The sequence below is a fragment of the Strigops habroptila genome, chromosome 2, assembly GCF_004027225.2.
Source record: "Strigops habroptila isolate Jane chromosome 2, bStrHab1.2.pri, whole genome shotgun sequence".
NCBI classification, from domain to species: Eukaryota; Metazoa; Chordata; class Aves; order Psittaciformes; family Psittacidae; genus Strigops; species Strigops habroptila.
Window position 1 is genome coordinate 112151907 of NC_044278.2, and position 71909 is coordinate 112223815.

A 71909-nucleotide genomic window follows, 5' to 3' on the forward strand; every position below is an offset into this window, starting at 1 on the left:
TCTCACTCACACTGATCCAACCTGTCAAATAAAGAAGCCCCAGACCCTCTAGAACAAAAATAAATCAAGGGGAGTGCTATACAAAAGTTAAGTTTCCGCCCTCATTTCCTTCAGTGACGATGATCTTGTTAAAATCCTGCTCTTACTGCTTGGCACAGCTCTCAGCTTGACCCTCTGCTTTGCAGACCCACAGATTTTGTGCCCACATACAGCTGTTGGTGGCACATGCTATGGGGCCTTTCATGAACAGCTATGAAAAACAGAAAAGAGGCAATCTTATAGAATCACAGACTTGTCTGGGTTGGAAAGGACCTTAAAATCATTTAGTTCCAACCCCCTGCCACGGGCAGGGACACCTTCCACTAGAGCAGGTCGCTCCAAGCCCCTGTGTCCAACCTGGCCTTGAACACTGCCAGGGACGGGGCAGCCACAGCTTCTCTGGGCACCCTGTGCCAGCGCCTCAGCACCCTCACAGGGAAGAATCCTGAGGTACCACTTCTTAGTCTTAACATGTAGTATGCAAAGCTTCACCAACTGTTTAGGAAGTCCCTTCCTCTTGGGGACTGAATATATTCACACTGGAAAAGTGAGAAAATAAACATGTTTATACATTTATTATATACAATATTAAGGCACAAGTTTAAACAGCAAAGAATAAGAAATCTTTGGCTGACCAACAATATCAATATTTGCTGGGGGTGACACACAACGTTCCTCATTCCCCCCCCTATGTACAAATAACCCTCCAGCTGTACAACACTGTACACCAACTTCTCTATACAACCAACAACAATGAAAAACGACAGTATTTTACAACTAGTTACCAACGTCACCTGGAATGGCTACAGCACAGTTTCCCAAAACACAAAACAATTCCAAGAGCTGGGAAAACCAGCACAAATGGAGTTGTGTTGCTCTGCTGAGAGGGGCTGATATGTGGCAGTAGTACTCTATGCAAGTCCTGCTAGTGCTTGGGCTGAGGGGAGACCCACTGACCCTCCAGACCTTCCCTCCAGGAAAACTAACATCTCTTGAGTTCAACATAATTGAGGAGAATGAACCTTTGGGTTTATTTGAGCTGTTGCTTACAACAGGAGCTGACTACACCATAGTCTCCAATGAACAGTTACCTGTAGGTGACCATGAATCTGGGGAAGCATCAATGGTAAACACACCTTTGAATCCCAGGATCTGGAGGGACTGTGGTCTCCATGAGGAGGAGAAGGAGTGCTGTTTTCTAGCTGACTTGGAGAAGCTGAGCTGAACCACTACCAAACAATTGAAAGCCACATCACGCACGCTGATCCCACGGTTTCTGCTGGACGCCGAGCTGTCTGCCTGTACACAACTTGTTAAACGGTTTCATCAAAAGAAATAATTCAGCTAGTAATAAAATGCTTAAGGACGTCTAAGCACCTTGGTATCTTTATTTCTTGGAGAAACATGATGAAATGAAATGAAATGAAATATTCATCACTGTATTCCCTTGCTTTGTCTTCCTCCTGTCCTGCTCCTACCACAGACATTTGAGGAAGGGCCACAGAAGTGGGTCAGCATTGATGCCACTCATGGGCCTGGCTTTAATGCAAACACAATGTTTAAATTAAGTTTAGAGAAAAACACAAAACCAACATACCTATTTTACAGGGCATATATTAAGCTGCATAACATCTTCCAAGGGTTTTACACATTTGGTTTCACAATACAAAGCTGCTAATACTTGAAACACACAGTTCACTTGCCTGCACAACCTGCCTACCACTACTTTGTTTAAGAAGTGCAAAAATCAGGAAGAGGGAGACACCGACACGTATCTAATTCTATGTACACACAAAAGTAAGTGCATAGATTTAACAGAGCAATTTTATTTTGGAAAAAAAGAAAAGGCATCAGCCAGGCAGTGTTGAGTGCATGGCTCTGGCCTGTGAAGGCTTTGAGGACTTCAGTTTTCAGTGAAAGCAGAGTTTAAAGTGCCTGGTGTTTTCACAATCAAGGGCTCTGATTCAATACCTACAGGAAGGGGTGGCCTTGAGTTAGCCCTGAGCACACAGTTACTTCCAGCACCCATCGCTCTTCCACTCTTGGCAGCTTCACACAGAATCCCATCACCCTTTTTCCCAAAGCCAAGGTCTTCTTAATGTCGTTACGGTGCACCACAAGGTTCAGCAACTGCAAAGCCAATACAGAAACACCTCGCAGAGGAAAACTTCCCTATCAGCATGTGCAATAAACAAAGCAAATGGTATGCCACAAATCACACAGCTGGGGAGTTGGCTGTCTTACACAGCCACTACCTCTTACAGAAATTAGGGACTGAACTGAAAACGACCAATGTTCCACCCTGGGTAAAACAAGGTGAAAAGAAACTGCACCTCAGCACAGAAAACAGAGGATGCTCAGGTACTGCTTTGCAGTTAAACCCTTCCTGGCCTGATCCTACGCTCCTTAATGCCCAGTCCCATGTCAGCTTGAACAGCAGGTTTGTATTGTCAAGGAAGGTAGGATTTGGCTGTAGGCATTGAGAATAAGGAAAAAAACCCATTCTTACCACAAACACACTGATTCTTCCACTACTGTGAACCAGTGCATGGTAAGAGGCATCTTTGCAAGCAAATCCAGCTTAACTCCACTGAAAACATCCCCTCTCTCTGAATGAGCTCTGTAGTGCACAGCCCTTCGGGGAGCTGCTGGGATCCTCCCCCAAACTTCCCTCCTGGAGCCTTCCCATGGATTGCTTCAGCAGGGCTCTCCTCCCCCCTCTACATTCATCCTCCATGGGAATTCCAGCCAACAACTGCTCCTACCAAAAAAAGAAGTCCCAGCAAGCTCTGAGATTGCAAGACATGAATATTTGCACTGTAAATCCAGCTCCAAGAGCAACACTTGTCCGGCCAGGAAAGAGGCACCTGACCTGCCTGCCCAGGAAAACCACACCACTTCAAACAAATACTGACAAGAACCTGCCGTGTACACCTAAGGACCAGTTATTCACAGAGATTAAGCAGCAAATACTTTTGAGAAATGAATTGATACTGAGGAAGACGCAAGTTTCTCCTGGGTTATTCAGAACCTCATTCTGGCCTCAAAAGAGCCTGGATTTCACTCCCTGTCCCAGCTGCAGAGAGGCAGGAAAACAGAGCAGCACTGTGCACCCAGTCTGTAACTTCCCTACCTTCTCTTTACACCAGAAAATGCAGTTTCCTTTTCCCTCAATGATCCCCTTCTCATATCACTTTCCATTTTCGATGCCCCCTTCTGCTCAGAAAACCCCAGATGTTCGTTTCATCGCTCCTCTTCAGCGCTCTTGACTCCTCGCCTGGTCCAAAGTCTCAACATACCAGACTCGAGCTTTGTTTTGGGCACAAACTTTCTGTATCTTTCTTGAAACTCTCAGGGTTAGTTCTTCAGGTTGGCACACCGAGGACCATCTTGGACCTAGCTGTACGCACACAAAACCCCAGAGACGCTGTCCTCTGCTCAGATGAGGACTTCCATCATGTCTGTATCTGGAAACTCGGGCTTGTGGAGCAAGCTGCTCACTCTGCCTTTGCTGTCGGGCAGTTTCCCGTGGCTGGAGTTCTCTGCAATGGGAAAGAAGGAAAAGTTGGTCTTCAGCTCAAATTCAACAGCAAATTGTTTGAAGCAAATATAAACCCTGGGTTTTTTGTGGGGGGGTGATGGTGGGACATTTCTTAACTGTATGTCCTATATACTGAAACCCACATTTGACAAGGAGACGGAGAACATGTAATGCTCAATTCCGTGCACAATGACAGTAGGTGAGTTGGTGTGCACAGACCCCAGGGGCAGGCACAAAGATGCTATTTAAGAGACACAGATCAAAGTACCTCTTGAGCTGTGGCCCTAGAGAGAAAAAGGCATTTGTGAAAGGCCCGCACCACTCTACCAAGTTACTACCTGCCATCTGACCCACAGTAGCTCTCCACATGTATACTCCTATTCTGCATCAGGCACAAAATTTAGGAGTTTAAAACATCATGAAGGCAGTACACAAATAATCAGGTAAAAGTGATTTAATCTAAATTGTATTGCTTTGCCAGTGGGATGGGCTAAGGGAATGTATATGGCCAATGTGTACAAAATAAATGTCTCCCTTGCTAGGGTGCAAACCAGCAGTTTCCACCTTTCAAAAAAAAAAAATTAGAATTGTATTTATTTCTTTAATCCCTCCTCCCTAAATCACAATGTCCCTAAAACACAATGTGGCTTCAACCATTATAAAATATTATATAACCTAGTAGAACAGATAAATTAGCAATAATATAACCAAAGCAATATGTTTCATTTGCAGTGTGATAACACTTTCTCCTTACTATTTCCCCCAGGTTTTCTTTAAAAATTAGGGAGAAAATGGTGCTTTCACTAACCACGGTTTAAGTTGAAAACAAGAGAAGGGGCTGAGTACATGAGCAGGTGTGGAGTATTTTCAAGGTGTGAAACTGTAATTTTATCTTTGGCAGCATGAATAATTGCATTTATTGGAAACTCTGCCTGCCACAGGTGAGTGGAGCTTTACAGGAGCACGAAGCTCTGCAAAGCCAGACCAGGCAGCCTTGGAAAGCTCTCTCCCTATGATTTTAGTTTCCCTGAAGAAACCTCCCCGCCACCTTACAAACTGTAAGGTATCACCCCCCTCCATCAATGCTGGGTGTCTCTGGAGATCTGCTGACAACCCTGGGGGTGGGTGCTGGCGTTTCACACTGACACAGGGATCCAGGTCTCACCCAGTTTCTCGCCGGTCACTCGTGTCCCCGGGGGCCGTGGGGCCGGGCTGTGTGATGGGGTGGTACCCAGCCGTCCACGGCCAGGGAAGGAGGCAGTGGCAGGCCAGAAGAGCTCGGCGCTTTTGTCCGTCTGGGTGCTGCTGTCTTTGCTGCCTGTCTTTGCATGGGAGGCCGCCGGCACTGGGATGGGCATGCAGGACAAGGAGGGCAGTGGAGGAGGCAGTGAGGGGCCCGACGGGTGGTCGTGGTGCTCCTTCCCCAAGAGCAGCCCTGAAAACACATGGAGGTCAGTCACATCCCGGCTCAAATGTAAGTGCTGTCAACCCCATCCCACCCCAGAGCTACAAGGCATTGGTCTTGTACCCATCCCAGCGGTACCTACCCCTGGCACACCCCTGCAGCCCTCCGCACCCCCATCTTATGGAGGCTCAAACCATAGGCAGTCCTGCACTCATCTTCCCATTTAGCTGCCACATCACATCATGCATTCATACCCAAAGGGTTGCTTACCCTCTTGATTAACCAGGCTTTCTTTATAGCCCAAATTTGCTATTTACTCCCACGAAGTTGCAAACATCATCTGATTATGTGTGGGAGGATTTCCCCCAACTTTGGCCTTCTATAATCAGTGCAGAATGATTTAATAGGATTAAAATGCAATTAAGATAAAACGCAAAGTTAAAAGTGACTTATTTTTGACTTCAGCACAAGGACACACATTCTGCCCATGGTAAGTGCTCTGGAAATGAGCTGTCAAAGTAATGTGTGCCACGGCCAAGTCACTTTTGCTTAGCTCAAGCAGAAGGATTAGGATGAAGTCATGGATGAGCCAAAGTTTAACCAAAACCTGAGCTCACCTATGCTTCCCTTCCAGATCTTCTCTTCCTTCTTCTCCTCCGCTATCTGGTTGCTGGTGAGCGAGGTCTGGCGTGAATGCACACCCGTAGCAGCGGCAATGGAGGGGACAGACCGAGCTGGTCGCAGGCTGGCACTGTCGGCTTTCCCAGGGTCCTTCCGTGACCGTTGCTGAAGGACCTTGATCATGGCATCCTTCTCAATTATTTTGGCATGGAGATTCTTTATTCTGGCAAAATAGGAATGCTCTGCTTACAGGAATGGAAGAAGCGTTTATCTGGGCAGGTCTCCCCACCCAGGAGCAGCAGCATGGGTCCCTGGGTATGTGCCCTCTGGTTTTGAGTGACTCGGACAAGGCAGTCCCCACCAATTCTTCTGAGGATAACCATGCTCTTTGAAACAGGCAGCATTTCTAACTACTAAGCCAAAACTGAGAACTCTTCTGCAAGGTTAACTGAACCCATCTATTGCTGTGGCTTTACCAACCCAGCAGGAGCAATGAGGGCAGTATCCTGACTGGGCAGCAGATTGATACCTCCACCAGAATATAAATACAAAGGCAATTTCCACCCCTAAGACATTGGGGTCAGACCCTGAAGGCTCTCAAATCACAAAAAACAGGATTATCTGAAACTTTTCTCCAGGAATGATTAACACCAAATCATACCAAAAGAATATTAAACCACATTATACAAGAATATAACTGTAAATGTAAATATGACATGCAGATAATTACAGCTTGACTGTGACAATACACAGTCCAATGCAGCTGCATTTTGTGAAGCTAAAATGCCTGGAAAACATCTGGAAAACCTACACATACAAGGGAGACAGTGTGTAACTTCATGTCGGCATTAGTTTTCATAATCAGATGTCTAATGTGCAATGAAAACACAAGATCCTAATCTATCGTTAATGAAGCCAATGGCAAAACTCCATTCCTTCCCTGGAAGCAGGATTAGCTTGCATCTGTGAGTGGAAAACAAAACCCAAGCCCAGTAAAAACAATCACTGATATTTTCCACAAGCAACAGAAGTGGACTGGTGTTTTTACAGAAGTGTCAGTGGACTGGGGTTTTTGTGGGGAAGCCAACACTGAAGAGCAGATTTTGAGTAGTTTTTCACAAAAAACCTAGAGGAATACACAAACTTTCTTAAGGAATTTTTACTCATCAAAAAGCCATTTTTCACCAGGAAAAAAGTCTGGATTAAACATACTGCCCAGACCTAACTCATTGAACAACATGGCCACATGTCCACTTGTGTGCTGAAAAAGGAAAAGCATCTGCAACAATGAAAGCTGCTCTTGCTGACTGCCTGTGCCCAAACCAGTTTATTTTATATCTTCTGCTACTTGTAAATGCATCTTTTTTAGTGGTGCTCATGGGGCTACATTTGGCAAATTTGTTCCTAAATGCCAATGTGACCATCACACAACTTGGACGTGGGATATTTGGTGCATCTAGAAAGAGTAATAAGCAGGCAAGGAGTGAAGAGCGAGGCAAAGGCAAGCCCTTGTGTTGCTGATTATGTAGGAGTGGGATTACAACGTCAGCTTTTACAACCAGACCCTCTTGTTTTCAGAGAGGGATTTTCACCAAGATTAAACAAGCCTTCAGCTTCCTTGCATGCCAACCTACTTTTAACAGTGGAACAGCCTCTGTTTTGTAACAAGGTCATTTTTGGCACAGAGAAGGTGTAACAGGTAGGGAGGAAGTTATCGAACGACAGCAACGCTTTAACCCCTGTTTTAATGCTGAAGAGCACAACTAAGTCAAAGCGAAGCTAAGCCCATCCTTTCCAGGCATGCATGAAGGAAAAGGAGGGCATTCTGGTTTATATGAACCCAGCCCAAACACCACAAGCAGCAGGTATGGCACAACGGCCCCTTACGTGTACTCCATGTCCTGGCAGCGCCGGTTGGCTTGCACGATCTCCTCCTCCTCCTGCCAGCCCCGCACCTCCAGCGCGCTCTCGCCGTAGCTGCCATTGCGTGAGTGGCTCGGGGCCGAGGTGTCCCTGGCAAAGCAGTTCAACGCGGTGAGTTGGGTTCCTGAGACCAAAGTGGCTTTTGCAAGTGAGATGGGCACTTGCAAAGAAAACCCCAAACCCACGTTCAAAGAGCAAGCTAGTGATGGTTGCCTGTCAACAGGACGGGTCATCTTGGCATTGGGTCGTCTTGCTGCGGGCTACTCTTGGCTTGGGTTTAGTCATTAATTAACTGGGCTGACAGAACAGAGCATGCTGAAATTGTGGGCAATCCCCAATGAGGCTAACAACCAGCCTGAAGGACAGGCTCAGACATCAAAGGGACTCACTGGGGAAATGGTCCCAAGTCAACAAGACTACATTGCAAACGAGAAACAAAACTGAACACTTCAAAAGGTGAAAAGTAGCACAGGAACTGCTGCCTAGACTGGAATGCAAAAGAAAAGGATCATCCTGAGTCACACACTTAACTGCATTTCAAAGGGAAATCTCATTTTAGGATGTTTTCAAAGGATTTGGCTTCTAAGAAACTGGGGCGAGAAGTTAATTATGTCGTCCTCCTCATTGCTGGAAAGCCTCACTGCAGTATCTTGTGTACTTTCAGGCACCACATTTTGACAGACAAACTGAAGACAGACCAGACAAATGCTGTGTGAACAGGAAGGGCTTTACACCAGGGCACGTGAGGAATGGCTGAAGGAAATAAGTTAGATCAGGCCAGGGAAGACACAACAGGAGATATCTGTCTTCCAATATTTACAAGGCTGTTACAATGTCAACAGTGATTTGTTGTTCATCATGCATGTGTGGGAAGGATAAGAATCAATTGAAGTAATCTGCAGTAAAGAGGTTTAGCTTAGCTATCAGGAGAACCTTTTCATTTTGGAGCTTAATGAAGTGGTGAAAGACGGGACTTGGGCTACAAAACTTCCCTCGTTACAGGCTTTTAAAACTAGATTAAAAAAACATGTTGCAGACTGTGGGATGGAGGCAGCCATACACCAACAGTCCCTGCTTGCTCTATCAGTGCGGTGGGGAGGAGTTGCCTTCCCTATGCTGTGTACATTTGGCAGCTTGAGACTGCCATTTGAGGCCTTTGCTTGGGTCTGGTGCCTGGATTTGATAAACTTTTGGAGCGGGTCAGAAGGGTAAATCCTGCCTTAACCAACTATTGTATCTCATTGGCATGACACCACAGAGAGGTGCGTTAACCCTGGCAGCCTGACTCAGTGGGGAAAGGCAAGCAAAATCCAGCATTAAGAAAACACTCATTCCTTATTATACCCCCACACTTTGTGTGGTGAAGAGCTTGCAGCAAGGCCACCTTACCTCTCTGTAGCAGCAGTGGCTGCGGCATTCATGGCAAAGTGCCTGATCGTACTCTCCTCTAGGTACTTCTGCTCCCACTTGGTCATGTCAGCTTCCAGGGCCAGGATCCTCTCCTCCTTCTCCCGCACCAGCTCCATCAGGGCCGGGGCATTGTGCTCCGGGAGGCTGCTCGCCTGGTAGCTGCCCTGCCTCTGCCAGTGGAAACAGATAGATCTTCACCCTCTGCCACGTACAGGAGCTGCTGACCCTTTTCTCCCCACTTCCCTGGAGCACGCAAAGACATCCCCATGTCTTTTGACAAGGGCAGGTGGAACCCCCAGGCTAAACCCCTTAGCTTGTAGGAGGACAGGAAGGTTGACCATGTGTGCAACCCCAGCACATGCTTCTTCAGACCATGCTGAAAGAAGCAGGGATCCAGCTGCTCCCTGGATGTGCAGGGATTTCATGGGATACCCCGAGCCAAGGGAAAAGGTAAGAAAAAAAGCTGGTAGGGAAAAGAAGCAATGAAACTTTCAAAGATATTCCTCTTGCTGGGACTTTACCACATGGCTGGGCAGTGCTCAGTATGGACAGGCAATTATTACCAGAGGGTTTATATATAAAAGCAGAACAAACTGTGACATGTAACCTAGCTACATGTAACCTATTTAAAACACCCCAGACATGGAATCTTTTCTGGCACATTAGTTCTCTTGTGCCCTCAGGAGATGCTTTGATGCTTTCTCCGGTGCAGCAGGTAACTTTCCAACCAGAGGGGCAGAAGATCCCCAGGCACTGCAGGGTGGCTCCCATGGGATGCTGACAAGCAGCAATGGGTGCGTAACCCTCCGCATCTATGCTGCAAGGGAAGCACTTACCCAGGCAGGATTTATCCTACCCATTACAGCCACTTAACTAAAGCACATGAGTGGCACAGGTAGCTGTCCCAAGGTCCTCTCACTGCTGGTGAAGAGTGGAGGAAGATGGAGATCAAGTTCTTGGCTTAGCAGAAGTTGACTGGGATGAGCACACACTGAGGGGAGAGGCATAAAGCTCTGGGAGAACTCAGCAGAAGTAAATGTGGGGGTTTTTTTAATAAAGAATGCAAGATATTTGTTACACTCCACAGTGCTGTGTTAAAGGGGACACCGTGTCTTGGGAGCACTGGCACCAGCAAAGCTGTGCCATCGCACTGCAGCGAGCGCTGCAGCATTTCCATTCTCCAAATCACATTTCCTCCTTCTAGACATTTATCTTCTGCTTATGGCAAACTAGAGACACCAGGGGAGGGCTGCAGCCTTCGCCTTTGGTGCAGTAATGACGTGTTTGGAAGCTGCTTTCTGGAAATATTGGAACAGCCCTTAGGAACAACAGCTGTGACTGCTCCTGCAAAAACACTGTCAAATCTCTGGCAGGAAGATAATATTTTGGAAGCATGGTCCTGGTCTGTAAACGGCATCTTGGGACATCATGGGTGCCTGTCATCTTCTGAGTCAAAACCTCTGCCAGCCCTGCATGCTCGATTGGTTTTGGTCCTAGCTCGTGCGTCAGTGATAATGAAGATTTGCCATTTGGACTCGGTTACCAACAAGCCAGGAACAGAAGAAATTCTGGCTGTCTCCTCGTGTGCTGTGTCTTTTCTGCTGACTCCAGTAAAAAGGGGAAAAAAAAAAGCTCTTTTTTTCCTCTGCGATGAGAAAATGTTTCAGGAGATATAATCAGAGAATATATATATTATATGTGTATAACCTGAGTTATCAGGAGATAACTCCGAGGAGCAGCACTGAAGTAAAAAGTTGGTGGTTTGAGACACTTTAGCACATCTGCTCACTCTCCTCTGGAGCCAATGCCGCTGTATTTGGCACTCAGCGTGGCTGGAGCCTGGAAATCATCCTCCCTGCAACCTCCTTGTGCTTTTTTATTTTTCCCTTTTCACAGATGACTGGACTTGGGGATGGAGGAGGAATAACAAAGGAGTAACTGTGCATAAGATATAAGCATAACACTACCCCTCTAAGGGCACAGGGCTGCCAAAAAGAACCAGGGGACATACACGGAAATGCAAATCTACACTTCTAGCCCATTTTGGACTGTGCTGATATTTAAGTAATTTATTGTCTGAAGATGACACTGCTTGTCTCCACATCTGTCATGGGCAGAGGTTTCTGTAAACCAGCTTTGCCCAGAACAAACACAATCCAAGCTCCTGCGCCCACCAAATCCTGCATCATCCCACCTTGCTTTTTCAATGAAAAAGGTGGGCTCATCTCATCTAGTTCTACCCCTGCTGCCATGGGCGTCTTTTACTACACCAGGTTGCTCCAAGCCCCATCCAACCTGGCCTTGAACACTACCAGGGATGGAGCAGCCACAACCCATCCAAAGGAAAGGCTTAGGTGGAAAGCCCAAGGACCCAAACCCAAAAGCACGGTGGCATGTGGCAGGGCTGCAAGCGACCATCCCATGCTGGGGTCCCGCACAGACCACCCCGTCCTCACCTGCTGCATCCGCAGCGAGTCCAGCTCCCGCTCCAGGCGCGTGCGCAGCCGCCGCTCCATCTGCTCCCTCTTCTCGCAGGCTGCCTGCAGCTGCGTCAGCGCCTGCTGCAGCTTCTCCACCTTCTCCACGTAGGCCTGCTTCCTGCGCAGCTGCGGGGACAGGCGGGCAGAGAATCATGGAATGGTTTGGGTTGGAAAGGACCTTAAGATCATCCAGTTCCAACCCCCCTGCCCTGGGCAGGGACACATCACATTCGACCATGTCGCCCAAGGCTCTGTCCAACCTGGCCTTGAACGCTGCCAGGGATGGAGCATTCACCACATCTTTGGGCAGCCTGTTCCAGTGCCTCACCACCCTCACAGTAAAGAACTTCTTCCTTATATCTAACCTGAACTTCCCCTATTTAAGTTTAAACCCATTACCCCTTGTCCTATCGCCACAATCCCTGACGAAGAGTCCCTCTCCAGGATCCTTGTAGGGTCAGCAGTGCTGGAGGCTCTGGGAGCACCCTGGGCCACTGGGCGCACTTGCAGGCAGGTACTCAGCTTGAGCACAGCTTTGGGGTTTGCTTCGGAGAACTTCTGTGGGGGAAGGATGGTACCCCTTTGGTGGGCAGGGAAAGGGCACAGCAAGCACTGCTGGGGCAGCTCCACCCCTCTCAAAGGGAGATGCCAAGATCTCCCACCCACTGGGAATCATTAGCCATGAAACCCCCTGGCCATTTATCCACCATCATGTTGGTGGATATTCTCTGGGCAAGTACACAGGCTGGCCTCAGCTAAAAGCAATTCTGGTGGGTTTCATTGACCGGTGACACTGATTGTCTGTGCCCAAGCAGAGTCTCTTTTTTTCGACCCTGCCTGTCTGTTCAATGCAGGTGGATCAAGAGGAGTGCCACCAGCTGGAAGCATTCCACTTGCTTTATTCTTCTCCTGGGCTTGGCCATGCCAATGTAGAGATGTGCTGGCAGCTAACGCCAGGCCCTCCTTAGGTATATAGTACAGTAACTGAAGGGCTAAACGTGACACAAGGATTTTGCAATACAGGGGTATTGCTCAAGCATCATACTCCAAAAGGAATTTGCAAGCGGACTGCAGATATTCAAGGGGCTTAGCAGCTATCCCCACTTCTTCTGGCCTCCTACCATGCCATGAGGCACTCAGTGACACCATAGGGTGTTGCGATTGGGGCTTATGGCAGGAGCTGGCATGCTTGAGAGCTCTCAGGGAGAGGAGGCTGCAGATGCTGGACATGCTGGGCATCGGGACAGGCAGCAAAGCCTGTAATGAAACCAAAGCCCCAGCCAAAATCTGGCACTGAGAAGGGGCGAGCTCACGGGGGGCAGGCACACCTTGGTGTCCATGAGCCATCCTCGTTCCTGGTGAGCGTGGACACACACCCCAAAACTTGCCCATGAGGCTGTGTCAGTAGGGTCTGCCTGCTCACCCCATGGGCCACAGTCCCAGCCTCAGGAAACCCAGTTCCCGTCTTCTCCCCCAACCTTTTGTCATGAATTTTCTTTTCACAAGCATGAGTAAATTTACCTTTTTAAAGATATTTGCCTTATAGTGGACAAAGCAACAGTGCACACAAACTGAAGCTCAAACCCCGAAAGACCTCAATGAACCCCCAAAAACTCCAAAACACTCTGGACTTAATGCCCTGACTCAGAAAGAATGCCCGGGTTTGAATGCTGGATCACACAGACTTTGCCAAGCCTTTGTTGGACCCCATCTGCAGCCTGAGGATTAATGAGGGATGCTCAAGGTCATTGCCATGATCACCAAGATCCTCTTCAGGACTTGTAGTCTCCCTCATTTATTCATACACTTATTTGAGACCTCAAGCTTTTCAGAAGCAAAACATTAACAGAAAACAGAAAAACACATTAACCTCAGTCGACACTGGGGAATTAAATAAGATAAATAAGAACTAAATAGAACTAATAGAACTAAATAGATAAATAAGAGAGGCTGGGGAGGTGCTGTGAGCTAGTGAGGCCAGGATGAACAGGATATCCTAGTGCCTACCTCTTCTTTAAGTATTTAAACCGCTATTGAAATTAACTGCAATGTGGGATAGCGGAGCTATAGCCACAAGAGATATATGTGTTCCAGTATCTGTGGGACATAGTGAGAAGTTTGCTGCCTTGTTCCTGGGCCTGTGGAGCAAACAAACACCAGCACTGGGTACCCCTGGCTGTGAGGTTCCCCTTCACCCAAAGTCCTGTGCTTAGCCCAGGACTCCCATGCTGCAAAGTTGTTTGGCTTTTAGTTTTCCTCTTCTATAATGTTGGGTTCACTGAATCCAATGATAAAAACCCCACTTTTTCTTGAAATTCCTTTTCTGCCATGCTAAATCCATCCATGTCACAGGTGAAATGAAATACGGGCCTGTTCACAGCAAAAGCAAAGCTTGGTCTAAACAAACCTCCCCATCCAGAGCCAACAACAAGCAGCACGACCTCCCTCGCCCTGCTGTAATCCAGTCTAACGCTTACGGCTCCCAGGGCTTTCCATGAAAATTAATGAGATTATAATCCCCACTCGTCTCTGGCAGCAGCACGAGGATTGCATTCCTCGGGAGCTCACGGCTTGGCAAGACAGACACAATGATGGCTTCTTGCCGAATGCGCTATTTTGGCAGTAGGAAGGTGCTGGTGCCACCTCCCAATCCCACCAGCGTAGATTGGAGAGGGGAAAGGGGCTCCGCTGGGGTCTCTCCTCAGCAGCAGACCTCATCTGCTCCCTCACATCCTGCCAGATGCTGGAGGGTCCATCTGTACTGCAGCAGACAGAATTTGGCCCTGCAGCAGCCCTCTAAGCCCCAGGGCTCACACGCTTGCGCATGAGTGCCCCAGGGTGAAGCGATGCACACGCATCCACTTCCTTAGCAATGAGTTTTGTTGGAGATATGCAACAAGACAGTTCTCACATTCATAAATGTATAGAGGGGTTCTTGAGCCAATTTTGACTTTTCTATTCTGCCTATAGATGCATAAGCAAAAAATTCACCCACATGGTTAAAAAACGAAGTACAGTTGTCATTTAAATTAATGGGCTTGCCAGTGCAATATGCATCCATAAGGGAGGGGGACTGCAATCAGAAATACATGGTACCAAGCTCCACTATCTCACAGACACACCGACTCCAATGAAAAGAAGCTGGATGGCACCTGGAGAGGTACCAGTCCATCCTCCCACTGCAAGGCAGGATCAACTCTACCTAAAACCTGGCACATGGCTGTATAATCTGTTTACAAAACCCTCCAGGGGTAGGGACTCCACAACCCCCCTGCAAACTATTTCACGGCTTATTTTCCTTTACTGCCAGAAAACTTTTACCCTAATGCCTAATCTGGCTTTCTCTTATGCAATTTAAGCAAATTACTTCTTGTTCTGTTTCCAAATTGTGATCTATTAGAGCAAAAAGCATTTAATGAAACAATGCACATATTCACAAGATCAGCAAACTTGCCTGAACACTGCCCTTGTCCCAGGGATTAGGAAAATAAAGATGAAGAAGAGCTCAGGCTAAAAGGGGATGATCCAAACAAATGAATCCAGGTAAAGATGAGTGGATCTTAGAAAAATATCTGTACTAGGAACATAACCCCAATTTGAGGAATAGAATATCTATACTATAGATTTGAGATTTGAGTTAAAGACCATAAGAGATGGAGACTTCACTATCACCCTTAGTAGGCTCTTTGAGTGTTAATTACTCTAACTCTTTATTTCTGGCCTGATTTGCTCAGCTTCAACCCCCAAACACTGCATCTCATTATTTCTTCTTACGTTAAAGAGCAACATTTAATCTGGCTGACAGCAACCCCTTCTTCATGTTCATTGCAGGGCCTGGAGCTCAGTCACCTCTTCACTTTAATCGGTCACAGCAAAGAACAGCTTCTGGGCCCCAAATAAATTGTACCATTGTTTTCTGAACCCTCTCCAATTATTCAGTCTTCCATCCAAAGTGTGGACTAAACAGACAATTCCAGCAGCATTTTCCTGGATGACATGTGGTGATAACACCACCCTACATGTTTTTGAATTAAATTCTTCTACTAGTAGGCATTCAGGATAATGCAGATTTACACTATCTTATGTTAATTCAACTTAGTAGCTGCTGCTTATTTCTCAAGTCTTGATTTAAAAAGCTTTTCAACTTAATTACATTCTGGTTGTAGAAGAAATCTGTGTGGATTTACAAAGCAGTGCATGATGTAGAGCTCCGGTAATAATAAAAATAATAAGTCATTTTCATTTGAGTGATTTTGTGTTTCCTTCAATATATTCCAAATTATACTAAAAATTCCTGATTTAAGATGAAAGCTCAAAACTTCAACATTTTCTGCTGCATATGCGTCAAACTGAGCTCCAGAAACACCGTAGACTATTGGAAAGGTGCTCTGATTTAGTGATGAAACAGGCCAAAAGCACAGGGAAGCATAGGAGCTTAGGCACATGCCAGCAGCCACTTCACCCAAGCTGCATGATACTGCCTTGAGGAATTCAAACATGACAGCTGGGATAAAATTAATTTGAGCTCCCCTTAGAATGAAAAACACAGTTAAACACTAACAGGTCAACATGGGTTTGCAGGCTGAGGGCTCTAACAGACACACTGGCAAATACCACTGCATCACCTTCATATGTTGTCACCTCTGAGATCTACTATGCCCCGGGCAGGAAGTTACCACCTCCATAGCATCCACCATGCCCCGGGCAGGAGGTTACCACCTCCATAATATCCACCATGCCTCAGGCATGAGTTTAGCAGCTCTCTAGAGGGGAACCTTCGCCCTCTCCTCAGCTCCACCAGTCCACAATTCAGGACCCCAGCTCCAATCCTCAGCACATTTCTGTTGGATGATGAGACTAAAAACTGGCAGCTGCAAAGCTCTTAGAGCCTTAAAGCTGCAAATGTATTTAATACAACCCAGCAGGAACTTCTTACACCACCTGCTTGGAAATCTGTTTTTATGCTTCTGCTGCCTTCACCGGTGTGTATTCTGCAAGTCAGTGTTACCTGCCAATACCACACTGACAGTCTGTGGAGCAGCCAGCAGATAAATGTATTTCTTCCCATCCCCTGTGTGATGCTGGGACGGTAGAAGCAGGTGTTGCCACCTAAAACATTCCTTTATTCAGCCACTTTGTAATGAAATGCAAATAGAAAACCTCAGGTTGCCTTTAAGGCAATCAGTGTCGAGTGAATTACGTACAGATTAAAGGTACACTAGCTCTTGCCGTAACCCCAAGGGGACTGCCCCAAACACACTGGGATGGTGAGCAGGCTTTAGTCTAACTAACAAAGGAGCGGTTAAACTTAATGTGATCCTCTTCTTGCTGCTGAGTGTATCCACCGGAGGGAATGGAGTTTTTAAAATGCTTCTCAGTAGGAAGTCAGAACGGTCAGGAGCAAACCAGCAATGCCTTCGGCACTTACATACAGTACCTTCAACCTTCCAGGCTCTAAGTAACCATTAGTTATCCCTAACAGGGAGCCTGTCATGCAGGATACTCTGATAAAACACATTCAAATACCACTGAGGAAGATAAAATTCACATTTTATCTTCCCAAGACAATAAGCTGCACTTCAGTTACTTGCAGGTATTTGAGAAAATACCTGCTCCCTACCAGCCTGCTAGGGTAGAGGTTCACCAACAGCCCTCCCCTTCCCAGTGACCTGCCCACTCATAATCAGTAAAGATTATGTTTCTTTTATTACCCATAAAACATCTTTCCTCTTTGTTGGTCCCATGGACAGAGATTTTAGGTCCAAAAAGGCCTGTTTTAATAGTCTTGCCTGATGCGTCAGAATACATAGACTTCCAGCTAGTTACTAAATCCACACCTCCTGATTGAAGGTCCTTAAGGAACACAATAAATGGAGACTTAGAGACCTCCAATATTGGAGAACTGACAATATCACTGTTAGTTATAATTCAAACAGAGCATTATTTCCACTTGGAATTTGCCTAGCTTCAGCTTTCAGCTACTAGCCATTGTTCTGTATTTGTCTGTCAGTTTGAAAAGCCTTCTGTTCCTAGGATTTCTCTTCCTATCTGAATATCTATTTTCACTATCAATCAGGCTTGTAGGACCACTGCTTAAAGACCTCTTGAGAGTTCTGCACTTCTTGGTATGATAGGGTTTTTTCAGCTCTCAAATAAAACCTGTAGCTCTTTGTACCTCTAAATCCTGGACAGTCTGCTTCCAAACCGATCTTTTAAGACCACTGTTTAGATGAGAAGTTACTGAGCCCTGTGCTGCTGTGCACAACTCAAAAGCCTCCTGGCATTCTCTGGGGATAAATGGGATGCACCAACCCCACGTTTGTGCTGCAGTCCATGAGTCTTGTGTTGAAGTTGGTGAGTAGTCAGATTTTTATTTGATACTTCTATTAAATCCTACCATCACCACAGCTACCAGCTACTTGAGTTTGGTGTTGCTCCTGGCAACATGTTGAAGGGGACCAAAATGTCTCTGGTTTTGGTCCCCTTTGCTTGCTTGTTTGGCTCAGTATTGTACAACTATGCATTTTCTCTGTAAGAAAGCCAATGTGAGGAGAGTGGGAAGACCTGCCACACCATGGCTGGGAGTGATTCAGGACTTGGATAGAGAAAGCTCTACCCATGAGCCACTACTATCCTCAGAGCACAGAAATGCTGCCCATGCCTCACCTCCTCTTCCAGTTTGATGACCTTGGCTTGCGCATTGTTGAGGGCCTGGTCGAGGATCTCGATGTGCCTCCGCTGGTCCTCATTGGCAGAGCGCACAGCTGCCAGCTCCATCTCCAGCTTCTCCTTCTCCTTCAAGTGCTCTTTGTCTGTACGGAAGACAAGAACAAGAGCCATTCCAGCAGGACAGCTCACAAACCCCAGGCCATGCACCAGAGGTGAGCTGCCACCTTCCTGGAAAAGCGAGATTTATATGAAGCAGCAGCAATTGGGGCCATTACAACACAGTGCTGAGACACTACGGGCAAGAAGTTTCTGCTATCGAGGCTCAGTCCCTCAATACCAGCCTCACATGAGCACTAGCAGCAGAGATAAATGGCAGCTTGGACTGCATCTGCACTAACAGAGCTTGTGGATCTGAGCACAGCCTCATAACTGTCCATTCTGCTGAACTACTAGCATGTTCCCCAGCAAAATCTTGGCTTGCACCAGCCACTCCTTTCCCATACAACACTCTGCCTGAGAACAGCCTACATCGAGGACTGTCTATACCTGTCAGTTCAGATGTTGCTGCCCTTCTCTACTGGGCAAGAAACCTCAGCTCCACGGGTGTGGGCTGTGCTGTTTCTGGTCCGTTTTATTTGCAAAGATGAAGATCATGGGATATGTGAAGAAGCCAAAAGATAAACACACATCTCCTGAAAATGGAAAGAGGGGAAACCAATAAGGAGGAATAAGATAGGAGGCATGTGAATGAGCCATGCAGAGAAAAGGAGGCTGTGGGAGGCATTTCAGCCCTGCAGGGGTCCTGGGTGACTCTCCAGTCCTGCATGACCTAAGGGTCCAGCGATCAGTGGTCCCCTCCTGTTAAGTGCCTTAATGCATCAGGAGTGACACTAAAACATGTAGATAACTTCTGTGCTGGAAAATCATCCCTTTTTTGGGTAAGATTTAAAACGATGTTATAAAAAGACCTGGCGAAGTTCAGTCAGCTTTGCTCACATCTTTTGCTTCGGCAACGAATTGCAGGCCCACCACTGACATTGCTGGCAAGCTGCCTGGGGAAATGCTTGGCTCCATCTACCTCTGCCCTGACAGTGCGGAGAAGCCATTTCAGGGAACTTGAGCACCACACACCAGTCACTGGATCCCTGACATTGGACCACAAACAGTTAATGATTGGAGTGAGCAGGGACGGAGGTTTCATTCAGTGAAACCTCAGATTTCAAAATCTGGCCTTTATTCTGAATGACAACAGAAATAAAGCACTTGGAAACGCTCCAGGAAGGGAAATTTCCTCCAAAAATGAATTTGGCACCAATTAAACGTTGTTTTGGTTTTTAGCTTTTTAAACACAGCATCGCAGAATTTATTATTTTTTAACTGAAGTGAAAAGTTGCTCCAAAAACATTGAAATGTGGAAAATCTGCCCCTAACATCCAGCCTGTCCCACCCAAAGGTGAGCACTCAAGCTGGAAGCTCTACCATCTGCCTCGCCACAAGGAGGGCCAGGAAACTTCACGTGGCCAAAGCCAGCCCATTTCAGACCTGAACTACCCACAGAAGGGCCTTATTCTTCCTTAATTACAAGCAGGATGAGAACAGGTTTAATTTACACACTATTGGTAGGTGCCCATGGCAAGGTGATACATAGAAGCTGAGCCATGGAGAACAACGCACAAGTGGACAAGGTGAGCCCAAACCCACCCGGTCATCTTCCCATTTATCCTAAAACGAGGAATTCAGCACCTCACAAAAAGAAAACGTGGCAGCAACACTGGCACATTGGCTTCTGCAAAGCCTTGTGATTGCTGCACACATCATGCCACCGACTGCCACCATGAGCCATTTTGGGATGATGTGGCCTTACATCTTCCCATGTTAGCAAGGGATTTTATACTGAACATGCAGACCTCTTCCTTCAACACAAATACATCTAATTCCATCAGACTGAACAGAAGGAACATTAATATCTATTATACAAAAGTGTAAATCTGGGCAAATTATCAAGCAGCTAATTTCATTAGACGGTGAGGAAGCTGGAAGATGAATGCTATTTCAGCACTGTGGCACTCTACCAACTCATTTTGGGACCGCATTACATTTTCTACCCTCCCCTCAAAGGAGGACAAGATGATGCTGTACACAAAATAAACACTGAACCCAATAGAAAGCTGGCAAGAAAAATTTACTCTCAACACTTCCCCACGTCAGCTTCTCCCTGCAAAATGCTGGAGTCGTGGTTTTATAAGTACTTTCCTATATTGCATTAATTTTTAGTAAATAAGGACTTAGTCGAACACACCTTAAATTATCTTCAAGTACATCCAAGGTACCCTTAAAGTCTAAAAATACTGTTTTACTGTGCTACCCTTGCATACACCTTCTGCTTTTTACGTAAGAGACTCCAGCTAATCACTGTTTCTATTTTCTGGTAGGTCACTGCTACATCCCATTACAGAACAATTCCCAAAAGGCTTCTCTGCTGCAATTCACAGTTGTAATCTCACGGCTTTCCAACCACTGCCTCTGTTGTACCTCAACACACTGAAGACATTATACCTATACTCTGGCTGAAGAAAAAGGAGCTTAAGGAAAGAGCCTGCACCAGTACTTCACAAACAGCATTTCTGAGTTGTCAAGCTGGGCAGGTACATCAAGAGTAGACCAGTCTCGACTCTGCTTTGAAGAAGAAACACCAGACAGAAAGATAGAGTCGATCTGTGCCACCTCTTCCCCACACTCAGATGTAACCTCCAGCTTTTCACACATTATATCTAAGTATCAACTTATTTAACTAATTTAATGCCTATCTCAATGCATCCTAAGCTGCTTTTCTCCTTGCTGTGATATCGCAGAGTGGTAACAGATGTATTTAAAGTACACTCCTTGTTTCTACAGAACCACTACTGGAGGAGGAAAATATATCAAATTATGGCAGTGGCAGCCTAATTTGCCTACAGGAAATTTGCTGAAAAAGAAAGACTGGCTCCCATACCATGTCTGTTGTGGTGTTTCCAACAATTTCTCTTATGCATTTCTCTTACTGCATTTCCCAGTGGTGGCTCTTCATTCACAGCTGCTAATGCCACGGACACTTTCTGGTGACCATGCCTTTCCTGAGTGAAACCTGTGGGACTTAGCCTCTCATGCTGACTAAGCCGAGCCTGGAGCAGCAGCAATGCAGAACTGGGAAATGAAGCATTTCTTTCCATCCCCACTGGCAGGTCTCCATGAGAAAAAAACCAGAAAGTAGACACAAATGCCAAAAGAGCTCATTGCAATCTTCTCCTCCTGCAGTTTCGCTCATAAATGGCATGCTTCCCACAGCCCTCTGGAGTTTGGGCCACACCAGCACCAAGAAAAGGCTGATAAGCTGCAGGAGGTCGTGCTTGAGTCCCTGAGTCCATTTTCTCACATGGTGATTAATGGGGATTCCGCACTGCAATTAATAATTATGATCAATTGTAATGTACTTATCAAATGGTTTGGGGTACAGGGTTACTCATGGTCACCGACCCAAGCAGGGATGCAGAAAGGTTCGGTGCTCTGTTGTCAGAAGTTACCAAATCTCCATTGCAACTCGTGATGGCTTTCCTTACCCTAAAAAGTATCGTGGGCAGCTCAGACTTGGTCTGATTTACATCTTGGGCATTCCATTTGCATGTCATGAAGTACAAGTCAGGGGAGAATTTGACCTTCATGTGTTGAAAACTGAAATCAGATTTCCCACGCCCCTTCCCTTCGGAGGGCAGGGGAAAGTCAAGTAAAACAGATCCATTTTTCTACGTGACACTTCAGGATGCTGCTCCCTGTGCCAGTGCCCTTGGCTCTGGGTAGATGGGGGCAGCAGCCTCCCCCTCCCCATGTGCAGCTCATGGCTGTGAAACGAGAGGGTAAGGAGCTCTGGATCACTTGCCCCTGAAACTTCTTCCTTTGCCCTGATTATTTCCTGTCTTAATAACGTCTACGCAAAATCCCACCGTCAAAAACCATCTACTGTGGGCATTTTGTTTGGCTGGATTCATTTGATGAGAATATTTCTTTGCCTGGAATATTTGGGGCAGAGATATATGCAAAAGTACATGTCACATCCACTGAGTACTCCCAGGAAGCATGAGGCTCTACCAACACACTGCCAAAACTGTCTTCACGTCCCCACGTGGATGGGCACAGACCCCAATCTGCCTCAGACACTTAAAAAAGCAGCCCCTTGGAGGAACCCCTGCTCTGAAAGAGTGTCTCGAAGTCCAGAAGTCCCAGAAAGACATATAAAATTCTCAGACTCCACCAAAACAAATTCTTCCCATGATATGCTGTACCCTAAGCTTTCTCTCTGCCCTATGACCTTGAAACCATCCTCAGTCTTCCTGCTTCTCCCCTTTCACAGTGCTCTCAGCCTCCTCCTGCCTGGCTCTCCTCTTACCTGTATGGGCCCATACGCCTTCTTTGGTTGTTGCTTCATGTCTTTCCTTCAAAGAACCTTTTCCACTCACAAACCATCACAAAATTATCATGAAATGAATAGACTGCGAGTTTCCTCCTACCCCTGATACAACAGCAGCATTTTTCTTAGGCACAAATGCCTGGCACTTAATACTTTGAGGCATGCAGCCTGGCTTTACCTATTATAATTACAAAGAATTAGAGTTTTTGTCACCTATCGTCTCCATGTCAGTGCTGCACTGCTAATGGAGAGCTCTGCAAGGAAATGAGAAGAGATCCTGCACGTCCTGCCTTGTTAGACTTCTTTTACAGGAATTTTTTCCTATTACTGGAGTGTTACCACAGTATTAATTCTCCAGTATTACAAGAAGGAGCATTAAAAAAAACCTCAAGAGCTTTATCTTTCCTTCTTCATCTCATCACGAGACCGGCTTAAAAATGATAACTTTTAGGAACCCACTGATGTTGGAGTCTTTTTTATAACTTAGGTCATGGATGTTAAGGGTCATGTTTTCAAGTTTTTTTCCATAAATGCAGGGAATATAAATCTGATTTTGCTTTCCTAATGAAAGCTAAGGTTTGTATTTACTAATCTGACTTAATAAGCTACTACCCTTGGGAAAAACACAAACACGAGGTTCATGACAAAACTGCAGCAGCTGATGGGAGCGCACGAAGGCACCATTTTTTCTCTTCTTCTAAAAATGAGTATTTCAGTCTCAGTAGCCAAGTGTACGCATGGCAGCTAAAACAAGCTGCACTCCTTCTCCTCTAAGTTTTCTGACTGAGCATCCCATTGAAAGACGTGAGGAGGGTACAGACTGTACTTGCAAACTCCCAGGTTGGCAGTGAGGTGCAACCCTGGCCATGGTCTGCCCCTGGGCAAGACTCACAAATATCAGCATACACATCATAGAATCATAGAATGGTTTGGGCTGGAAGGGACCTCAAAGCTCATCCAGTTCCAACCCCCTGCCATGGGCAGGGACACCTTCCACTAGAGCAGGTTGCTCCAAGCCCCTGTGTCCAACCTGGCCTTGAACACTGCCAGGGATGGGGCAGCCACAGCTTCTCTGGGCACCCTGTGCCAGTGCCTCAGCACCCTCACAGGGAAGAATTTCCTCCCTATGTCTAATCTCAATCTCCCCTTTGTTAGGTTAAAACCATTCCCCCTTGTCCTGTCCCTACCTGCCCTTGTAAAAAGTCCCTCTCCAGATTTCTTGTAGGCCCCTTTAGGTATTGGATGCAGTCAGCAACAGAGGATTTCCAAGCAAAACCTTTTATGGGCTCTCAGAGGGGTGTTTTAGGTGAGTAGCTTGATATCGAGGTCATTACTGTGCATGCCCCAGCAGCCCAAAGAACACGACTGAAGAGGACCTGCTTTACATGTGCCCGTTTTTCTATTATTGGAAGCACTCTGCATTGCATTAGTAACATTTAGCTCTCTGGCCTAGCCAGGAGACACTCCAAGCATCCAGACCATCTTATGTGATAGGATCCGAAAAGCTATATTTGTTTGTAAGCTGTGAATTGATAGTAGTAATATACTGAGAGCTCAGCACAACATTTCATTGCTAGATATTTATCAGTAGAAGCACAGAGCATGTTTATGCACTGGAAAATGACTCAAATAATTAAGTCCATCCTGGGGATTTAACTCTCCCTTGTAGCTATCAGTATATGGGAACACACAAGAAGTCTCTATATGAAGTCTGAAGTTTGCACTGTGCAACTTACCCTGTTTGAAGTCTTCCCGAGGATGACAACACCCACATAGCAATGCTATTTTCTTAACAGATCACCCCCTTGGATTTGCAACAGCATCTACATGCCCTTGTGGCAACTGCTAATATGGCAAAGTTAACACAGTCATGGAAAATACCATTAGATTCTCTTCTGGTTTGTGCACACATGCACCAAATTATCAGTGAAGTTGCTGTCCTGGCATCGAGGAGATGGTTCTGCATTTGGAGGAGCTGGTGGACATTGCAGTGAGGCACACTGAGTAGTATAAAACACTAATGGAGGTGGCCAGTTCTCCACTTAAGGATCTGCAGTTACAGCTCATCCTCCAAGTAAGCTCTTGGTGCAATAAATAAAACAGAAGGATTAGATGTACACAGCATTCAGCTTCAATGGGATTGAAGGCCACAAGGTACTGCACAGCTCCCAGGAGGTCAAGCTCTTCTGGAAGCATGCTGAAGATGCTCAGGATACAAGAGAAGCCACACACTTATGCAGTGTCCAGCTGCTCTGGTTGTGGATTAGATGGTCACATGGAGCCATCAGCACATGGCAGGGAAATGCTGCAGCACCGTGCTCAGTCATTATGGGAGCCTAAAAGCGGATGGATGCTTTTGTTGTAAAATCTTTGCCTCTTCAGTCCTTTGTGAAAAGTATGGTCCAGCTCTGCTCTCCCTCCTGTTAGTCAAACCATGGCACTGACAAGAAGTCAACAGAGGTAGCTCTGGGCTTTTCCCAGCCAAGAGAAGAACCTGGCTTCCCTAAAAAGCATGTACCCCTAGAGATGATCCCTGCAAGTAACACTTCACAATTTCAGATAGATATTTATCAAAAATAAGCTGTGTTTCCATTAACTCCAACTGCCTGCTTCTGCTGCTCAGAGAGAAAAAACAGCCTAAACAATCCAGTCTGAAGCTTAAATAAGAGTATTTATTTGATGAATTAGCTGAGTAAAACCAAGCCATAAGGACAGTAATAAGTAACAGCAAAGTATTCACCTCCACTCCAGCACGTATATATGTGCATGCAACTTCAAAACAGATTAGCACAGTACTCACTCTGAGTGACATAAAGGCCCTCTGTTGACTTATCCTCATGCCCATCGAAGTCTCTGCTGGCCAGCTGCCTATTGGCTGTCTCCAGTCGTTCTGCAGAAAACAGGAAATACTTTAAGTATAAATATATGTATATAAAATTGTAGGCCAACCAAGGAAATCAGATGCATGCCAGCAGAGCAGTATAAATAGACTCTCTGAAGGAGGACAGTAAGATGGAGGCTGACACATGCATAAAAGATGAGGCCTTTGACCTCTTCCATGAAGCTGTGTCATTCAGATTTACAGAAAGTGGGGGAAAAGCCTCTGCCATTCATAGCTGCCATGCGCAGGCAGTTCATCTCTCACAATGTCCAAAATGCACAAGGCATTTGCAATCTGAACTACCCAGCACCGCAAGGGGACGGGGGCCTTCCTGCAGTGGAGTGCTGCCCCTGGGGCAGTAAGATGCTCTGGGAGAAGGCAGCCCCCAGCTCAGAGACACCAAGCCTTGGGGATGCCTTGGGAAAGGAGCAGTTTTCTGCAGCCAGGGACAGCTTTCCTTAGGAAGGTCCTGCCTTTAAGTGTCTCCCTCCTCCAAAAAGACCATGCAACCCACCTTTTACCACTGCAAAAAGCATGAGCCAGCTTGCAGAAGGCATCTCACTGCATAAGGAGGTACCAAAGTACCCCCATCAGGTACCTGGACAGGTAATAGCTACCCAACATACCCTCCATTTGCTTTCTCGAAAGGATATACCCTCAGTTTTATGTTTTTAATACAAAAAAGACATACCTTTTGATACTTGCTACTGGTTCATGAAGGTACTGAACTTTGAGATTTAGGGGTTGTACAGCATGCTCTATATTGCAAATTGCTCTTCAGCTTGTTAGAGCTGGACGAGACTTCAGGTCTGGTGGCCTTGCTGTCAAATCAACATCTGCAAGTGCTAAATGCAAAGGCACCCTCTGGAGCTGACTCTCGTATTTTGGCAGAAGGTTTCATTGCCACTGGGGGGGTGACAGCAGTTTTGTCTTAGGCCAGTGAGCAGGGCCTGATTTCTCCAGATGTTTATCTAAAACATGTGTGAAGGTACTTCTCTAAAGCTGCTACTCCTCTAAAGCTCTGGAGCTTGTGAGAAGTGAAGTAGGACAAAAACAAACACGCAAGTGTAACGTACCACGAAGATCCCTGTTGAAGTCATGAAGTCTCCTAATTTCTCCTTCGAGCTTGTTTCTCATCGCTTTGTCCAGAGACTCCCTCTTAGTGGTGGTCTTGACCAAGCCCTCATAAGCTTCTGAAATCCTCTGAATCTCTATTTCAAACTGAAAGGAGAGAGAGCTCCTGTTAAAGCCCAGCAGGAACATGTCTCATCCCAGTGTTTTCCCCTCATGTTTTGATGGGGGTCGGGGCAATGCTCATGCCGAGTGTCACACCAGCCACCAGTTCTCTAACGACCAATCTCCCCAGTAGAGGATGGCATGAAGCCCTGGCAGTGCTGGAGGTTCCTGCAGTAGGGACCCCTGCCAGCTCCCTGTGGGGCAGCTCGCCATGCCACAACACCCCATGGACAATCTGCTGGTGGCTCCCAAAAAAGCTTGGAGTGGGCTGGACTTGATGTAACTGCTCATTTGCCTTCACTCTATGACTAAGGTGACTGCTTTAACACCATCCAAAAGGAGAAACGAAGGAAATGGTGTATTTGGGTAGGCTGTATTCTTTCCTAGAAAGGGTGGTAGGAGGCAAGATTTGTTATTCTGCCAGATCCCTGATCCAAAACCTAGCTCTGAGCTCTGTGTGCCATGAGAAGTGGTTTAGGCTCAACTCTGACCTCATGTCAGTTTAAACTATTGTGGTCCACTCCTTTCTGTCCTTGGCTGAAGACTGCTCTATACAAGAATAAACTCTGTAACAGACCAAAGAAATCTTCTGGATTTTCAAATTTCTTAATTTCATCTCCTTGAAGTCCAGCAAACTGCAGGCAGGGCATGCAGAGGAAGTCCTTAGCAGTGGACTTGCATCTTAAGACCAGAGCCCAAAAGACTGATAGAAGGATAGTCCCAGGCAGAGTTTTGCTGTTCAGGTCAACCCAAACAACTCTTTTAATAAGCTAATGTCATGATAAGTGTTACCTCTTTGCTCAAATCATTGTTGCAGGAATGATCAAGGCCAATGCGAGAATCTGCTCCTGCATGCCTGGCCCTTGTGTTTATGGAGGAAAGCTTGATAGTGCGCACAGGCTGGAAAACTATGAGATATATATAGCCTCCCACATACCTTTCTAAATCTGGCACTTTTTTAGCCTCTTGAACCATGGGTGGGATGGATTCATGATTTGTGAAGCCAAAGTGCAAGCCCACCTCCACCTGCTGTGGAGGCAGGTCTCTCTCCAGGGCTCATTAAGCTTTAGGTGTAATTTGCCAGCTGCAGCACTTGCAGAATACAAGCTCCAGGGATGCTGGAGCTGTCACCCCACTGTCTGTGTAGGAACCTGCAGCCAGGCTCCAGCAGCCTGGACCTGCGCTTCCCATGATGACAATTCTTCACAGCTCCAACAGGATGACCTGTTGAACCAGCCATATCCCATGCTGTGACACTCCTTTGTGGGTGAACTACAAACTTAGGTCAAATTCTTCTGACTTTCCATCAAGTCTTTTTAAAGCAGGAGCTCCAGGAAGCCCCGTTACATTTTCCCTAACCACATCTAGAAAAGCAGGTCCTTCTTCCCCACCCTGCTGCGGCATGGCCAGACACCAAGTGTGTTTCCACCACAAGAACAGCACACTTGGAGGAACGCTGCATGAATCCAAAGCTGTTTGAAATTCAAACTAAGCCTTACTGTGGTTCAGAAAAAGTCAGTAAGTTTTCTTTTTCCTCATAGGCTGGCAATGCAAGCTTGCACAAAGCCTCATCAAGGAGTCTGACCTTCTTCTGCAGTTCTGGGCCCCACCATTTAAGGAGGATGTGAAGGTCCTTGAATGCATTCAGAGGAGGGCAACAAAGGTGGTGAAAAGGCTGGAAGGAGTGTCCTACGAGGAGCAGCTGAGGACTCTAGGGTTTGTCTAGTTTGGAGAGATGAGGCTGAGGGGTGAGCTCATTGCTCTCTACAGCTTCCTGAGAAGGGGAAGTGGAGAGGGAGGTGCTGATCTCTGCTCTCTAGTACCCAGTGACAGAACATGCGGGAATAGTTTAAAGTTGTGCCAAGGGAGGTTTAGACTGCACATTAGGAAGCATTTCCTTATCGAGAGGGTGGTCAAACACTGGGACAGGCTTCCTAGAGAGGTGGTTGATGCCCCAAGCCTGTCAGTGTTTAAGAGGCATTTGGACAATGTCCTTAATAACATGCTTTAACTTTTCAGCCCTGAACCGGTCAGGCAGGTGGACTACATGATCGCTTGTAGGTCCCTTCCAACTGAAACAGTCTATTCTATTCTATGACTATGACCTACGATGAAAAATCAGTTTCATGTGCATTTTCCAGAATAAAAGTGACATTGATTAGCTACTCCAGTTACTGCACAGTTTTAGCTACTTCATTCTGTTACGGCTTCTTTTTTAGATCAGCGCGACCTCCACTAGCAGTTTTCTCTTCCTCTAAGTAGTTAGAGGCTATACTCAAGCTACCTCACGCTGCTCTCCTTGACCATTTAAGCAGATTGAGATTCTTTCTCCTTGAAAGGAAGGTTTGGCTTAGCACAAATAATTTTTAAAGCACTTTCCTGAATCCTTAAGTACATGATCCCAACCAGAAACCACTGTTCCTAGCTGGGTGCCCTGACCCCCTTTGGTTTCCACACCTTCCCTCTCCTGGGTGAGCCACTATCTGCAGGAGAAGATGCCTGCTCCACCACAATGAAGTGAGCTCCTACCACAGTGAAGCAGATTTGCCAACACACAGGGGGTTTCCACAGCCCAACAGTCCTGCCCAATGCTGCTGGTTACCACATGGGCTCTGCTCTGCCCATTATCTGCTGTTATTTCCCAAAACACATCACCACACAAGTCTCCCACAGCCCTGGAAGCAAGGCCTTGCTGCAGGAAGAGAAATCAGCACTGAACAAAATTACAGGAGAGCAGAAGAACAGCCGTAAATTGTGTTGGTGTTTCTCAGCAGCTCTGGGATTTCCTTCCTTTGCTCTCTGGAGGGGAAAAAACAGTTCAGCCTCTTCTCTGCCTGGGAGCTCCTAGAGCCGACCCACTTGAACAACCCACACACACAGCATGGGGAAGAAGAGCCAGCCCAGCCTGGCAATTAAACTTCAGCAAGGTAACACCCTCCAACAGAAAAACAGCAGCAAAGAAAGAGAAATTAATGCTTTGACTTTGCAAAAAAGAGCTCAAAATTAAACGTGCATGAGCCTTCTTCCCCCCAGAAGCTTTTTAGGTAAGAAAACCAGACAGCTCGTCAAACAGCACAGGGATGAATCACCACCTTGTACCTCTCTGCAAAAAGTCTGTTCAGACACAACAGAGAATTTGACAACCCTCAGGGCTGATGTGTTCATACAAACACCCAGGGAGCCTTCCACATCAAGCTGATTTCCTAATTTCTCCTATTCTCTAATGAATGAAGGTGATGGGAGAGTGGCCCTACCTAGAATAAAATTGCTACATACAGACAAATCAGAAGTACTCTTCATGACCCTTCCGCTTCCAACAAGAGGGAAGAATTTTCACACCCGAAGTATGTAATTTAACTCATTGTCACGTTTTCAGAAGTGATGTTCAGCTGAAACTGTGGGAACAGAGGAGGACCTGCCCTGGCCTGTGGTCAAACACATTAAAACCAGCATGGGAGGGATACTGTGTCTTAAGGCTTTGGTTCAGGATGTTTTTCTGAAGAAAGAATGCACTTGAACATGTGTTTCACTTTAATACTCCGCTTACATTCCCCCAAAGTCAATGGGACTCGAGTCCACACTGTTGACTGAAGTGAGATTTCAGCCCATGCTTGAATACCTTTCTGTTGGTGTCTGATGCAATTGACTCATGGGGCATCCAAGATAAAGAAAGAGCCATTTCCAAGAGCGTAAAAGGAAACTGGAACATTTTTAGGGCATCGCACTCAAATACCTTTAACTGAACAACGCAGCTTTTGTAAAGTTAATAGCTGGAATATTTCTTTTTGCCCACGAAGGCCACAGGGAAGTCAGCATTAACATCTTTGCAGACATCTTCACTAATAGCTAATGTGGCTGCAAAAATCTCTTAATGAAATTTAGGAAGTTCTGTGAATAAACTCCAGTCGTCTGGTTGCAGAGGAAGAGGCTGAAAAGTCGACAGCAGCTACCAAACAACAGGTCTTTTTTCCTAACCCGGGAAAACGGTCTCTCAGAGCTGTCTCTTCTCCATGAAGGGTGTCTCCAAGAGCACCCTGATCTCACACACCATAGAAAAACCTGAGCTCCTATTTAGACTCCTAAACTCAGAGAGAAAAGACATGCAGCCTAAGCCCATTTGTGTATAAGCAGTGGGAAGACATAAATAAAATGGCAGTGTAGGATCCTAAATAACTTATTTGGTCTGGGCCCTTGGGACCCAAAGCCAGCAGATCTGGGGAGCCTCTCTGCTTTGCCTTCAGCGAGGTCTCAGTTTTAAGCAACTTTTACTTCATTTGATTTGACTCTTTATCTTGTCACCGGGGCAGCACAGAAGACATCAGCCTTCTCCACTGCAAATGCCAGCTTGCATACAGAAAACACCTCTTGGCAGGATCTCTTTGCAAAATCTTTACCAAGTGGTTCTTTCAGATAAGGGAGCAGTGCTTTTTGAACCAACGTGTTCAAAGGTGGGTATCTAACACTAATCAGCCCTTAGGAACCCATACAGCAGTCACTGAAAGCCTCTGAGACAATCAAGTTAACTCATTTCCAAACAACGGGCAACCCAACCGATGGCTGTTACACTTCCAAAGAGCCTGGAGCGCCACACGAGCCTATTGTGGCGGACAAGACCGCTCAGGACAGATGTGGCCATGCTCTTCAAATGCTTCTCACCAGCAGCTCTACCCCCTGCACAGATGGTGCAGGACTCAGCTGCACCAGGAGCAGCCTCTTCCCATGGGACACTTCCAGGGAAAGCTCTGGTGAGGCCAACACAGAAGGACGAAAGTGGAAAGTCTCCAACTGAGACACATATGATGGGTTGCCCTAAAGGCAGGAAAGCCCACATGCCATAGGGCACAGGATTACACTTGTGGGAGACCACAATGGAGAGGCAATGGTTAAGAGACAGCCACTGGTGCATCACCACTGCAGTGACATGACTATGAAGAACAGTCTGGGAGACCCACATGCAGAAGCACCAAGACGGCTGCCTGCCCAGGCGCCATCCCCACTTCTCACATACCTTCTGCAGCTTGTCTGCCTTCTCATAGTAGCCCTCCAGCTCCTGCCGCAGCACGTGGTTCTCCTCGGACAGCATCTCTACCATCTGCTGCGCCCGCTCCACGATGGCGAAGGCATCGGGTGTTAGCTGCTGGCCCGGCGGTGTCGGTGCCTGGGCAGGGGCTGGCAGCGGGGGCAAGGTGCCCGGGAGCAGGGGGCCGGTGGCAGCGGTGGCCTGCGAGGACATGGGGCTGTGCTGCTGGGCCGGCGGCGGCGGGAAGGGCGGCTGGCATTGTCGGCTGTGGGGAAGCACACATGGGGGAGGCGTTAGAGCCACGCGCCCTCGAAACGCGTGCAGGAGCTGTCGCCCGATGACTGCTCGGTTTATTAATAGTTGTAAGCGTGCGGTTGTGATTCCGGTCCTCAGTCACCCCTAAATACCAACAATCACAGCAGGCACTGGGTAAATTGTCTCCTCACCGGCTCTTGACAGTGATGTATACATCTGGCATGAAGGGATAAAGGAAGCATTGACTGGAAAGCGGCGTTTTTGCCTAGGTGAGCAGCTAATATTTCACCAGGCAGCCAGCCCCTCCCTGCCCCCCCTTGCCACAAACCCCACTGCTGAGCAGCATAAGCCGGCGGGCTCGAAGGAAACACAAGGGATGCATTACTCACCCTTGGAACACCGCTCCCTGCCTGGAGCGAGACCGGCTGATGGGTTGAACTGGGAGGCGAAAGGAAGTGATGTGAGCGAAGCAGCATCCCCGCGCGGCTTCAGCAAGCACCAAAGCGAAGGGCTGCTGCCGAGCTGCTGGAGGCATAGCCCCAGTCAGTCACAGCGAGCCACGAAAGCCATCTTCTACTGCGAGACCTCATTGTGTTACTCCCCGACTACTGGCACCCATCACCCACCAGGCTCATGTTGGGGAAGGATAAGAAGTGAACTGGTGGAGGATCTGCTTGCGGGCTAGGCTTCGCGATGGTGGGGGCTCTTTAATCCACCCAGTCACAATTTGCAGTGGCTGGAGGATAACCCAGGAGGATGTCCTAGCAGTGAGGGTGACCCTGTGGCTGTGAGCTCAAGAAAGGAGACAGCCCCTGTTTCAAAAGGGGGAAATTCCGGCAAGGAACAGTCCATCTCCATCCACTGCACAGGCATCTTCAGAGCCCGGGCCAGGGTGAGCAGCTCCATGCAGAGCCCCGCTGTGCACAGCCTGAGCCACTTCTCAGCCCAGATGCCAAAACTGTGGAATTTCTACACCACACTTGTCTAACAGCCTCAACCCAGACCGTGCAGGACGTCTGTGCCAGAGCCCAGCTTGGCTGGAAAATAAGCTGGCTGCTGGATCCCACCTGAAGTCCACAATCGAGCGCCTTTTGAGAGTTGTATTTTAGCTTAACCACAAGCTGTAGATACTGCTGCCTTTATTTCTGTACCCTACACAAGGTAGTAGATTTATTGAACACATGTATTTACCTCATTTGGCCTCAAAGATCCTTGAATGCTATCTTTCAGACAGAAGATTTTGTGCTATATAAATACACAATATGATTACCATTGTCTTCAGCACCTACCTGGCTTCTCAAAGCGGGAGGGGGTCAAAAACTCTCAGCATTGGCCTAATTCTACTAACAATAACCTGTCACTGCCTTCAGCTGCAGCACAACAAGATGAAAAGTGAAGGTAATTTTAAAGCCTGCCCTAAAAGCAACCAGTCCTTCCTTAGACCCAAACCATGTCTCTTAGCAGTGCCTGGTGATCTGAGGCCATGTGGGCCAGTAAGTCCAATGAGCCATGTGCCCCACCATGGGCACAGCTCTCACACCATTACCCCTTTCCTTCTGGTGCTCCAGTGTGTAAAGCCCAGCAAGGAATTCCACACTGTGTGTAAAACCCAGCAAGGAATTCCACACCCATTGTGGGACTGGAATATTTTTTTTCTCAAAAATCTGAACAATAAAGAACACCAGAAGTGAGGGATGTCACTCACGATGCAAAAGATGCTCCACAAGAACATGCAAATGCAGTCATGCACACAGCACCTCATCAGTGCTTTACCAAAATAGAGGCCACGGCTGACTTTATGCAGATAAAAGCCTGGCTGTCTGGACACAGTTATACCACTACAAAGACACAGATTTACTACTGGTACAGATTTTCTCACTTCTTTATGGAAATAGCTTAAAGCAATGTAATTAAATTGATCTCTGAATCTAAACCAGTAGAGATACAGATAATTTTCTTTGTTATTATCTTTGGTCATAGATACACCATTTAAATGCTTGCAGGAACTCTTGACACTGTCTGTTTGGGAAACCTCAACCTCCCATCAGTTTAACCTTTTCACATACCCTTCAGTCTGTCAAGCTTTACACTACAGAGGGAGAAAAGTTCCCTGGGATCTCCATTTTCTTGACCTGCAAACCACTTACTGAGCTACTAAAGATTTACACCTTGTAGCAGCAGTCAGGCACCAGACTCTCAATAGCCAGGGCCGCAGGAGAGATTCTCCAAAGCGTTTTCCAGCTTGGAAAACTGAACAGGCACAATCCACGTTATGCCTTTGAACCACAGCTGCTCAACATAATGAACATGTTTCTGACTTCCCTCTTCCTTGTTTAATCTGTCCCAGTTTAATTCTGATTTAGCCAACTGCAAAATCTCTGAGTGTATATGCAATAAAATCAGCACAGCAATTCACGTTAGCAAATCAACATTTATAGAAGCAGGAGAGTTATAGCATCAGCTTAGTTCACATCCAACCTCTCATGTAAAGCTCCAAAGAAATGAAGCAATCAGGATTATCCTGAGCTCCTTTGGGCTTAGTAAAGAATGACATTCTCAAAATGCTTCTATGGTATTTTAAATGTTGATCTTGCTCTGCGTTAGAGCAGGTTAAAATCTTCCAGCAAACACATTTTCATCAAAAATCATCCTTCTTAGAAGCATGAACATTATGAGTTTTAGACACTCCAGCTACATTTCTATTGAAAACATACGTCTTTTGTTGATGTTATTTTAGAAGTAGGGCTCTTATATACTTCTGCAAGGCAACGGAGAGAAGAAAAAAACTAAGGAAACCAGCTTTCTAAATAGAGAGCACCAGGCATGCTAGGGCCACTAGACTGCACTCTCTCTTTTCAGTGATGTATAGCTTGTGATATATGTAATACCCACTATATATAGCTTGCAACACAGTGCCTTCAGCAAAATACTTGACCATGGACCTCACTTTCTGAGAAATCCCTCAGAATTCAGCAAGGCCACCCCAAGCCTCAAAGTTTAGGCATGGTCTTAATACACCTCTTATACCGGAGCCCCTGGGAGCAAGGATGACAGACACAGAGGAGTTCTGGAGGAAATTGTAGCTGTATGTAGGAATAAGAAACCTTGAAAGGACAATTAATGGTAAAGTCCACTTGCTGTAGACCACCAGGAAATCATAAATAAGTTAGAGCTATTGTTCAATGAAGCAGGGCAGTATTAAGAAGTAATAAAAGGAAAATGTAGGTAAATATTCCTGAAAGGAAAGTCCACCTCTGCCCTGCTACAGGTACAATGCGGCTCTCCTCTACGTAAGGAGGGAGAGCAGCCAGTGGAGGAAGGACTTTGTACAACATGGCATCTACACTCGTAATTAAAATGCCCTCCTCTAACCTATTTAGCTCATCTTTCTCTGAATGCTCTGCCTCTAGGGCAGCATGGCCTATTTCATCTCTCGAAGACCCTCCCCCAAGGGACTTCATCTCGCAAGTTCACACATTCACCATGGATGCTCTAGTCTAGCTAGTCGGTGAAGAGAAGGCATTCCTGGGGTGCAGCTCTCCGAAGCTGCCTCAGACTTTTAACTTACAGTGAGAGTAAAAAGTGCGTAAAAGGTGCTTATCCTGACCACTGACTGTGAGCTTTGAGTCTGCACACTAACCTCAGACCCAGGTGTCTACCTGACTTCAGATACGATTTCTGCAGTCATGAAGATGACTTCAAATGCTATTCTTTGGAGCTGACAATAAGAGAGGAGTCAGTGTTGTCACCGTGCAGGGAAAAGATAGGACAGTGGGAAAGTCAGCAAGCCCAGCCTGATGGCCATGGTGCAAGGAAACACAGTTATAGACCCATTGTTAAATGCTGATACAGACAGAAATGGGAGAAGACTTTCCATAGCCAAGTCATAGCCCTCATGCTATCCTCTGGCTTACAGAATCAGCAATAGTTGCAGCACCTTGTAAACACAAAGGTATGTTTCAAAACCCATTTTGGACACTTGGACTTGCATCTCTAAGCAAAATTTTCATCTGAAAAGACACACACTGTATTAAACATATCTGCTGTAGTTAAGAGACAGGATATAGTATTTCTTCACAGGGATCTACAGGGATCCACACTCAGAACAGATAGTCTTTCTAAAGCCCACCTGACCTTCAGCAAAGGAAAACGTGCCTTCCTCAGCCTCTGCACTCCTAGAGGAACCAATCGGGTAAGGAGAAATGACCTAGGCACCACCAAGCTGTGGAAACAGCTTCACTTCTCTTTCACTTACTTGAATGAAAGGCAGATTAGACCAGAAGGAGAGGACACAAAGTTCTTCTGCAGGGCTGCCAGCATCCATGTCAGCTGGAAGTGCAGCCTCCGACCCACGCTCATGTTTTTGGGCTATCCTCAGAGAAATGCCTGCAGAAGGCAGCTTGGGTGTGACATCCCTGGTCTCGGCCTCACTGCCAGCACACCCGCCTGGGTGTCTCGGGGAGGAAAAGGAGCTCCTTGTAGTCCCCTCAGCGGCCACAGACATGTGGCTGAATGACTAAATATCAACAGGTTGTCTGAAAACAGCGGTAATGTGTGTGGGGGGTTAATGCACAAATAACCAGAGAAGCCACAGGCTATCCGGCAGCTAAACATAGGCTTCTATCTCCAGGCAGGGTGGGATTTTATGAGGCACATAAAAAAATTGGGGTATCTTTAAAAACAGCCCAGCTTTATGATTCAATTGCAAGCTGTCTTTTAAAATGCACGGATTAAAGCAGTATTAAAAGGTGCCTGCTTGATTGACTTCTGCATGTAGCCACGAATGAAGTCCCCTCAACAAGCAGTGGTGTTTCAAGTTCAAGGCTTCAGCTGCATTATATGCTTTTTATCAAAATTATCAGATGATGATTTTCCCCTGCAAATCTTGATGTAATCACCCCCAAAGAAGCTGGACCAAGTCTTGCCAGCACTAACAGGAAGAAATCATTGTGGATAAAAGACACCAGGACCTGACAAGGGCTGCTGGAAGCAATGAAGAGGATTCATTGCATTGAGTGATCTGGATTACTGCTTAAGCAGGGCACAGAGAAACAATATGAACTTGAGCAGGTCCAAGTTCATCTACCCAAGAATAAATACAGCAATTTAATACTGTAGCAATAAGTTACAGTAAAAGGGCGGAAAATCCTCCTCTGGGCTATGACTACCCTATCATGCCCAGCCAGATAACAAGCTGGATGGGGAGCTGGATGGGGTGCCAGTGTCTGAAATGGCAAGTGTAATTACCTACAGAAATGAGGAACACTGAGTCGCATTGCAGAGGTGATGTTATATCAGATTAACTTCTGGTGCTGCAGTGGTGTCCAAATTAGCTTTCCACAGTGAAAAAAGGGGTTTTGACAGCAGCGAAATAATTACGGGGCTCCAGGCTCCATCTGTTAAATGCATTAAAGGACCAATAGCACAGGGCTCCTCACTGTATCTGACAAAGATACTGCAAAATCCCAACTGGTAACTAGAAAATACAGACTAAAACGAAGATGCAGAACTGCGCCAGAGATGGCAATTAGCTAGTGGAACAAGCCTGTAAAGGCTGTGATGGATTCTCCGGACAGAGAGTGTCAGTTCTGGTATAATCACCAGAACTGAATGTTTCACAAAATGGAATTAATTCAGGGCATTGGGCAAAAGATTAAATGAGATTATTTCCAAGCCCTTTTACCTGACAAGCTGCAACTCTCTGAACATGCACCTAAGGCAAGTAGGCAAAGACACCATTCAGTAATAGCTGCACATCTAGGAAAGGAAAGGTTTTCTAAAGATTATTACACTTGGCCAACTTAAAGCATTCAGAAACTGTGAGTCAGCGCCCCATGCATCAGGCAACTGGCTTAAAAATACAGATATTTTAAAACAGGAACAAATATTGGTTCCTTTTTATTTGCTTTCTGGTTTTTATGCCTTTTAAGCTGCAGGGTTCAAGCTGCGCTCTGCAATCATGATGTCCATAACGCAGAGGTCACTAAGTCTAATTTATATAAATGCTGAGATTACTGCTGCATCATATGACTTTAGGAGGTCTTCAGGACAATACCAAATCTCATGAGATTTACAGTAAAGTTGCGAGATCTCCCCATGGTGATTGTAACGGCAACATTCCCTTTAAAACCAGCCACAAGCAAAGAAAAAGCCAAGTGAAAAAATCAAGTTAAGCAGCAGCTGCAGTTATCCCATCTCCTCCAACAGCTCCCTGCGAGCATTTCTGGGTTCCCAGCCATATTTCCCTCATCACAGAAGGACTGGAGGGGAATGGGGTGTCGGTGACCTTACAGGTCTATCCCAACCCTGGTATCTGTGGGTGCTCCCCCTAGACCTATGCAGCTCTGTGCTTCTCAGTTTCCCAGAAGACAGAATCCTTTTGCATAGTCCCTGTCCAGAGGATGCCAAGATGGGAACGATCCCATCCTGGGGAAATAAATGGCGAGAACAGAGGGAAGGAGATGCTGGGACATATAAGATTCCCATCTGACCATTGGGAAAGCTCTGCTCCCACCAACTTCTTCCCCAGGCCCTCCCAGGGAGATGAAAGCTGGAATTTCTCACTTTGCTTGCTCCTCTAACAGAACAAACAGCTTCCCCAAACCCTACTCTTCCATTAACCTTATGCAACTGGATAGTCCCCTACCTCGACCTCTCTTATCAAGGTTAGATGGATGGCTGTGAGCCTCCCCAGAGCGCAGGTAAGGGGGAAGCAGCAAGCAAGAGCAGAGGCACAGGAAGATTTGCGCTTGGGAGCAACCCAGCAGCGTAACACAACTCCCAGGCTCTCCTCCAGCAGTGCTCAGTGCTCAGACTGTGCACTGTTCTCTAGCATAGATGGGGCTGATGTCCCTCAGGAGGCAACTTGCCTCCATAGAGAGGAATATTTGGAGCAGACAATATTTTGCTGCATTTTATAACCATTCCAGACCTGGGCAGCCCATTCTGCGACACAGCCCGAAATGGGCACAAGGATGTACCAGAGCAGAGCTGCAGAGAAATGGCAAGCGATGAGCACATGAACCAGTGGGTTTCTCCCCACAGCTGCAGGGCTGGTCCAGCAGAGCCTTGGGGTAAGGCTGACCCGTGCTGCTGGCATAGAAACCTGCACTGAAATCAAGGCGGTTTCTCAGCTTTAACCTTGCTGACGAGGCGCCTGGGGAAGGTTTTGGAAGTAGTCACAAAGAGTTTCCCCACTTGACACTAATGCCATTCCTGGTTAGCTGAAGTAGTGCATGCAGCACCCAAGTCCATTCGCTTACACGGACTCAGCAGAACAGACTCTGTGGGTATTGAATCAGCATTTTCCAACAGTGACAAAAAACCCCAAACCAGCTCCTTTTCTGTGGGGATGAATCTCCTTGGTGCCAGAGATGTTTGTTAGCACTGCAAACGGCTGTGGGAAAGCATGGCCCCTGTTGCCCTCGGGTTCATATAGCTGTTTCTTAGCATAAACAGAGATTTTCGCTGAGCTCTTAAAAAAACCATCTTCCTCTGAGAAAAACTGCATAAACTCCACACAGTGGTAGGCTGGTAATCAAAATACATGTGTAGCTGGAGGAAGGCCAGTGGTGCTCAGTGCTGGCCCTGTGCTTGTCACAACTGCCTTGCAACATCCACCAAACGCATGCTCCGAGTGCGTGCAACTAAAGTCAACACCAACAAAACCTTTGGGGATTTTGGGGTCGGTAAAGACCTAATCACAGAATGGCTTGGGTTGGAAAGGACCTTAAGGTCATCCAGTTCCAACCCCCTGCCATGGGCAGGGACGCCTCACACTAGACCATGTCACCCAAGGCTCTGTCCAACCTGGCAGCTTGCAATATGAAAACCACTCACATTCACACCAGACAACTCCAGCCTTCCCAATCCAGCAAAATACTGTCTTGGAGGTCAAAGGGAGCAATGAGACAGAGACGCTCTTGCATTTAGGTACAGCAAGGAAAAGGGAGGCCTCGCTGCATGGGCTCACCATCCTGCCTGGGCGCTGAGCAGGACCTGCACTGCTCACAGGGATCGGTGCACAGCGAGTGAACACTCTGGGTTATTCTTAATGCCCTTGGAACAAACCCGTGCTCACGGGGAGGCCTGGCAGAAGGGGCACGGTACCGTGAAAGCCCCCATGAGCTCTGTTGGGAAGGTTTAAGTAGGACATTAGCAGCCCTCCTGGAGGTGCAGGTGCCTCCACCACCCATCCCATGTGGGCCCAGCCACACGGTGTGATGTCCCCACTGTGTGCCTAAGGCTGAAGCCCACAGGGGCCATGGTTCATGAGGCTCAAGCCCAGAAGAAGCTCCTCCAGCAAGGGCAGGATCAGACCCCGTCCCCCTTGACGATGGCCATTACCTGCTGATTCCATACTCCGGGGGTGGCTGGTACCGGACCAGGGCCACCTCTGCCCGGGCAGAGGGCTGCGGGGCAGCGAAGGAAGCCTTGAGGACATCCTGCGCCGGCTGCTCGCCATAGAACATCCCATGCTCCTGCGCCTTGCTGCCTGGGGCAGCCGCCTTGCCTTTGTAGGGGTACTCGGGCGGCGGGCCCCGTGGGTCCGTGGCTTTGCTGGGCTGTGGGGCTGCCTTGAAGCCCTTTGTGCCACCCGGGGCCGGGGGATGCTGCTTGGCGCCGTTCCTCTCCAGCGAGAGCTGCATGATCCTCTCGCTCAGCGAGCGGACGTGGCCCTGCTTCAGCTCCTTCAGCGCCTCATCCTTATGCGCCTGCCCGCTGTTGGCTCGGTTCACCGTCGGCCTCCCCTCCGTCCTGGACTTCTGGCTGGACGTGCCATAAAACCCCGGCGCGGTGGCAGTGGCCGTCGGTGCCTGTCCTCGGAAGAACTGAGATTGAGCCTTGGCTTCCTCATAGGTGGGAAGCTCCTCGGTGCCATGCGGGGGCTGCGGAGCCCGGGGCTGCTTCTCCATCGCAGCACCGTCCCCCTGGTGCTCCTGCCCCTGCGGTTCCTGCCGCCCCGATGGCTGGACCATTGGCGGCTCTTCGGGAGCGAGGTTTTCTGCGGAAGAGAGAGTGCTGGCAGTGCTGTTGGAGGGGCCGGCGCTGCCCGTCGCCTGGTGCTGTATGGCCAGCAGGTTCATGTTCTCGCTGGGGTTGCCATACCTCAGCCGCTCCTGGATCAGGCGCTGCAGGACGGTGCCGGCTGCCACCTCGTCCGCCCCTCGCATCTCCGCCTCTGGGACCCGGCGGAAGCTGGGCGGGCGCAGGGTGCAGAGGGCCTCCTCAGCTGGGCAGGGAGAGACAGAGGTGGCCATTAGCTCGGCTGACCAGGAGGGTGGATCTCCTACACCCCATGGCTGTCACCCTGTGCCCAGGATGCAACCCAGGGGCACTGCCCTGCCAGGGTCCCCCCAGGAGTAGAGGGAACATGGCTGGAAGCCACTAAAGGAGACAGGGCACTATTCTCTACTCATCCCCCCACCCCAGATCATCCTTAATTGTTTGCACTGACCCCTAAAAACATATTCCCAGCCCTTCCCTCCATAATACCCTATGTGTCAAACACCCACAGCACCACACGCCCTCCCAAGTCAATGGAGAGACAGGCAATGTCATAGGGAAATGTGGTCTTTTCTAAAATATAAATGGAATGGAATAGAGAACAGAATGGAATGGAATAGAGAATAGAATGGACTGGACTAGAACAGAACAGAATAGAACAGAATAATAACAATAGAATATTTTAGTTGGAAGGGACCTACAACAACTGTCTAGTCCAACTGCCTGACCAATTCAGGGTCAACCAAAACTTAAAGTATGTTGTTAAGGACATTGTCCAAACGCCTCTCAAAAACTGACAGGCTTGGGGCATCTACCACCTCTCTAGGAAGCCTGCCCCAGTGTTTGACTTTCCCCTGGAGATGCCTTGCATGGCTTACAGAGGCAGCCTGTATGGCAATACCACACGGGAGGCTGCACTTTTGATGGGCAAAATCAGATGAGCCAAATCCCCTCCTCAGTGCAGTGCCTGCCACAACAGCAGAAAATGCAGAATGTGTTGCAGAAAAACTATGAAATGACACTGAAAATAAAAGGGTCCTAAAAGTGTAATTAAAGAATTACCTGTGCTATGGCATCTTACCCTAAAAGTGCTATGTCCCTTCTGGCCAGTAACACTATTTCTAAGGGAGGCACTGTTGTGATTTTGCTAGGTGAGTACAAGTTACAGTTATAGATGTAACACCAGCGTTTTAAAAAGAGCACAGACGGATTAGTTACACCATCCTAACACAGGCTACTGAAGTCATTCTTCAGAGCCAATGGCACCACTTTTGCACTGTATATACAGTGGAGAATGCCTAGAGCTAAGCATCTAATAGCATATAACCACAGCTGGGAGGTTGGAATCTCTTCCTCCTGGAGCTCTCCTCTCACACCAATCCCAAAAGTGGTGTAAGACGTCTGTCTGAAGGGTGTCTGAGTCCAGAGGAGTGTTACTGAAAGACCCCAGTGCGGACAAAAGTGAGAATAAGCCCACAGCTCTGGACACAGTCCTCCATGTTCCTAGGCAAGGAGGAGGTGCTGTTTTCAGTTCAGATTTTGAGGTCATTCTTGGCAACTTCCTCTCTCCTGCTGTTTCCAGTTCTCAGAGGGGATTGTCAGAAGGACTTACATTTGTTTTTTGGCGTTTGAAAGTAGTTAAAAAGCAAACTTTCTCTCGAGGTCTGGTATTTCCCTGAGGTTTCATCAGTTACTGCACATGCTGTGGGATAACTTACAACCCAGGAAACAGAGGGGAAGAAAAGCCTTTGACTCTTAACTATGAGAATAGGTCATTTCCACTGACATTCTGCAGCAAAGCCTTAAGGATGATTGTGGGGCTCGAGGGAGAGAGAAGATTCAGAGTCTGTTTCACTGCACACCTGCCCTACAGATACACCTCTCCTGCTTTCCCTAAGACAACATTTTCTGACTCGCTGGGACTGCAGCCTGGCCACCAGCTTTCACACGGTCTGTTAGCTCCCTGAGCTGATGCGGACACACACATACCTCCATCTACCTGTCTGCACCACAGCCAACTATCCATCTACTTTATATGTCCCTGCAGTTGCAGCAAACTCTTACTGCTTTACTCATGTTCTCATTTGGGGAGAGAAATCTCCCCAAATTGGGCATTTTTGCAGACCTGCAATAGAAGTCTCCCTAACATACTAGTAAGCTCACAGACTAGGCTGTAAACCTGAGAAAAGTGGATAAACCCAGCATCATACCATCAAGACAGCTCAATCATACATCAGAAGGATGTGCTAGTCATCTGTAAACATCCTTGTATGTGGGAGACGTACTTCAGTTACCTATTACTGAGGTCCAAAAAGGATTGATTAGAATAAGCCTTCCACAGGCTGCCTGTGGTCCTGCTGCATAAGCAAAAAGCTATGGACCTTGGTCCAGCTGCGCAGTGAAGAGCAGCCTTGTCCTGAAGGACAAGCGGAAACGCTGCACCCTCCACAAGCACAAGTGACAAATGATGGTGGGTCATAACACTCAAGTCCAAGGTAACTCCCCTTTGACTCCACTGAGGATGAGAAGGTGGCCTTCAATTCTGTAAATATCATTTGTAAATAGTCTAAACTGCTCAATTTACTTCCAGAGAATTAAACGTGGTGGGTTTGTATGGAAGTGTGGCCACACGCTTACCAGCTTTTTCTTTGGCACTGATGGCTTCAGCTGTCAGTGGAGAAGCTTCATGCCTGCCGGCAAACAACTGGTGATCCTGGTAAAGAAAGCCAGTGTCTTCCAGTACCTGGACTGGGCTGGTAGTCTTGTAACAAACAGATGTGGAGCCTATAGGAAAGAACAATGGGATGTCAGTAAAGAAACCACCTGAATGACAAAATATAAAGCCATGGCTTATGACAGAAGTCCAAAATAAATGTTCTTGAGCATGGCTAGGTGCCTAAGAAGCCCTGCTGAGACCACTGAGCAAACCACCTCTTCTGTCCTCACCACCCAAATAACACATTAGCTCTGAGGAACAAGAGGCAGCCATCAAGTCATCAGTGCTGTTTCATGCACCAAGCCAGCCTGGCCTTCAAGGTCCCCAGTCCACGTACAAAGCAAGGCTTATAAGAGCTAACAGTGACAAGGAACAAACTCACAAATCAAGGCATGGCCCCAGGACATGAAGCCAACAGAGGCAGCATAAAACTGAAAGAGGGAGTGGGTAAACAGAAGAAAAGAAGAATAGGTGAGGACCCCATTCCATCCATTAGTGCTTAAGTCTGGGAAAGGCTTTACCACAAAATCTGCTCATGAATAATAGTTCAGCAATACAGAAAATTGCTGAGACTTAAAATACAGCCAATGCTATCAAGGGAGAAAGCTTATAAATCACTTTGTCCAGATGTTCTTAATATGGTGAGGAGAGGATGTAGCTGAAGGGCCATGGGAATGAGTCTGGCAGACAGACTGCACAGGAGCTGCACGCCCAAGCTCCTGCAATCCACAGACATCGGCGACTGGACCAGTCCCTGTGCTGGTTTTGGCTGGGATAGAGTTAATTTTCTTCACAGTAGTTGGTATGGGGCTGGTTTGGATTTGTGCTGGAAACAGTGCTGATAACACAGGGATGTTTTAGTTACTGCTGAGCAGTGCTTACACAGAGCCAAGGCCTTTTCTGCTCCTCACACCACCCCATCAGAGCAGGCTGGGGTGCACAAGGAGTTGGGAGGGGACACAGTCAACTGTCCAAAGGGATATTCCATGCCATATGGCATCATGCTTACCATTGGCTTGACCCCACAATTCAAGACAAACAGAATGGACAAACTGCAGATGAGGACAACAAAGATGATCAAAGGACAGTAAAACCTGCCCTGTGAGGAAAGGCTGAAAAGAGTTAGGTCTTTTCTCCCTGGATAAGAGAAGGCTGGGGAAGGGCAACCTCATCACAGTGTTTCAGTACTGCAGCTACAAAAGAGGATACAGGCTCTCTCTTCACAAGGCGCTACATGGAGAAGTGTACAGCGTTTGGCTGGAGCAGAGCTAATTTTCTTCACAGTAGTTGGTATGGGAATGTTTTGCATTTGTGCTGGAAACAGTGCTGATAACAGAGGGATGTTTTAGTTACTGCTGAGCAGTGCTTGCACAGAGCCAAGGCCTTTTCTGCTCCTCACACCACCCCACCAGAGAGGAAGCTGGGGGTGCACAAGGAGTTGAGAGGGGACACAGCCAGGACGGCTGACCCCAACTGACCAAAGGGATATCCCAAACCATATGGCATCATGCTCAGCATATAAGCCTAAGGGAAGAAGAAGGTAGGGGGAACATGCAGACTGATGGTGTCTTGTCTTCCCAAGTAGCTGTTACGCGTGATGAAGCCCTGTTTTCCTGGAGATGGCTGAATACCTGCTTGTGACAGCAAGTGGTGAATGAATTCCTTGTTTTGCTTTGCTTGCACACACAGCTTTTGCCTTATCAATTAAACTGCCTTTATCTCAGCCCATGAGTTTTCTCATTGACTCTTCTGATTCTCTCCCCATCCCACTGGGGATGGAGGGAGCAAGCGGCTGGATAGTGCTTAGTTGCCAGCTGGCCTTAAACCACAATAAGAAGATGAGGGTCAGTGGGTACAAGCTGCACTAAGAGAGGTTTTATCTTAATGTAAGATTTTTTTTTTTACAGTGAAAACAATCATTCACTAGAATAACCTCCCCAGGGACATGGTAGAGCTCCCATCACTGGAGGTTTTCCAGATGCGGTTGGACAGCACACTAGATAACCTCATCTAGGCTCCTCTTCCCACAAAAGGTTAGACCAGCTCACCTTCTGAGGTCCCTTCCAACCTGGGCTGTTCTATGGCTCTTTGATTTTCCACTTCTTACTTATTTCCTGAGCACTACCTTGTTTTTGTAAAGAGAAGGCTGTTTGAGGTCCAAACCTTGGAGGTGAGCATCTTCTGGCCCCAAGTACCCTGCTACAGCAAGGACATGGCAGAATCACTCTCCACTTATGCCACTGGTTGCCATAGGTTTTAAGACTAAGGGAATGGCCATCGACCTCCAGCACTGGTCACTGCCAAGGGACTTGCTTGAGCAGGAGGTGGAGGGCTCAAAGTGGTGCATCCATCTGTCCTAACAGGGCATCCATCCGTCCTGGTGGGGCAGGAAGCCCGCAAGGACCTGCAGCACTCTGCTCTGCAGGAAAAACCATCAGCCACAGATGACTTGGACTTATTAAACCCAACTGCTTGGTTTGTGCTCAGCTAACTGCGTGCTTACTGGCATATATTAGGCAGGAAAGTTACTTTGCTCTCCTTACATACAGGTCATTGCTAACCGCACACCCTTGCATGGAGCAGGGCAGCAGGAGAGCAGGATCCAGCCTGTCTTCTCTATAGGCATGAAGATACTATTTTCTTCTGTGCCCAGAGGAGAGGAAATAGGTATTTCTGCAAAATGTCAATGAATTCATCACTTTACCATTCGTATTATGCATGAATGTGTATGGCAGTTATCTACATTTAGAGAGGAAGAGGGAAAGATTGCTCACTTGAGTAGATCTAAGCTGAATATGTTTGTGAAAATGAGCATGGCAGACTGGTCTGGAGTTCTCACCTAACCACTTGCCTTTGGTTGCCGTGGCAAAGCAATAACCTGCTAAAATCAGGACTGGTAAATGCTGATATCAGCCAAACTGCTCAGCTTCTGATGTTTGTTATGTCAGAGTCAAAACCGAGTAGCTCTGACCCAGTCAGAAACCACTGCCCTTTGCGGCACCCAAATTGAGGTAACATCATAAAATGATGTAATGATGTTTTATGATGTTAAAAATGATGTAATGGTATTTTATGCTCATTCACATTAGGTTTTAATAAAATGTCAGCTGTAACTGGCACTGAAAGCCAGTTTATGCGTAAAACAGATAACAGTTGCTGAAAGATCAGTGCTTGGCGAGAGGCCACAATCTAGACCACGGGCAATAACGCACCACTTGAAAGCTTAGTGAAGCCTCATGAGCCATTTGGAGCAAGGCACAAGCCTTTTTCTTCCCCCCGTGCTGTCACTGGAGCCTCCCAAATCCCAGCTCTCCTCTCCAGAGAGAAAGGGTTTGCTATATCCAGCCCTGCTGGGGTGCAAGTCTGATGCTCAGGCACTTGCTCCTTCCTCAAGCCTCCCCATTCTTCTACAACACTCACCAAAGAACAATTTTCATTGTTATAACTGAATCCTGGTGCCAGAGCGGCAGTGCCCAGGGACCACAGGTAAGCAGCCAGTTGAGGGCAACCTAGGTTGGAGACCATCACCCCTGCAAGGACATGTCCCCAGGGAAGAGCTTTCTACCCACATCTAGCCCAAACGTCCTAAGCCACAAACCATGGATGCTGCCCTGTGTTTTGTCACTGCTGCTGCCAAGAAGAGCCGACCCCATCCCCTCTGTAGGCACCCGCAGGCAGCTGCCTGCTGTGCTGTGCCTGCTCTTCTCCCCCTCCCAAAGCCAGCCCAGCACCCTTGCCCCCCGTGTGCCAGGATACAAGCCCAGCCCACAGACACTACATCTTCAACTGCCATATAAACGTCTACACAAGGCCCTTAGTGATATGTGGTTGGACTTGATGATCTTAAAGGTCTTTTCCAACCTAGCTGATTCTATTATTCCATGGTTTAATGGTGGACTTAGCAGTCCTGGGGTAAAGGTTGGACGTGATGATCTTAAACATCTTTTCCAACCTAAATGATTCTAATATTCTATTCTGTGATTCTATAACCAGTGTCTCTTACAGCCAATCCTGTAAGACATGACCACATCTGGCCCGGTTCAGTCCTTGCTTAATTGGAGAGCTGCTCCAGGCCTTCATTTCTGCATCTCTACCAACTCTCCCACATCTAAGTGAATGCTTGACACCAATCCATTTGTTTTCCTTTCTTTTAATTTTAAATAAACATGCATTACACCCTGCAGAAGCAGACATGTTATCCTGGGGGGTTACTACACAGCACTGCAATTCATCGGAACTATTTCACTGAATCATTTGCTAAGATTAACACCAGACAGTCAGCAAGGACCCAGAGACAGAGGAGCAACGCTTAAATATTTCCTGTTTCTGATGTGGTTTCAGTCTGGTTTTGAAAAGGATCTAAAGCAAAACCTCATAGGAAGCCCATTGCTGTGACATTACAGGAAAGCCATGTTTTTAGAGCAATAACAGCACTCCCAAGAAGCAAATTTCCTCCTCTCAAAAACAGTCGGAAAAGATGGTTTTCTGACAGCCAAACCATACTACTACTATAAACTTCAGTAAAACACCATAAAATGCCTGTTATGCAAAGACAGTTTGCTGCTATTTAGAGGCAACACCTCGAGGCAGCGCCAAGGTGATGAGTTTCTGCATCACGCTCTGCTGCCCGCCTGGGTACCGCTCTGCGGCACAGCCCATCCTGCTGGCACATATGGCTCCTCCTCTGCCACCCAAAAACCAAACAAAACCACAATGCTGTCCTCCAAAAAATCCTCTTCTAATTTGTAGCCTCCTGACTGAGTGGTTTGAAAGAGACCAAGGGTTCCAAATACCATTCAAAGCAATCATCTGAAATCAAATATTAAGTAAGGCAGCTTTATAGTTTCCTATAAACTCTGCCACAGTTTGTAAGGGAGGTCCAAGAATGACAGAACAAAAATGACATCGTTTCCAAGCCCACATCTGTCCTCCTGTGTCACAGCCAAGCCAGAAATGAGTATAAATACCTTATTCCACATTTAAAATATTATCTCTGCCCTGTCACTGCATATGAATCTCAGGTCAACAAGAAAGGAAAACAAGTACTTAAAAAGATATAACGAATGGATAGTCAAAGTGCTCCAGAGTCTACCCAAAGGCTGTGCCATGAATTCCCCATGGTGGATCCATCAGTCCCTCCACTGGGTGACAGGGACCCTCCACTGAGGCTGGATGCACCTCCTGTGTATCCCAGCATGTGAACATTACTTTCCCCCCTGACCATCAGCCCAGTTTTGAGAGGAGGGATTGCTGTACCCCAGCCACACAGCCATGCCACTCTCTCAAGGCTGGGAGGATGATGTGAGTTTCATTTGGCTCACAAAAAAACAACTCATGCATCGCGCTTCTTGGTCTAGGTACAAAAAGCGGAGACAGCACTTCTAACAGCATCACAAAGGATGCTCTCGGTACCTCCAGCAGTGATGGGATTCCTTTGCAGCCCCAGCTCTGATGAGGTGCAGGGGCTCAGGCAGATGTTGATTGTTCCCCATCAGCAGCTCCCTGGTCCATGCACAAGTTTTCTACGTCACTTGTGGGGTGGCCGACCCATGCTCACACCTCGTCATGATGCTTGGGAACCTCGCATCCGCTGCCAGGGCTCCTGAGCCCCGTGAGGACTGAACAAGCATCGCTGGTATTTTCACAGGAGCAGAGCAATATCTTGCAGGACAGAAATCCAACCCACATAATGCACACCAGATGTGAGCCACCAGCACCTCTTATTTCCCACATGAAAGCTGAAGATCTACCACATCTGAGCCAAAGGAAGCCTCACCCCTCTGCCTGGCTGGATTCACTGAGCTGATCCCCCCCCCTTCACAGCTTGATGCGCTGGGGAAAGAAATCCTCATCCCAGTATTACCTCCAGGATCCACGCTGTGCTATTCCCTTGCTCGATAAGAGCTCCTGGAGTCTCCCATCCCGGGTACTGCCATTTCACTCTCCAAAGAGTGCCTCATCCAAGAAAGCACTAGCAAGACTAACGAGGAAAGGCGATGGAGGCAGCCAAACCCCATCCCTCCCAAGGAATCGTGCTAACACATCCAGAGGTAACTGCCTACAAGGACAAGCACTTTCCTTGAAACTTCAGCTTCACGCATTGATTTTCATATACGCTTCCCCTCAGCAAAAAACAAAGCAGACAAGCATAAAAGCTACGAGCAGCGCAAAGCAAAGGCGCCTTGAAAGCAACTCCCAAGCCTGGCATGAGATCAGATGGATACAGGGAAGAGCGGAGCCAAGTCTGCCTGCCCGGGAGATCCCCCAGGGATGCCTGCACCTCCCGCCTTCCCCATGGAAATCAGGTGCGGGCGTGTGGGGGCAAACAGTGCCCGTCACAGCTCTTTCATCTTGGATGCTTACAGGTTTTATAGCATTAGAATAATCCGCTGGGGTTTTCCCTCATCCCAGGCTCACCCCCGAAGGAGAGGCAGGATGCAGGCAGAGTGTTTCCATCCAGTTACCTGGGCATTAACCCGATGGAGGAAGGGATGCACATTCCTCAAGCGGCTCCACTAGGCTTTGCACAAATATGTGCATTCTTAAAGCCTCTCTCTATTGTAAGCTATAAATTCACCTCTGCAGCTGTAACACTGAGTCTACAATAAGCAGCCAGCCTAAATTTTTTCAAATTGAATCAATAATTGAAATTTCTACTTTGATCAAAGTGCCAGTGGCACAGTGACGACTCGTGTCAGCGCTGCTGCTCTGAGATGAAAGGGTAAGTGTTATTCAGAGCTCAAAGTAAGCGAAGAAACTCTCGGTAAAAGAGTGAAACACAAAGGCTGACATGGAGTTTGTGAGGAGACAACGTTACTGCTGCAGCCGCGCCACTTGTCAGCGCAGCGAACAGTCTGCAGACATTTTCACTATGCCATAAATTCTGATTTCCAAGCCATAAAGAACTCCAAGATAAAAACTCATCATGCAAATTCTTAGGGGAGGATTCTTTTTTCCACTGTGCGGAAAAGAAATCATAAATCAACCAGCTACATCACAGAGACAAGACACTCGCAAAGCAGGGGTTTAAGCTATGATTAACTTTGCTGTACTTAGTGCCTTTAAAAACGATTGTGTTACAGAAAAGCACGGGCATGATCCGTGTCACTTGGATATTTAAGCCCTTCCATTAATTAACCAGAAGTGAAACAGGACCCACAGCTGCAGATCATTCAGTCTGGTTCCTTGTTACTTTGAGCAACTACATTATAAAACTCCCTTCTCGAACTGAACAGCATCTGGAGATGTGGGTTTTTTTACCCCATTTAAGGGAGGTTTTAGGATCCTTTTCCCCAGATAGACACAAATGTTCTCCTTGGTTCCCAATCGCAGTCACTGACATCGCTCTTTATCCATCTATTTTTTTTGCCAGTGGTGTCCTTTAGGTTAAATAGCTTTCACCCTGAGTCATTCCCACAAACTTGCAGCGTACAAAGGAGCCTGGGATAAGGACAGAACAAAAATAGTACAAAGACTGTACAGTGCTCTCTAACTGAAAATGCAGGCATTGAACTCTATCGTATGGATCTTCAGATTTCTAGAGCTTTCCCATTTTTTTCTTAACACAGGCAACAAACCATAGGCTAAGGATCCACCATTCTTCATTTGATCCATGTGAAGACCTGCTCATGATAACTCTACACTGAGCAGAGCCTTTGCGTTAGTCTTAAGTGTCACGGATAAAGGAAAAAGAAATTAAACCTTCTTCCCACCAGAATACATATTACAATTATAAGCCTTTATTAATATAAACACAGTTTATATTCAGCCACTTTTAAAATGCAGAAATTTAATAAAGGTATTATACACAGAACTGCTAACAAGATAATTGCCTTTAGTTCCTGCTCCCAGATGGCTGAGCTCAGATTTAGAACAAGGAGAATCACCATAACAGCCCATTGGACTCATTGCCACGAAAATGGCCCCAAATCAATGCATGTCACAGGCATGGGGACATGTCCCAGGGGACAGGACATGTCACTGGCAGGACCCCCTGCCCACCCCAGGTAGTCGTCCCAATGGGGAGTCCCCCCAAGGAGTGCCTCCCCACCTCTATAGGATGCAGGAGTCCACACCAGGCCCCTGCGGGGTACTCTGGTGCCTCCTGCCCTCCAGGCATCTCAGGGGACCCGCGTGTCATCCCCCGGCCTGGCTGGGACTTCACTGAAATATCTGCTCACAACATACACGCTGAGGAGCGAGGGCAGAGGAATAACAGTTTCTCATAGAATCCCAGACTGGTTTGGAAGGGACCTTAAAGCTCATCCAGTTCCAACCCCCTGCCATGGGCAGGGACACCTTCCACTAGAGCAGGTTGCTCCAAGCCCCTGTGTCCAACCTGGCCTTGAACACTGCCAGGGATGGGGCAGCCACAGCTTCTCTGGGCACCCTGTGCCAGCGCCTCAGCACCCTCACAGTGAAGAACTTCTTCCTTATATCTAATCTAAATCTCCCCTCTTTAAGCTTGAAGCCACTACCTTTACATTTACCCTTACCCTACATTTACCTTACATTACCGTTACATTTTTTAACGGCATCACCTGGTTTAGGTCTTCAGTGGAGACTGAATTTCAGTAAAAGCATTTGAATTCATTAAATTATTCATTAAATTAATAAAATAATACCATTATTATAATTATGATATTATTAGGCCGGACAACTGATATTATCAGGCTGGATATTATGATATTACCAGGCTGGTCAACTCCAGCCTGCGCCTTGACCACTGGAGTTACTGTTGTCTAACGCACATTTATATTTGTGCTAACCAGTACGATCACAGCAGATAATCCCTATATTGTTCAGTTATTTAATCCTACACTATACTTTCCATAGATGTGGCACCCCCCAAAGGTCACCTCAAAAGGCACTGAATGACCCATTACAACTCCAAGATGTGGTACAGGCACACGTGGGGAAAGGCATGGCCAGGGCCACTGAGAGCCAGCAAATGCTGCAGGACCTGCTGCCGCACACAGGATACACCTTACTGCAAGGCAAAATGCTGCTCTCACATGTGCTGGTCCAAATCCAGAGGGATTACACCAGCTTCTACAGATTTACTCCACATTTAAACCCACAGCAGCATCCGACCTACTGAAAAAGTCACTTAAATGACCAAAAGAGATCAAACACGCTTCCTAAATGCAGAATTTCAATAGCAGCAATTCAACCTTCTTTATAGAGGTGATGTTGTTATTACTATTATTTTCTGTCTACTGTCATCTATTTCTGCTTCTGCCCTGAGCAGAAGGCAGGCTGTTCCATTTAAAAATTCAGGACACAAATGGCAACCAGATTACATCTATCCCAAAGCTGCCAAAAAGCAATTGCTATATGAAACCAAAAATCCTCCTGGGATTTTTCCCAAATCCTCAAAATATTCCCGAGCACTAAAGTTTCCACGGGGACTATTACATTAGCAGATAGTCTCTGTGTGAAAAACCAAGCATGCAGCCATCCTCCTAATGGTTTCCAGGACAAGGAGGCTGCACAACACACGTACTCCTCACCTTAGCACCAAACAACATTTCATACAAACACAGAGTGCTTTGGGTTGAAGGGACCTTAAAGCTCATCCAGTTCCAACCCCTGCCATGGGCAGGGACACCTTCCACTAGAGCAGGTTGCTCCAAGCCCCTGTGTCCAACCTGGCCTTGAACACTGCCAGGGATGGGGCAGCCACAGCTTCTCTGGGCACCCTGTGCCAGCGCCTCAGCACCCTCACAGGGAAGAACTGCTTCCAGATCTGGCCTTTACAGTGAGTATCAGTATTAAAAACAAACGGCACTGGGGACCATCAGGCTTTGTTTCCCAAAGGAAAGCTGCAACAGTCAGCAGTAACATCTCCACTTTGTCCTGAAACCTCCATGCCCATCCCAAGAGTCCAGCTGAGCCTGACCCAAAGGCAGCCCTGCACACATCCCTCCGGGGCTGCTGCTGGGGTCCCTAAAAACCCTCTTCAGTGTCTCTTCACTGGAGAAATGCAATGCCTTTAGCTCTGTGCCAGTGTTTCCTTGCAGAGAAGCTCTTGTGAGGAGCACCAGAGCTGTATCCACACATCAGTCCCTCTATCCAGGATGCTGATGTGCGGACAGTTTGATCCGGATCTGGGAACTGCTCCTACACACAATGTCACGGATGTGAGGAAATGGAAAGTAGTGAGAGCAACCCCTGATCCTGCAGGCACTAGGGCTTCAGTGAGGTGCTTGTTCTGGTCAAATCTGCCCTCCTTCAACCCGAGTGCTTCCCAAAGGAACGGAAAAGCGAAGCTCCCCCTGCCAAACACTGGCACAGAGCAAAGGGGAGTGACGAACAGAGGAGGATGGACATGTGGGTGATGGGGGAGCTCCCACCAGCCCCCCACAGTCTGAGGAAACTGGGGGTCCAGCCCCAGCAATGCTGGTGGGCACATTCTTCTCACGGTAACAACCTAAAACCAGCCCCCAAAGTCATCCCCTTGAACCCCTGCTGGGGCTCAGGATGAGGAAAGCTGAGGCTGAGGAAGGGTGGGCAGGATGTGGCCCCTCCACACAACCCCAGAACAGGTTTTGTTAAGAGATCTCACCCACCCAACACCGCCAGCCCTCTGTCTCGGGTGTTTCTTGATACTTGGGTATTTATAGGACCCTGTAAGGAACTTTTCTGGCCATTAGCAATGTATATATGTATTTTTTTTAACCTACATTTTTAATATATACACACATAAATGTATGTAGTTATATATATAAAATAAATATATATGTAGAGTATTCAGTATTCATATATAAAATGTATTTTATATATCATATATAGTTATCTATACCCACATATATGTAAATGTATAAAAATATATAAACATATCTACATAAAGGTTACATCTCTACATATATGTAAAATATATATAGATCTAAAACATATACGTGAATATATCTCTCTGTGCACACCTGTGAGCAGGACTGGCGCCGCCAGCCAGCTGTGCATGGGAGAAACGAGGGGACTCCTCGTCTCCACGGCCACCCGCCTCCCTCAGAAAGCTTTTCAGGCTTATTCTCATATAAAACACAAAACCCCAGCGCAGTGGATGCCCGAGAAGGGCCTCGCAGACGCCTCAGCCAGGATCTCGGTCTGCCCACAGCTGCTGAGCGCTCCCGGGACGTTCAACAGCACCAAGAGGAAAATAACCCCTTTTTCCATCGAAAGAGGAAAAAGCCCAGGCAGCGACCTTCCTGTGCTTAACACTGAATCACAAAACCTGGCAGTAGGATTCGGGGGAAACTCAAGCGGGGTTTTTCTCCTCTTTCACAATGCTCTTTTTCCCCCCTTAAGCAGGAGTTTATCTTTGTTCTCCCTGCAGGGGTAGGAAGGTTAAATATAAAAGTTCCCTCTCACCATCCCCCTACAACAACAACAACGTGAGAAAACGCTCCCCGCCGCGGGCGGCCCCTCCCGCCTGCTCTGCCCCCCCAGTCCCGATCCCGATCCCGGTCCCGATCCCGGTCCCGGTCCCGATCCCGGCGGCGGGGCGGGCTGGCTGCCGCCGTCACCCGCGGGGAACAACCGGGAGACCCCTGCGGACTCTGCGATCGCCGCTGCGGAAACACGACCGTCCGCCCCGCGTCCAGCCGGGAACGTTCCGTTCCCGCTGCGCTCCCGCCCGGTGGCTCCGCTCTCGCCGGGACAGGCGGCGCCTGCCCCCCGACCCTCAGCGCCTCAAAACGAGCGGCGAACCCCCCAAACCCAACCTCACCGGTAGCGGCTCCGGTGCCCGCTTCGGGCGAGGGAAACGCGCTCAAGTACTCGGGAGGCTCCAGGGTGCCGAGAAACACGGAGCGGCCGGGCGGGACGGGCCGGGGCAGGCTGCCCGGCCCTAACGGAGCACCGGGCGGAGGAAGCCGAACGGCCCCGCTCCCGCACCGGTGAGGTTTCCCACGGGGGCAGCGGGGTGTGCCGGGTCCGGGAGCCTGCCCAGGCTTCCTCGCATCCTCCCCGGGGCGCAGCAGGGCACCTCCCCGGGGAGCAGCGAGCCCGACCCGACCCGGACCAACCCGGCATGGCACGCAGCGCCCGCTCCATGCACGGCCGGGTATGAGAAGGGACAGCTCGCCCCGGCGCTCCCGTTCACAGCGGTGCGCTCCCCGGGACACACGTGGACAAAGGCACACCCGGGTGCGCACAGGCACACGCGTGTACACACGTGTACACATGTATGCGCACATGTACGCGCACAGCCCACCCGCCACCGTTACCTCCGGCTCCGCGCCCCGGCAACACCGCGGCCATCCGCGCCGATACCCGCCGGCCGCCGCGGGCGGGGCGGGGCCAGGAGCCGGGGCGGGGCCAATCAGAGGAGGCGGATCGGGGGTGGGGCCAGGGGGCGGGGCCAAACGCAGCAGGAGGCCGTGTGGGTCCTAGCGCCGACCGCACAGAGCCCAGGGGTGACACCGCCCGCTAACATCGAGGCTATGGGGCCGGAATGCCCGGGGGGAACCCGAGACCCTCAGGATGAGCCCCGGGCTCTGATGGAGCTTCACCGAGAGGGTGCTCAGGCACTAAAACACCTGCCCAGGGAAGTGATGGAATCACCATCCCTGGAAGTGTCCACAAACCATATAGATGAGACCCTCAGTGACATGGTTCAGTGGTGGCCTTGGCAGTGCTGGGGTAATGGTTGGACTTGATGGTCTTAAAGGTCTTTTCCAACCTAGTTGATTCTATGATTCTCAGCCCCCGAGCCACCGAAGACAGCGGGATGCTCCCAGGGTGAGCCTGTGTGGCAGCACGGCTTCCCCACCTCATACTTTAGGGTGCTTGGGACCTAAATCCCATCCTAGGTACAAACACAGGCTCCCTGAATCCCACCCCACGCCTCACAGGACAGTTGACAGGAGTTACCCAAGCCCATGCACCAACTGCAGTCATCCTCCCCTTCTCTATGGCTCCAGCTGCTTCCCTTATGCCCGGAGGAGTTGGTGGCTATTTGGGGAGTGACAGGGTTGTACCAGCTGGTGTGGAGCTGGGGCAAAACTCAGCTTTGCTTGGAGTTTGTGTTTTGTTTAGGTGAAAGATACAGGAAAACTATAGGATATATGTTTCCATGTGAGCTGAGCATCCTCAGGGGTGCCCTTCCCTCCATGTCAGCGTGCAAAACAAGGTGCTCGCTAGCTGCTGTCCCTCTGGGTATCTCTGAAGCTTTGAAAGTGAAGCAGCTATCAGCTGTCTCCCTGCTGTCACCTAATACAGGCTCAAGCAGGGGAACAGAGAATTGCAAATACGCTGCTGTTTAAGGGGAGGCAAAGGGAGTCATCACATCCGTGACCTCTTCAGGGGGGAAATAGCAGCCTAATGCTTAGGGTACCAGATGTGGGTAAGAGAGGGATGTTCAGTTCTCTTGTCTCCTGCAGATGCCCTGAGTATGTTGGAGCAAGTTAAGCCCAAGGCTTTTGAATGCCTAAATCCTCTGCAAAGTCATGGGATACATTGGAGATAGACAGATAGATAGATAGATAGATAGACAGATAGATAGATAGACAGACAGACAGACGCCTTGGTTCCCTGGAGGAACTGAACTTTGGTTTTTCAGGTCACGTACCTGCTCTCTCCTATCTCCCTCAGTGGTAAATATCGGCTTTGCTTATAGACACAGGAGAACCATGAACCAGCAGTAAATGAAGGTGAAATTTTGCTCTCAGCTGGTTAGGTGCCTGTTCACAGCATTGGATGGAGTTGGATGAAGGCGCTGCTTGCTGAGCCCAGTTCCAAATGGCAATTCAAACACTACTTTTTCTCATGCTCCAACTTTATGATTTGGTTGGGCAAAATGGGAACATTATTTTGGCTACTCTGCTGCAAAGTCCATGTCACGGGGGACTGGGTGCAATCTGGCTGTGCTGCCCTCGGCCAAGCAGATCCAGCCTGTCTGACGCCTTATTTTATTTCTCATTCTGTCCCCACAGTCTATGCTCTCCTTTTACCTATTGCTGTGTGATGATCAGTGATGATTTCAGTGCTAGAGGAATAAATATGTCAAGAAAAAGGATTATCTGCTGTCTTGTCTTTCAGTAGCATTGCAAGGACCTCATGAACCACGCTGTTACATTTCCAAGGAAAAGAGCCCTTTTTTCTGCTGAGGCAGAAGTGTAATTTCTCTTTTTCCTTCCATTATTCATTTTCTGGTCCGTGTTTCCACACAGTTTTCAAAATCTTTTTTCTGTTCAATTCCATTCGGGTTTGATAAACTACATGGCCATGAAGGACGGCAGGTTGGTGAGGGAGTTCTCTGATCCCTCTGTAGTCTGATACATCTGATAACCACTGGGGAGCTGTGTCTGCCCAGGAGGACAAGACAACTGCTGCTCAAGCTTATCTCCTTTGGAACTCCACTATTTTTATATATTTTTATAAGTATTTATTTATTCAGCTATTTATTTACATTTCAAAATAAAATGTTCCCCCAATTTGGAATAGCTCCACTATTTTTATATTTTTATCTTTTATATTTGTATATTTCTATTTTTCTATATTTTTTTTTATTTTTATATTACTATTAATGTAGTAATATAAATACAAATTTTATATTCATTAACGTTTTTCCTACAATGAACTTGAGGAAGGAAATAAGTTCATCCTTCCACCCCTTTTGGTTCTATCCCTGCTCAGCTAGGGCCCAGTGCTGTCTGGTTATCAGAGCAGAGCTGACAGTGCCATCTCACTTCACTGCCTCCCTCCTGCTTCTCCCTGGTAACTAGGGAGACCCAGGAGACACACACCATTCACTGACTGGAAGCACATGTCTATTATACCCTGAAAATAAACACCTCTCATGGATTTTCCAAGCATTTCGGCGAGCTGCATGGGAAGGGAGAAGCATTTCCCAGTGCCTCCTGAGCTCAGCCATTAGCAAACCCCTGGATCGCTCAGCATCCCTACACTACCCCAAATCCCTGGGGCGCTCTGAGTGATTCCAACCAGCAGATCCAGGGCTGGGCCACCGAGGCCCTGCAGAAGGGACATGGCCATCCCAAACCACAGGCACACCCAGGAATTGACACTCATTGCATGTGCACCCATGCATGTAATCCCACAGATTCCCAGTGCTGCAAGCGAACAACACATTGTCCCGCTCTGCCTGATTGCGGCAATCCCAAATGCCTGCATGCAGTTTCACTTCTTGCTGGCGCTGCTGCTTTTAACAATGGCTAATGGGCGTCTGGAGAGTTTCAGCCCTGTGGAGATGGCAATTAAAATCACTATAGGATGTTGAGACCACAGCAAGAAGCTGAATTGAGAATCAGGATACACGGTGTAGAAGGCCTCACCCAGGTAAGTTGAGTAAATCAAAGCCACAAAGCCTTTGCCACAGATGCTGAAGAGGGACTCTTCATCAGGGTCTGTAGCAATAGGACAAGGGGCAAAGGGTTTAAATTTAAACAGAGGAAGTTCAGGTTGGCTATTAGGAAGAAGTTCTTTACTGTGAGGGTGGTGAGGCACTGGAACAGGCTGCCCAGAGAAGTGGTAAATGCTCCATCCCTGGCAGTGTTCAAGGCCAGGTTGGATGGGGCTTGGAGCAACCTGGTCTAGTGGAAGGTGTTCCTGACCATGGCAGGAGGTTGGAACTAGATGTTCTTACTGTCCTTTCCAACTGAAGCCATTCTCTGATTCTATGCCCTTACCGTTATCTTAGCTGGAGGTAATCCTACCTCTTCTTGATAGTCACAGGCTGCACCTTCCCCACAGAGACCCTTCTACCCATCCTCAGCATCCCAGAAGCATCTTGAACTCCTGAGCAGAGGCAAACCCTCTTGGAGCCCTGGATCAGTGCTTTCTAAACCACATCTTCAGAAGGTTTTTAAGTAATCTTGCTACCAGCAGCCAGTGAGCTCAGTGGTTCGGGGAGCCCCAAAGACACCCATCCTGCTAAATTCATAGCCTCTGCTAAGGTTTCCTCAATGACAACTGTGCATATTTATCGTGTCTCCTCTGATACACACTTAACAGGCATTGTTGTATTTGGAGGCAGCAGAAAAAATCTCTCTGCACATCTGTTTTTCCAGTTCTGCCAAAAAGCTTTCATTTTTCTCTAATAACTTGACCTGTTTGGTTTCTGGCAGAAGACGGCCGAGCAGAGCACTCGCTCCCTGGATTCGCTCCAATATGGGATGAGGTCAGGACAACAAAGAAAAAGAAACAGCTGGATGGCTACGAAGCAGTGGGAACAAACAGGGCAGGGACCAGGGCTTTTTCTTTCCTTCCCTTTTAATTTATCCAATGGGATTTCATTCCTGGGCGTATTTATTCCCCAGGCAGTCGGTATCACAAAAGCCGTGTTTCCTGCACGCCTCCTCCTGACCATACCCAGCGTGCACGTATAAATAGCACAGCCAGCTAATCCCTCCTCTGCTCGGCTGTCAGGAAATGTGAGGCACAGGTCCTAGGGGTTTCCACTGAGAGACTGCAGCTCCTGCACAAGCATTTTCATCTTGATTTTGGCAGGGTGGGTTCCGTACCCCCCACTTCCATTTAATTTTTCCATTTCACCACATTCTCATTACTCTATCCAAGACTTTCTGGGCTGGGGGCTTCACCTTGCATTTTTCAATCTTCTTTCTTTTCTTTTTCCTGATATTCAGCTAAATCATCTTAAAGCAGCAAGGAGAAAAATTGCCAGTGGGGAGGGAAGGAGGTGGAAAAGAGGGGAGGGATGAGGGAATGGAAGACAGGGAGAAGACATGCCAAGTACAGGAGAGACAGCGAAGCAGTCTGCACATGTTCCCCTGTTGGGAGAGTTTCTCTCTCCCTGACCTCACTTTCTCCATGGCCAGAAATTCCGCCTCGGGACTTGCCAAGGAGACAATGCAGCATTCCTCTGCTGGGCCACAAAGCAAGTGTGAAATGTTCTGTTTTAATCATTTACAGAACAAAAGGAACACAATAGTCACCATCTGATTCATATCTTCTGAAATCCCACAGCCGAAGCTGTGGGAGAGGAAAGGCAGATGAAGAAAGGAAAGGAAGAGGAGGTGTGGGTTTGGTTTGGGTTTCTGTCTTCTAGTCACTGTGGACCTAAGGAAAGATAAGAAGGACCATGCTGGACTATACAAAAGTTTAAGAGCTCCTGGTGTCCTCTGACACGGCCTCAGGTACGTGACTGCAGATTTCCCAGTCATTGTTAATTCTATCCTTGGAACACCGAAACGGCGAAAGGCTTTGCAAACATGTAGAAAAGGAGGATATGAGTAATAACCAGTGCAGACTCAGTCAGAACAGAGCTGGCCAGACTCATCTATTCTTCTGCAATAAACCTTGTAGATGAGGGGGATGTGTAGATGCCATATATGTTGGCATAGAAGTAAGGTTTGTGATAACTGGGTCATATGGTATCACTATAAGCAAGAGAGGAACACCTGGACTAGAATAAAATATGGAAAGATGGATGCATAAAGATCAAAGTCTTGCTTGGAGGTTAGTTACTCATGGCATGAGGCAACACAAAATGACCTCTTGTAAATCTGGCACTGATCAGCATTTCCACAAATGACTCAAAATCCAAGCACAGCTTCTTATGTTTGCAGTTGCCAGCAGGCTGGGGCAAGCTGTCAGAAAACTAGACACAGGAAGGAGGTCAAGGAAGATTTGAGGGGTGAGAAAAAATGGATGCAATCAAGTGATCCTCCATTGGGATCCTCTTCCAGCCCTCTGCAGAGGACAAGAAGCTCTCCATTTGAGCCATGGAAGCCATCTGTACGGACCAAGCTCCATTTGAGCCATGTGTAATTGGCTTAAATTGCAGAAATGTAATTAGACACTGAGAAAACCCTTCCAGTGCAGTGAAGCCTCGGAAGGCTGCTAGGACAGGCTGGTACTTCACGTGGGGTGAAAGGAGGCACAAGCCCTGCCTTGAGGCAGGAGGGAGGTGTAGTAAACTCTTGAAGTTCCGCTCAGACCTGCCTCTCTGTGATTTAGATGATGATGATGTTTTGTTATGATATTGATGTTTTGTCTCAGGGTGTTTTTATTATAATGCTGCTTTATCCCCAGCTCCTTTACTAATAACTCCTGCTGTTCAGGGGTCTGGTTTGACCAGGGCTGTGTGGTTTTAACCTGGTATTCTCAGGCCCTGGTTACACAATCACTGCAACACATCATAAACCCAAGCTGTCACTGGGATTGTCTTGTCCTCTCCCCCTCCAACATGTGCTTGTTCTTACCCCCTCGCTGCCTGGCACCACAAATCATACAGCTGCACATGACTCGGGTTAGGAGACTGTTCCAGCTGAAAACCCACCAGCCAGGAGGGAGGCAAGAGGAGAGATCGGTTTTCCATTGCTTGTTCTGTTATCTCACATCCTTTGTCTGCCTTGTCTACCTTGGATGAAGCAATCACATCTTGTGCTATGTTTGGAAAGCAGAGTGGAAATGTAAGGTGATACAAGCACTGGTTTGAATAACTGTTCCAGACTGAGGGATTTCTAATACTGCTGTGCAGAGGAAAGCGGTGTCCGAGTTGCTCCTGCTTCCCCTTGGCTGGGAGAGGGGCTGTGCAGAAGCCCTGGAAGATGCTAACCACCACCTCAGGAAGCAATGGATCACTCTGGATGGCACAGACTATTTCCCCATTAAGATGAGGAGGATTCCAGCAAGCCGGTTGTCCCATGTTTCAGCCTTGATCCCTGCCTCTCCAGGGTCCTGCCCCTTGACCAGGGGTCACCAATAGCCTCATTTTGCACATCTAAACCATCTGTCCAGCTGCTAATGCATTTCTTTGCTGCTCAACTAAAACCAAACAAATCTGGTTGTTTGGGAGAGGGAGTTTGTTCTTTGTCACTGAATACGCTTGCTAAGACTTGGGGGAGTTGCCAAAGTTAGAAGAAATGAGCACACGTCACTGAGGGAAGGCACCGTTCAAGGAATAAGATGTGGAAGATCAAGAAGAAAGGGAGCTGGTGGAAACTGTGCCACCGAAACTGTGCTTTAAAGTTACTTGACTTGTTTTAACTGCAACCGGGTAATGAATGAGGCAGCCAAGGGAAGGCTTTTGGCTTTATTCCCACTCCCTGTTAGACACTCCTCTGGTGGACAGATGTCAGAGCAGTCTCTATCCTGACACCAAGCGGAGAGAGCTCACGAGGGCTCCTTGAAAATACCACCAAGTGTAAGACACTGTCAGTGAGGACAGCTGCCTGCCCTGCCACCCCCGTTAGTGCCAGCAAGGCATCATACAGCTTATAAACATTTTTGTATTTATAGGAATTTCTTCAAGAACCCGGCTCTTAGCAGCAGAGGTTTACAGCAGAGAGAGTTGCACATGATAAAAATCACCATTCTGGGCTCCTGCAGCTTTCCCCTCCTACCCCAAGTTTCCACCAGTGCTACATGCGGTCAGCAGCCCGGTGGGTGCACACAGACCACCCTTACTGGGGACAAGGTGGGCTTCAAGAGTGGCAGGGAAGTCACAGAATCACAGACTGGCTGAGGTTGGCAGGGACCTCTGGAGGTCACCTGGTCCAACCCCCCTGCTACAGCAGGGGCACCTAGAGCCGGTTGCCCAGAACCATGTCCAGATGGCTTTCGATTATCTCCAAGGATGGAGAATTCATTGCCATGAAAGTGAAGAGGAGGGTGCCTTTTCCTTGGCTAGAAGGGCTGGTCATGCAAGACAATGGGCATCTCAGTGTGCTGGGGTAGCCCTACCATGCTGCCAAGAGCAAGGCAGGGTGCACAGACCTGAGCCAAGTGTCTCTCCCAAGACATCTAATTCACACTTTCCAGCATGCTCCATCTCCAGCCTTCACCCATTTTCTCAGGAGGGGCTGGGGTCTTGATTTACCCCTTCCCTGCATGTCACATCTCCAGGTCTAGGTGGCCGGAAGGCCTCCTGCAGAAGCTTCCCATTATGCAGCTCAAATCCTCACACCTACCTTACCTTGAGCACCTCTAACTCACCCTGACATAAACAGCTTTTTTGTCCTTGGTTCTGGGATTAAGGGGAGATCACTGCAGATAGGGTTTCCCCATGGATTTAACCTTGGAAGCCTTCAGCTTCCCATGTCCAATTGAGGTTGTTTTCTCCCAGGGTGTCTTACTCTTTGCTCTTGCTTTACACACATCTACTTCTGCCTCCCATTGGGTTCAAAAAGCCCTCATCATCTTGCAACACACCAGAAAGTCACAGAAGCTCCAGTGCCAGCCACGGGCTAAGCCTCAACCCTCTGGCATCATTATCTGAGAGCTCTTTGCACCAGAAAGGTGACAGCTTCTCTCCCAAGGGAGAGAAAACCTGCATCAGCTTAACACAGGAAGGTACTAAACACATCTAGCGTTGAGCTGTCCCATCCCGCTGATGGATGGCATTCAAAAGCAACACGAAAAGGAGGCACCAGTGGTGACAAATCTATGCATCTGAAAGCATTCAGTGGTTGGTCTGTGTTTTAAGGCACCTCCTAATTACTCTACATCATCAAAAAGGAAGAGGAAAATGTATCATGCATGGACTTACCCAGCTGATCCAGAGCAAAGAGGGCTGGGGCACCTTCGGAGAGCTCATTGTCTGAGGGAAGAAGAAAGATCAGCTGGAGAGGTAGATGTGGAGAGCTGGGGCGGCAACAGTTTAAATCAAACTGCAGGCATGCCCCTGCTCAGCCCGCTTCCAGTTCACCCCTGACAGCCTTCATACGCTTGTTGTGGGCATTTTTAATCCAGCTGTTATTGGAGAAAACCTGGAATCAGCTCAGGATGGAGACTTACGCCTTTTCCAGCATCAGTGAAGAGCCAGAGCTCTTCTGCCCCATCTCAGCCCACACTGGGATCCTCCGCTGAGCTCCACTTTTTGGCTATGCCACAGCTCTCCACTCCCTTTTCCTGGCTCTCCCAGCGCTCAGGGCATGGCCAGCAGCATCCTGCCTGCAGTGAAGCTTTTCTGCATGCCACAGTCCCCTCCGACAACAGCAGCTGGAGTAGGTCTAATCGGTGGGAGCAGGAAAACGCTCCAGCTGGGATCTTTCAGAGGCTGAACAAGCCCTTCATTCACCTGATAACATTGCTGTAACTCAGCTCCTGTGGCAGGCTGGACCATGGACTCTGGAAACCCCCGAGCTGGTGGCATCTCTCACCGAAAGCTTGTGGGACATTATTTTGGATCCCAAAACCAGTCCCACCATGAGCCCACCCATTCTTGTCTGCTCCCAGCTGCAGAGCACAGCAACAACAGATCCCTCACTGCCAGAAAGACCTGCAGCTACACAAGAGAATGTGGCCAAGTGTTAAACGCCATTTGCTTCTTGGAATTGGAGGGATTCCATTATTATCAATCATTTCTTGTAATGTCAAAATTATGTTAAACTGCAAAAAATCAATTTAAGAAAAAAATTGCAGAGGGTAGGGGGTTTTTCTGTTGATTTTGGGGTTTTGGATGTTTGTTTTCTTTTTCCTTTCAGGTTCATGGCATTTGTTCAGTGCATGTGTTAGACTGGAAAACTTTTTGGTCTGGAATCTGTGGCATGTTTATAGGGGGTTTAAGGAGGATGTTTAAGAAGGGCAGATGCATGACACCATATAGTAATCCATACCTGTAACTTTTCTAAGAGATCTTTACCCCCACTGTTAGGTCCATCAGTTAGAAAAGGATGTGAGCCACTAGTTTAGGATGACAGTGGGATGTATACAAAACCAAAAGCCAATGTACATCCACATTTAACTCTGCCCTCCCCTGCTTTACAGACCTAAGCACAGTGGGATCCTGAATTTCACCACTACAGATATAAACAGTAGCACAGACCACGCACATGGTGAAGATTTACAAACTATAACATGAAGCAGAGATTGCCCTAATGCGGAAAAGGGGTGGATTGCAGCAAGCACCCCTGTGCTAGTCCTTGGAGCCACCCTGGGCTGGGTACCCACAGAAGCAGCCGATGCCACCCAAAGGTGCTTGGCTGGGGAGACTGAACCCAGGGCTGAGGCTTCTATAGCATAAACCTACTTATTTAATCCAGCTCTCACAGAAAAGGAGGCGATGCCGCATCCCAGACTGTCCCTTTCCCCTTCCCCAGGCATCCGGGCTATCGGCGGGAAGCTGAGGGAAACAGATGGAGATAAGCAAAGCATTTTACCAAAGCAAAATGTTTCCGTTCCCAAGGTGCTGTCATCCAGAAGGCTCTGGGTTTACTTTGGTGTTAGTCTGGGGCACAGCATGTCCCAGATAAAGAAGGAGCTTTGCCCAAGGAGGGACAGTTTGTGCTCGCCTTGGGGACAGGGACCTCCGGTGCCAAAGATGTGCTGAGTCTGAGCAGGGAGCACATGTGGCTGCTTCTGCCAAATGTTTGAATGGGGATTTAAAAGCCAATTACAGCAGCTGAGTGGAAATTGGGTAGAGATTAATTGATAGAGGAAATAGATCTGCTGGCTCTTTCCCATTGTATCTGCTTCCAGTGCTTTGCTGAGACCGGCAATTTATGGGGAGCAATAGACCCCAGACTTGTGTTGGGAGATCTTGTGTCATGCTAAGGTGGGCTGAAACCTTGCATGGTCCTGCACAAGGAGCCCCATCCAGGGCATCCCTCAGCCCTCCTGTCACTGCTGGGACATCGTGTTTCCCTGGAGCCATCCTAAATCGTGCCACACAAATAGGATTGAAGAGAGAAGGGAATATTTTACCAGCTCTCCTCCTCACTCCTCCCTCATGGTCCTCTTCAGAGTCCTGCTTGTGGAGAATAAGGGTGGTCACATCCAGCACAAGGGGAATATTAACTTGCCAAAAAGTTGGTGTTGGGGTTTGTCAGTTTTTTGGGGGGGGGGGGGGGGTGTTTGGCAAATCCCATTCCAGAGAAGGAAGACAAGCCACAGACCAAGCAGCTGTGTCAGCGTGCCAGCAAGGCACTGCAGTTTGGGTCAGACCTTTCCCACCTTCATACTGGACATAGCACGGTGAATGGCAGCAGCACATCAGGAAGGCTCCCAGGATGCTCACTGAGTGGATTAAAAACCAGCAATGATGTCCTACCTCCTTTCACACTGGCAAAGGGATGGATCCCACCATGAGACAACCAGTTGGTTTCATCCAGCTTCCAGTTTTCACCAGGGTCCATCTCTGACTGGCAGCATCAAAGATCTGCTTGCAATGCCTCCTGCCGCTCTCTCTGGGGAATAACCAGAAGATATTCTGAGTGTCTGTCGTGGTCCACACCATGTGACCAGCTGCTGAGCAGGTTACCCCAGCAGAGGAAAATGTCTGTCAATATTGCAGGAAAAAAGGAAAAGGAACAAAAAATTGAGGAAAAATGCCCGAATAAGGGACTATTGGACCAAGAAGTAGCTGGCTCTGCCAAGCCTCGGCTTATCACATCCACAAGTCTCCCTGCTGTGTCAAAATGCCACCGATGCTTGGACCTCTCCCATTTTCTGCTGTCAGTCTGACCAATGCTTAGAAATTCCTCATTCCTCATGATATTTGCAGGGATGGGGGTTTATTTCTGAGTGGGGTGATGTGCCATGAGAGCATCCATCAGGGATGTGTGTCTTGGCTCTATGTGCCCAACCTGACCACTCCGGGGTCCTGGCTGGTGAGGGCAGGAGGCAGGGGTGCTGGCCCCTTGCTCCTGCATCCCAGCGCCTCCATGGACAGGAGTTAGAAGCTGAGATTGATCAGTTACACATTACAGGCCAATGCTGCCACTGACTGCTTGGCTCTTGAAGCTGCCCCAGTCCTGGAGCAGTGGCTGTGAGCCATCAGGGAAGGATGGAGATTATTGAGTAGTTAAACCTGGAGCTACTAACCCCAAAAAGTCCCTTTCTGAAATAGAAACTGGATTGTTTCCCTCACTATCAGCCATTCAGTTCTACCTACAGGTTTGCTGCAGCTGGGAACCCATGAAGATACATGGAGACATTTTCGCTCCCAGACCCCTTGGACCTGTGCATCCCTGGTGGGGTAGGCACACAAAGGCATTTCATGCATCCCTAAATTTTCAGGATTACATGGATTTTGGAGGGAACAGCGTCCTTCCAGTGTTAACAAATTCTCATTTACCAAGGAAGCACACAACTTTTGGGAAGCAAAAAAAAGTTACTGCAGGGCTTTTTTACCTCTGTGGGAGGATGCTGAAGAGGAGGTGACAGCAGAGACTTTCCCTAATGCTGTCTGAGGCAAGCCTGGACCCCAAATGGCACCAATGGAGTCCCCTGAGAACCCCCACACTGGCAGCTGTGCATCTCTACTCAGCCTCTGATGTTCATCACCACGATCTGTAGGAATTTGTTGTAATCTAATGCCACCAGGACCCTAATTCTGGGATCTCCTGGGAGGAACAGGCAGGTAGCAATGAGGGGACACCTTCATACCTGCACCATTTCCTTAGGGAACCAGGAAAAGAGATGGATGGGCCCTGTCTCCACAGGGAAGCAAAGCATAGCCAAGCCACACCACTGCACTGCCCAAGCACTGATACCTCCCAACCACCATCCCATCAGGGGAAGATGCTGGAGCTGGGGGTCTGTGGGAAGGGACATCAGCCCCACATTGGCACATTGGGAAGCTGTCATGTTGAAAGGCTGAGAGAGCTGGGCTTGTTCAGCCTAGAGAAAAGAAGGCTCAGGGGAGACCTTATCACCATGTTCCAATATTTAAAGGGTGGCTACAAAGAAGATGGAGACTCCCTTTTTACAAGGACTCACAAGGTAAAGACAAGGGGTGATGGTCACAAGTTACTCCTGGGGAGATTCCAACTGGGCACAAGAGGAAAGATTTTCACACTGAGAACAATGAGCTATCGGAATAATCTCCGCAGGGAAGTGCTGGATTCCCTAGTGTTGGACACTTAATATTCAGCTGGATAGGGTGCTGGGACATCTAGTCTAGGTCATGCTTTGCCTAGAAAGGTTGGAGCAGATGATCCCCAAGGTCCCTTCCAACCTTGTATTCCATGATTCTATATCGCCCTGTGCACGGCACAACCCAATCCGCTGCCCCAACTGGTCTCACCAGGGTGAATCTTGGCAGTGCTGGTGCTTCCCTGGCTGGCCAGGCCTGCAAGAGGTCATTTCACACGGTCTCTTGCTCAACACCTTAATTAAGTGGAATTAAATACTTGTGTGTGCATTTGCTCAGCAGCAAACAGGACAGGTCACTGCCGCACGCAGGCAGAGCTTGCCTGGAGGCTTTTGCTGTAGCAAATTCATCTCCAGTGCAATTACAAGGTACTGAGACTCTGGGTGAATTTGGGTTGAATGTAATTAGTTTTAGCTGAAAGAGAAGAAAAAAGTTCTGAGAAAAACTGCAGAAAAGGCTCTGTTTTGACATTTAAAAGATGAAACTTTTTTAGTTGTTCTTGCAAATGACTTTTTGGGGTTGGAAGTGACCTAGTTTGCTTTTTCTTCTCTTTTTTCTTCTTTTTTTTCTTTTTTGGTAAGTTATGAAAAGCACTGAATAATCTCAAACCAGAATGTCTCGTACAATGCTTATGAAAAGAAACCAAAGAAGAAAAGAAACATTCTCCTTTAGGGGGTGACCCAAAACAGAAAGTATTTTCAATTTTTCCATGCAGCCACTGAAATGAAAACCCTGTTATTTGTACAGCTCCACTACTGAAAGGCATCTCATCAATGTGTACTGCTGGCAATTTCTTCTTTCCACCTGCCAAGGGAGAGGTTTGTCTGCGAGTTCAGGAAAAGTATAAGAGAGAAAGAACAAAAAGGGCACTTTATCAGTGTAGCGCAGAAGATAAAATGGCTTTTCCATATTCACATATTCCTCTGGAAGAGCTAAAATGCAAAGCTGTGGACCTCTTTGCCCCTCTGCCCAGAATCATAGATATGAAATGGTATAAACACAAGTCCTGAGCACCCATCACACAGAAGATTAATTACAAATGTAAAACTTGTGACTTTACTGACACATAAGGTCCAACCTATAATAGAGAAAGCAAAGGCCAAAATTTATTTGGGACAATAATACCAGCAATGAGAAACACCTAAAAGATCATAAACCTCAGTCATTGTTATAGCTTTGAGACATCCATCCCTTCTCTTCACAGCAGAGCTTGGTGTCAGCAGAGGCTGGTGGTGTCAGGACATTGTGGCTAGCATCACAGGATCAGGGATGGATTTGTGGTCCCTGTCTCACCACAGAGCATCCATCGTGCCCACTCTCTGCTGTGGCCAGCAGGACTGGATGGGAGGGAAAGGGATGGGTACAAACACGCACGAGGGCCCACTACTTGCATTAACGCTCATACAGTAGACTTGCTAAAATGCAAAGGTGAAGAAAGAGGCATTCCTGCTCAGCCTTGTGTCCCATGAGGGCTGGGATTTATGCTCCAGCTGCTTGAAGCACTCAGCCTTGCTGCAGTCAACACCTGTTACCTCCATCTTTTAAGAAAACAAATCTAATGTCAGATATTCCAAAGTGCCTGCACTCAGATCCTGTGTTCAGGCTTCACTTAGGACAGGCAAGCTCATTTTACGCACCTACAGCTTCCATCAGTCCTCTAAGAAAAATCAAGATAAGACTTGACTCATGTTCGTACTAAATGTCGATCGAATCATAGAATCATAGAATGGTTTGGGTTGGAAAGAACCTTAAGATCATCCAGATCCAACCCCCTGCCATGGGCAGGGATGCCTCACTCCAGACCATGTCGCCCAAGGCTCTGTCCAACCTGGCCTTGAACACCGCTAGGGATGGAGCATTTATCACTTCTTTGGGCAACCCATTCCCGTGCCTCACCACCCTCACAGTAAAGAACTTCTTCCTTATATCCAACCTGAACTTCCCCTATTTAAGTTTAAACCCATCACCCCTTGTCCTATCACTACAACGTATATAACATATCCTGATGCAACATAAAAAAAATAAGAGGGGCAGAATGCACTAAGACCCTTTCCACTTCACAGCTTTCATTATACCTCAGTAACACCCACACAGATCACAAACCAATGTCCATTTTTGGGCTAACATGCAAATCTCTCCCAAACTGCAGAATATAATAGCCTAATATTGGAACATCCATCGCAGCAATATTTTACAACCTCTCTAATCTGTAAGAAGTGGCTGTCGGAGGACAGGCCACAGTTAAGCTCCTCTCCTGGAGTGTTTCCAGTGTAAGACAACCTGACACGCAGCCTCTCTGGGCACTCAGCAGCTGCACTGGGATTTTGGGGTTTTTTTAGTACCATAAACTGCAGAATTCACATGGTCAGAACAGCAGGAAAATACAAGTTAATGACCTGAGACTAACCCAAACAGACAAGAGGTTAAAGCGTCAAACCCTAAATGCTCCAGCATGCAGGGGCTTGATCTGGAGGACAAGAAGAAACTGGCAGTGTTTGCCCAAGCACTGCCTTCAGAATTAGTTCCATCTACGTGGCTCACCAAAACCAGGTGCTGCTGATGTTGTACAAAGGATCTCTCATTTCTCTGAGCTATGGTATCTCCTTGCATATAGTTCAGCTTCACCCTGCCTGCATCCACCTACCTGACTGGGGATAAAAATCAGTGGCATCTTCCAGAAGACACAGGCTCAGATACTTCTCCTCTCCTCTATGAGGAATGAAGGAGAGCACAGCATCATGAGGTGCTCAGTCCAGTCTGACCTGGGCATTGCTAGGGTTGGTGACCACTTAGGGTTGGTAACCACCTAGGGCTGGCGATAACCACACAGCAACTTGCTGGTCCAAGTCCCCAGAACAGGACACAGGAGCTCTTTGCACTTAATGATTTGCTTGTTTAGATGAAAAACATCTCCAACCCCTTGTAGCACCCAAGAAGAGCTCACATGTGAACCCTTCTGAGCAGGATCTGGCCCAGGGGAGTCAGGCAGCGTGGGGTGCACACAGCAGGTTCCTGGGCAGCAGAGCAGCCCCAAGCCACACCATCACAGGGCTTGATGACCAGGCCACAGGGGATCTCTGCATAGCCACCACCAGCATGTCACAGCCCCATGAAAAGGGAGAGTGAGCACCAGCAGGGACTGGGGTAAGAGAAAGGGCTACACAGCAGCTGATGTGGCCACCAGCCATGGGAGGTCTGGTAGATGGGTCAGCAGGGGGGACACTGAGGAGAGTAGGGTTGGGTATCAGTTTGGTAAATGGGACAGAGAAGAGAAATCTGTTTCTGCTCACATTGCAAACCCTACAGGGGCTCGTAGCTAGTGTGTTTCCAGCAAGAGAGGGCACTGATCCTAATCACTGCCTCCAAGCAATTAGTGGGGTTTGGGATGGATGTACAGCATGTCAAAGGGATGAGGTGTGCAGCCAAGGCAGGACTGAGGCTGAGGCAAGAAGGAGGGACTGAGGAAG

At 47.8% G+C, this 71909-nt stretch overlaps 1 protein-coding gene across 2 annotated transcripts; it reads right to left on the bottom strand.

Moving 5' to 3' along the window:
• Positions 1-591: 591 nt before the first annotated feature.
• Positions 592-55933, bottom strand: AMOTL1 (angiomotin like 1). Of its 2 annotated transcripts, XM_030477404.1 has the most exons (13): positions 55871-55933; positions 43565-43711; positions 40268-41153; positions 31655-31931; positions 26487-26631; positions 25330-25419; positions 18086-18231; positions 11396-11545; positions 8919-9109; positions 7494-7619; positions 5603-5829; positions 4746-5015; positions 592-3581 (listed from the first exon to the last, which is right to left on the bottom strand). In XM_030477404.1, the coding sequence occupies exons 1-13, from the start codon at positions 55902-55904 to the stop codon at positions 3478-3480; spliced, it is 2793 nt and encodes a 930-aa protein (XP_030333264.1). In that variant the 5' UTR covers positions 55905-55933; the 3' UTR covers positions 592-3477. The 2 variants fall into 2 exon arrangements, with proteins under 2 accessions (XP_030333264.1, XP_030333265.1); XM_030477405.1 differs by lacking the exons at positions 43565-43711; positions 55871-55933 and having other exon boundaries at positions 40268-40925; positions 41030-41105.
• Between the last annotated feature and the right edge of the window lie 15976 nt (positions 55934-71909).

Bases quoted from the DNA above. Each gene is read 5' to 3' on its own strand.
- AMOTL1 (XM_030477404.1), bottom strand. From the start codon at position 55,904: ATGGCCGCGGTGTTGCCGGGGCGCGGAGCCGGAG. The intron at 31,932-40,267 runs GTAATGGCCATC...GCTTCCCCACAG, and splicing joins CCGGAGTATGGAATCAGCAG to CCGACAATGCCAGCCGCCCT. The intron at 3,582-4,745 runs GTGAGACCTGGA...TTCCCATTGCAG, and splicing joins AGTGACCGGCGAGAAACTGG to AGAACTCCAGCCACGGGAAA.